The sequence below is a fragment of the Onychomys torridus genome, chromosome 1 (genome assembly GCF_903995425.1).
Source record: "Onychomys torridus chromosome 1, mOncTor1.1, whole genome shotgun sequence".
Taxonomy (NCBI): domain Eukaryota; kingdom Metazoa; phylum Chordata; class Mammalia; order Rodentia; family Cricetidae; genus Onychomys; species Onychomys torridus.
The window spans coordinates 28,190,116-28,262,204 of NC_050443.1; the positions used below are offsets into that span (position 1 = coordinate 28,190,116).

The 72,089-nt window shown below is 43.7% G+C and overlaps 1 protein-coding gene, 1 non-coding gene and 1 pseudogene across 2 annotated transcripts; 1 reads left to right on the forward strand and 2 right to left on the reverse strand.

The window, feature by feature from the left end:
• Nucleotides 1–10,142: 10,142 nt before the first annotated feature.
• Nucleotides 10,143–10,249, reverse strand: LOC118576813. The gene has a single exon (XR_004944023.1). It is a non-coding gene; the product is annotated as a U6 spliceosomal RNA (small nuclear RNA).
• A 21,063-nt stretch (nt 10,250–31,312) lies between these two features.
• On the forward strand, nt 31,313–32,257 carry LOC118592789 (histo-blood group ABO system transferase-like). The gene has a single exon (XM_036201895.1). The coding sequence runs from the start codon at nt 31,355–31,357 to the stop codon at nt 32,255–32,257; it is 903 nt and encodes a 300-aa protein (XP_036057788.1). The 5' UTR covers nt 31,313–31,354.
• A 16,226-nt stretch (nt 32,258–48,483) lies between these two features.
• LOC118592862 lies at nt 48,484–51,557 on the reverse strand (annotated as a pseudogene).
• Nucleotides 51,558–72,089: the final 20,532 nt, after the last annotated feature.

A 72,089-nucleotide genomic window follows, 5' to 3' on the forward strand; every position in this document is an offset into this window, starting at 1 on the left:
AAAGAAATCTGGAAAATCTGGAGAATAGTAACAGATCTAAGAGCTATTATTGAGATGATTCAGCCAATGGGCTCTTTACAGCCTGGAATTCCCTTGCCTTCTCTGTTACCTAAAGAATGATCTATTATAGTGATTGATTTAAAAGATTGCCTTTTTACTATACCTTTACAAGAACAGGACAGAAAAAAAAAAATGCCTTCACAGTCTACTTGTAATTCCCAGCCTGTTAAAAGGTATCAATGGAATGTTTTTCCACAATGGATGTTAAACAGCCCCACTTTGTGCCAATATTTTGTACAACAGCCATTGGAATTAATTTGTAAAAAGTCTCCTCACTCTATAATTTACCATTATATAGATGATATCTTACTAGCTGATTTGGACACAGATACCTTAAAAAATGTTTGAAGAAGTAAAAAAGATTTTGCCTTGTTGGGAATCACAAATTGCTCCTGAATAAATGCAAAGAGGAGATTCTATTAATAACCTAGGATATGATAGGTTTACAAAAATTCAACCACAGAAAGTATAAATCAGGAGAGATCAATTACAAACACTTAATGATTTTTAAAAATTGCTGGGAGATATTAACTGGCTACAGCAAACAACTGGATTAACAACTCAAGAACTAAGTAATTTATTTCAAACCTTACAAGATGATATGGACTTAAATAGTCCAAGAAAACTATCTGCTGAGGCTGAGAGAGAATTGGCTTTGATAGAAGAGAAATTACAGGCTGCACTTGTGGATCACTTGGCTCCAGAGCCTGATTGCATCTTTCTATACATTCTGCTACACAAATTCTTATGTGGAGAGAAGATAATATCTTAGAATGGATATTCTTACCAAAAAAAAAAAAACAAAAAAAAACAGGTTAAAAAATTAAAGACCCATGTAGAAAAGGTTTCTGAATTGATTCTGAAAGGAAAACTGAGACTTCATCAAGGAACAGGAATAGAACACCAACCAGAAATTGTAGTACCTTTTACCAATGCTAAAATTGCCTCATTTTGGGCAGAAAATGAACATTAGCAAATAGCTTGCAGTAATTAGTAATTTTGGGGGATAGATTAGCAACAAATACCCCAAAAGCAAGAGACTTCAGTTTATAAAGAGAACTAACTGGATCCTTCCTCACATTGTAAGGAGAACACCAATTTTGGGAGCCCCTACATTCTATACAGATGCAAACAAATCAGGAAAGGCAGGTTATAAGTCAGGAAATTTAAGTAAAATTGCTCAAAGTCCTAATGATTCTGTTCAAAAGTCAGAATTATATGCTATTCTCATGGTACTATTGCATTTTCCAGAACCTCTTAACATAGTTGCTGACTCTGAATATGCAGAAAGAGTTGTTTTACATATTGAAACCACTGAACTTATTCCAGATGATTTGCAATTAACTTTGTTTATTCTGTTGCAAGAAATAATCAAAAATAAAAAAATTCTCTTGTATATAACACATATCAGATCCCATATGGGTCTACCAGGCCCTCTAGTACAAGGTAATGATGAAATTGATCAGATATTGGTAGGAAATGTGCTAGAAGTCTCAGAATTTCATAAGAAACATCATGTTAATAAGAAAGTTTTGATGAAAGATTTTTCTATCACCTGGCAACAAGCCAAGGAAATTATAAGGAAATGTCCTACTTGTTCTTTGTATAACCAAACTCTGCTACCTACAAGATGTAACCCAAAGGGTACTCAAATAAATGTAATTTGGCAAATTGATGTGTTTCATTTTGTGGAGTTTGGAAAATTAATGTGCACCATACCATAGATACATATTTAGGATTTCAAGGGGCAACTGCTTTGAATTCTGAAAAGGCTGATTACACATTTTTTAGAAGTTGTAGCCATTATGGGGATATCCATACAAATTAAGACTGACAGTGCTCCAGTATATGTCTAGTAAAATGAAACAGTTTTTGCATATTACAATATAAAACATATTACAGATATACCACATAATCCTACTGGACAAGCAGTTATAGAAAGATTTAATTGTACTTTAAAATATATGTTTAATAAACAGAGAGGAGTAATAAAGACTCCCAGAGGTAGATTGCACAATGATTAATTAAATTTAAATTTTTAAAATGCTAATGAGAAAGGAACAACAGCTGCAAAGAGGCATTGGGTAGTAGAAAAAAAACTGCTGAATTAAATCAGCCTATATACTTTAAAGATGTGTTACCAGGCATTGGTGGCACATGCCCTTAATCCCAGAACTCAGGGCACAGAGCCAGGCGGATCTCTGTGAGTTTGAGGCCAGCCTTGTCTACAGAGCAAGATCCAAGAAAGGCACCAAAACCACAGAGAAACTCTGTCTCAAAAAAAAAAATGTGTTGACATTAGAATGGAAACCATGTGTTACATTGGGGAGGAGGTTTTGCTTTTGTTTCCATAGGAAAAGAAAAACTATGGATACCATAACGATTGATAAAGATCAACTTTGAACAGGAGAGACCTCTTGAATAGGAGAGGCAGTAGTTCATCAAAAAACTTGGTCATCCAGTCCAAACTAACTTATGAGACTAACAAATGCCTTTCATTTGATCAGCTATAACCTACCAAAAAAGGGAACTCCCCAAAGTTAGGGTTGGGGCAAGGTTTAGTTTTTGTCTTTCCAGAAGAATAAAAAAAATCCAACTAAGGAAACTGAAGACCACTGGACAAATGGACATTTCATAGATCTTCTAAAATGTTTGTTTCTACTGTTCTCTACAGACATATAAGGCAGATGGTTTTGTTGTAATTCCAGTTCAATTAAAAATTAAAGCTAGTGTTGGAGCTAGACTGTGGCTCTCTCTTTCTCTAAACTCAAGCATGCTTGTTAAAGAAAAATCCAAAATCTCTCTCATGTCAGATAAGGCACCTGGTACACATACCAAAATTAATGGATTCTATTCTATTGCCACTAATCTCATAATCCTTTACTTTTATTTTGATTCTTTAACTTTTCTTATGGTATAAATATTATCTCAGAATGTATGAGATTATATATATCTATATATCTATATCTATCTATATATATATTTTTTCTGTCATGATATTAATGGTCATATAGAGTACTAACTAATTCTAGAAACAGGCTTCATCTAGTTTCCTATACATGATTTCAGGCTTGAGTCTGAAGCAGGTAACTAGGAACTAAGTGTGTGTACCCCAAATGTACTTAACAAGTGTGGTCCTTTAAACTCTCAGAGATCTACTGCATATGACACTAAAATGTTTAAGTTTTCTGAAATGAACCATGACTATTCCTGGCAGTGACCTTTGAAGTCTCCAAGAAGAATATGGGGCCTGCAATGACAAATCCACCTGGACTGCAATAACATCACTGATCTGGCAAACACCACCCGAGAATCAGCTTTGGTTACAAACGGCTCAGGACAACTTCAAAGCAGTCAGCTAAGATGGTACAGCCTCATAGATGACTCCAGCCAGGACTTCAGATGAGCCCTGAACTTTCACATCACATTGAGACTGAACAGCAGCTAGCTCTCTCAGGACTTGATCATTATCTTAATTTTCTCAGGGCATCCTAAAGATGCCATCTCCCCAAAACAAAAAGAAATAATTTTAAGAACACAACATCCATATTCCCAAGAGGTGGGATGGGTGGTTTTGGTTGTTCAGTGGGTTATGGATGTTTATCATCATTTTGGGGGCTTGGTTGCAAGTTGTTGTTGGTCATGGTCAAGAATGAAACTAAGCAAAGGAGGTTAGATTAAGGGATCTCTTTCTGAAAAGATAAAAAAAATGAGGTATATAGGAATGACAGGATAAAAGCTTAGATAATTGAATCTACTATTAAACTAGAAAGCAACTATTAATCTTAAATATTTTACATTGGCATGGATTTTTGCATATTGATACAAAGTTAAAGTTATTTTTGTTACAATATTTTGTATATTTATTTCTACTTTTTTAAAGGTATTTTTATATATTGATACAAATTTAAGATTGTTTTTGTTAGGACATACTGTATATATGTTTTTACTTTTATTTAAGGTATTGTACCTATGCAGCACATTTTAAAGTGTAAAATTCTAGTCCTTGAAGGCTATTTAGGATAATAAAGATAGGTTAGTAGTTAGTAATCTATAACAATCAAACTTAAAGTCATGTTAGGTATGTTTTCAAGGTCAAACAGAGATATATTTTAGATAGTCTTCAGACACTTAATAGGTCTACAGAATATGCCATTTAAGATGTTTTAATAACATAAGGGTTTTCATGATAGTGAGACCCACTGCTTCTGGCAGCACCAATTTACTTCAAAAAAGAATGGCTGGCACTAAAGAAGCTCCATATGTAGTTTGGTTTTTTGTGGCAAAGTTAGCCACTGGGCAAGAAACTTCCCTTGTCCCAACCGCTGATAGTATGCTGTCTAAATTGGAAAAGCAGGACATAAAAGAAGGCAAAGGCCAAACTTTGCCAAGACAAGGTAGGACAGTCCTTCAAAATTCCTGCTTCACAGAAAAGTATGTCAGATATTCTAGGCCTGTAGGCTGAAGATGAATGCCCCCAACATTGCAGAGGAGCCTTTGGATGCCTTATAGGCAGCCAGATGTCTCTGTGTTTCTACAGTTTTGGAAGTTGTTTGTTCTGCACTTCCTGTTTCCTCAAGTAATGAGAAGGTCTCTGATGTGGTTGAAAACTAGATAGTTATAGTTACAAATTGTTATCAAATTCAGAAAAGAAACTCACAAAAGAGATGAAAAGTGTATAAGGTTGAAAGACATAAAAGCTTAAGTTGTTATCTAAGAAAATATTTTAAGGTCTAAAAAGATATTTCTAGGTTGGTAATACAGGTTATGACAGAGAGTGAATTAGGTACAAAACTTTGGACTCATCAAGATGGTATCGATAATAGAGTATTTTCTCTGAATTTGCCAAATACAAATGTACTGGACAATGTGAATGTGATTCTTACTTGAAATTGTTCTTATTGTATATAGCTTTACTTTGTTAAAGTTAAGATCTTTCCTTTTTAATTAGACAATATCTGACATTTGTTCTTATTGTATGTAGTTTTACTTTGTTAAAGTTAAAACCTTTTCTTTTTATTAGACAGAAAGGGGAATGCTGCAGGATATATATATGTGTGTGTGTGTGTGTGTGTGTGTGTGTGTGTGTACATATATATGTATATATATACATATATATTTGCATTGACACTCCCAGACTGCTAATAAAGTTTACCTTGAATTAGAGGTCAAAGTCAGCAATTGGTTGACTGGAATTGGCCATAAGGGTTTTAGAGGACCCAACTAGCGGGCAATGGGTAGCATGTTCTAACTCCTGATGAGCTTCACCCTCATCAATGACTAGTGACAGGACATGCAAGGCAGCCTTCCTCACCATTAACTTCAGAAAAGTCATTTGAGGAAAATGATGGAAGAAAAGCCTAGCTGGTTGCCGGAACCGTCAGTTACCGTCTCAGTTTAAAATATGTAGTGGTTTACTGTTGTCATTGTCCATTCCTATAGATGGTTTAGTATTTGGAACAGAGACATGTGTACACACTGCTGATCCGGGGCACAAGAGCCTTTTACCAGTGTCCTGCTTTGAACTGAATTCCCTGAGGCATTTCTCCTATTCTGCTGCAGTCGGGACTGCAGCACTTTGCAGCACTTGTGTTGGCCGACGAGTTCACAAGCAGCCTTTCTGTGGGGAGGAAAAACAACTGTATACAAAGTAGAGAAGTCTCCCATTATGTGACAACATTAATGCAATAAAATTTTGCATAAAGTTTAAAAGTAAGCAAATAAAAATAATAAAGGCAAAAAAGAAAGAGCAAGAAGATGGAATAGTCACAGTGACACAAGATACTTCTTAGATTGGAAGATATGTGAACTTAAACCCTGAAAATTCTTTTTAAAAAATGGTCTAGAACTCATGATCCTCCTACCTCATCTTCCTGAATTCTAGGATTCCAGGTGTACATCATTGTGCTGTGTGCAATTTTGAAGAATCTTAAAAAAGTGAAGAATTGATGGGGGTGGGGGGGGGGGACAGTTGTCAGAAGCATCTGGGCAGACCAAGGGAAAACAGTTGTGGAGCAGGGGGAGTAAAAGACAATAAAAGGAGTTGAGAAATGGGGTAAAAAGCAGTCAGGTTCTAGAAACTAAGAGGAAACAGCGAGAGGGAAGCTCACCAGTCAACTTACTGTATTTCTTGGAGGGTATCTCGCCGTCTTAGTTGGTGTAACAGCATGGACTTGGTCTGGATGCCAGTGTATCTGGACATAAGGTATAAGACCCTAGTCCGCACAGTCTTATCACTGTCCATCAACCCCGTAGTCAGTGGAAGGGTAAAAACGTGGCTTATGAAGCCCAGCCTCTCTAGCATCTCCCAGGCTATCTCACGGATACCAGAGTTGTAATGGGTTATATCTTTGAGCAGGCGGCAGGCTGTCTCAATACGCATCTTTGAAGGGATCTGGTAATTGGCGAAAATCTGTGTCAGCGCACCAAAATATTTCTTATATTTTTCTGTAGAACAATAAACTGTGAGGTTGAGAATGGTCTCTATCAAATTTTCTACAAGCCCATCACTAAATCTTCTTCCTGTCCAGCTTTTATTTGACATGCTTTCAAGGATACCATACGATTCTCTTTTCTCCTCTTGGTACATATCCCCCCATTTTTCACTTAACAGTTCCATATCTCCTAGATCCACAGATGTCAGTGACTGGGATCTTAATGGTCCAAGTGCATCCTTATCCTTATCTTTGTAGGATAAGCTTAGATCATAGCGCAAGAAAACTGGGGTACCATTAGGCCAAAGGCGGGCACGGATCACTGAGTTAGGGATGTAGCAATCAGGAGCAAAGGGCCATTCCCGCCCTTGGCCAAAGAAGCTTTGGAACATGTGGTAAATGTTTAGCCCATCCCAGCCAGGCAGGTGTAACTGAGCAGGGATGACATAAGGATACATCTGCTTGGAATCAGAAGTATCAGCATACTTATCCTCCACAAAGTACAACCCAGGTCTCTTGTGAGTTGTGATGGATATTTGTTTGCTTTCCTCAACAACATAGGGCACAGTGTCATCAAAAGCAATGGCCCGTTTGTTGACAAGAGTGTCTAGCCCCTTAAGTTCCTGAACACTTTGTTCCAGGTACATAAATTTGGGTACAAATATCACTTCAAATGAAAAGAAGAAACTAGGAAGGAAGGGCTTCGGGATTTCTTGTATTTCATCTTCGATGTTTAGTGTATTTAGGTGCATCAGCCGAGTAAGAGGGAGTAACTTTAGGCAGGACACTATGTAGATGCTCTGGTTGAAAGTCAAAAGCAGGTCACCTCGATTATTGGCAAAGCAGGGTGAACCAAAATGCAGTTGGGAGTCAAACTGAGTTACCAGTTTCCCACGGAAGTCCCAGATCCGGACTGATCCATCAGTGGCTCCCGTGACAAAGAGTTTCAGGGAGAGGCAGACATCAAAGGAAGTGACAGCACATTCGTGCAGGCAGTTTGTCTCTCTCGACATAAAATTTTGTTTTGATTGTGATGTTAGAAAATCTTTATAGTGCCAGAGAACCCAGCAGGAGTGCTCAGTGATAGCACCCACAAAACCTGGCAAGAGTACCACATGTTTCAAGGGATAAACACAGAGAACTTTACTGACAGGCTCTAGGGTCATGTTCTTCCCTGAACGCACCACCTTTGTGAGGTGTATGTACTTATCCTTGCCATAGGAACACAGTAAAGGATTTTCTTCAAAACCCTCCGGGGTAGACAAGGCCAGCACTGCCCCAGAGTGGATAGTGTTCTCTGTCCGAATCGAGCAGTACTGAGACAAGATTCTCACAATGCCACTCTCGTGCCCACAGAATATCAGTCCTTTGTTACTATTGCCCAAATGGGACTTCCCGTAAGCCAGGCATTTTACTTTATCTCTGTAGTTTTCTGAAGTGCACACGATATATTTGGCTGTACAAGGTGAACGTGTGACGTCAAACACCAGCACCTCTGGACTGTCTATTGCCACAAAGAGCTCCTCTCTCTCTGAGTGATAGGCCCACGCCACAGCCTTATCCATGATAAGCAGAGGCCACGTAACAACCAAGAGGTCCCCTGTTACTGGAGACAAGAAACGCAGTAAACCGTCCTCCGTGGCACACAGGATACGAGTCCAGTTACGGCCACAGAGGACCCGCTGTATCTTCTGCGGAGCAGAGCCGCAGATATTGAAGAGCTTGTAAAAGTGGGGCAGGCGGTTCAGTGAGAAAGTAGAGGCACTCAGGCAGAAGAAAGTGTTGTTATCAATAAACTGCAGTTGTTGCAGATTTGTGCCAACATTCAGCTGCCGCAGCAAGTTCCCGGAAGCAAGGTTCCACTCCTTCAACAGACCCTCTCTCCCTGCCGTGAACAAGGTGTAGGTCTCCGGCCGGCTGTTGACGCACATCACGGATGAGGAATGGGCCTTGAAGCTGTGGAGGAAGTTACTGTTATCTATAGCCCAAGCGTGGATCTCTCCATTCTTGTTTCCAGCGTAGAAGGTGTTCTGTGAAACACAGCTACAGGAGCAGGTGAGGGAGGAGCCGCTGGTTAGGGAAGTGAATGTCTTCACTTCTCTAAGCTGGCCTTGACCCTCCTGGGTAAAGACCCTCACCACACTCTCACACAGAGCCATCAGGAAGCCCAGGGATGAGTTCAGGGACAAGTCCTGTACGAGCTCACGACCACTCACAGCCACTTTTTGAGCCATCTGGAGGCCTTCGCCATTTGCTAAGATAAACCAGGTAACCACAGCTCCCGAAGTACCAGAAAACAGCACCCCAGTTTCTGAGTCATAGCAGAGACAGCTGATGGAGAAACGACAAGGCACTGTGCTCAAAGTGACGAATGCCTGACGGTGGTCTCCGAAGAGGCGCAGGCGCATGTCGTCGCAGTAAGCTATTAACAGGCGATGGGAGCTCGCGTGGACCATTGATTTGATGAGTGGCACTTCAGCCATCATGGGAAATTTCATCTTCTTGACTATCCTTTTCTTTTCCTTATTTTTTTCCTGTATCCACAGTACTGCCTAGAAAAAGGTGGGAAACAGAAGCCTGGTCAAGCAGGAAGAGCGTCTCCTGGGAGTGCGCTATAAGGAAAAATGGTTGTCTCCTCTTACAGATAGAGGGAGGGTTTGGCTTTGGGGGTTTCCTAGTACTAGATACTGGATTTATGACAGAAGTCCCGAGTCCAAGACCATTTTGTTGGCCTTCAGTCTACTTTATGATGAACATGTATTCTTTGGGCCTGGTAGTTATCAGTGTAAAAGGGTCGCTAATCTAGGTCAAACTCCAACATGGAGCCAGGTATTAAAATGAACTGATTTCTAGCTGTGGGGGCATAGCCTGTAATCCCAGCACCCAGGATGCTGAGGTGGACAACTTGGACCACATAGTGAGTTGGAAGCCAGCCTGAAATACATAGGAAAACCCTGTCTCAATGAATGAATGAGTGAACATATAATATGAATTTATTCAGAGGCATCCCTCTCACTCTGAAACAAAGACATTTTAGGTATGGGACATATAAGTTGCATTATGAAGAAGCAAAATTGAAGTGGCTTTACTTGTATTTGTTTGTCATACTGTTCCAGCCAGTTTAAGGTGATGAAATAGTTGGCATCCAGAGAGTAGAAGCACACAAAAAGCTTTTTCTGTAAATGATAAGACTCCTGGTACAGAGTCTGGTGCTGGTCACTCAGGACAATCACATTATGCCTGATGTCTTCCTGAATCTAAAAGAGAAAAATGACAGGTACTAAGAAGTATGAGCAGATACTTACTCATTAAATAAACACTGAGGGATTAGTGAACATTGGTTTAGCTTGTTTGTGCCTAGCTGATATTTTTTTGTCCTACCACTGGAAGGCATTATTTGGAGACTACCTCTCCCCTAATTAGCCTCAGGCTACAACAGAATTCTGGGATTCTTCTTTCTTTAAAGAAAAGCATTATGGAGGCTGGAGAGATGGCTCAGCGGTTAAGAGTACTGGCTACTGAGGAGCCAGGTTCGAGTCCCAGCATCCACATGGCAGTTCACAATTGTCTGGGACTCCAGTTCCAGGGGATCAGACATACATAAAGGCAAAAAACACCAATTCATATAAAATAAAAATAATTAAAAGAAAACTTATGGAACATTTCACAAATTTTTGTGTCATCCTTGAGCAGGGGCCATGCTAATCTTCTCTGTGTAGATCTAGTTACAGTATATGTGCTGCCAAAGAAAGCACCTTCTGGACTTTCTTTTTTAAGATTTATTTATTTATATGTACTTAGTGCTCTGCCTACACACCAGAAGAGGAACCAGATCTCATTATAGATGGTGTGAGCCACCACGTGGTTGCTGGGAATTGAACTCAGGACCTTTGGAAGAGCAGCCAGTGAACCATCTCTTTGGCCCTTCTGAACTTTCTTAACGAAGGTTGCAGGAGAAAATTAAGCCCTACCATCCACTCATGGAATAAAAGGATTTCTCTAGTTATGTAGCCTTGAAAGCGGAGAGGCAGCTACTCAAACCATCTCCTGTTTGCATGGTTCAGATGAGAAAGCCTAGTTGAGAATGGCTAGTTGATTCTGTTCATAGTTTTGTTTGTTTTTGATTTTTCAATACTAAAGACTGGATCTGGAGCCTTCTGAATGCTAGGCAGAGGTTTTATCACTGAGCCACATCTCTACCCCCTCACTAGTGAATTCTAGACCAGTACTCTGTTGCTCAGCCATACCCTTTTTTAATTTTAAAAATATTTTTAAATTTCATGTCTGGATATTTTGTGTGTACAAACCTATATGTATGTGCAACACCTGTGTACAATGCCTAAGGAGGCCAGAAGAGGGCATAATATTATGGAATTGAAGTTACACAAGATGGTGAGCTACCTGATCTGGTAGTGGGATCCAAATTTGGGTTCTCTAGAAGAGTACCAAATGCTCTTCATAGCTAAGCTGTCTGTCTAGCCCCTGTCTGGCTGTTATGAAGCAATGTCTCACTATGGAGCCCAGGCTGGAACTTATAACCATCTTGCCCCAGCCTTGCTACAAGCTGTAAAAATGTATAAAGTAGGATTTCAGCTGATTATGACAAAGCTAATACCTGGAAGAAGCCCAGGGCCTTCCAGAGGTCAAGCTGAGGCTCAAGGAGCCTTGGTGATATTTGGCTTTTGATTATTAGCAGTTTCTGCTATGAGTTTCTTGTGTGCTATTGTAGCTTTTCCATCATTTATTAGGCACCATTTCCCCTCTACTACTGGAATATTTAGATAACCTTGTGTTCTGACAGCTATGCACAGCCAGAACCCCAGTTCAAGCCTCCCTGTAATTACTGTCATCTGGCCAGGACCATCCCTGGAGGGACAAAACCTCTGTGCTCTCTAAGAACAAACTTAAGCATCCAAGGCCAAATGAAACAATATCTGTCTTTTAGGTCAGGAGGATAGCTTTATTTCTTGTGCAATTTAGGGTGAGACCCTCCTTTCTTACAGCCTTACCAATAGACTCCTAATTTCTTACCTAACCACTTCTAGGAATGTAGATTGAGCACATAAATTCCCTTCTTGACTAACTGATCATTAGCTCTCAGTTGACCTCCTCCTTTACCACTCCCATTTTGGGTGGTAAAAGAAAGCTTGATGGTCACTGCCTGAGGAAAATTCTTACCTACCCTTATGACCCTGTAAGAATTCAAGCCTGGTGATCTTGCTCTGCCAGAGGATTGCTATTGCTTGGGTTTATAACTGAACACCTCAGAGACTTGGGAAGGACTTAGAGGTATAAGGAGACAGAGAGGAAGATAGGACTGGAGAACTTGAGGACAAGATGGAAGATGAGGAAGAGTCAGATGGGAAAGTACTAGATGGGTAAGAACGAGATGAGAAGGACCTAGATGAGGCAGAATTAAGATGAGAGAATTAAGATAGAACTTAGAGGGGACAGCAGATAATGAAGAGACAAATCAGGCAAGAGAGGAGCTAGGCTTGAGTACAGAACTGTAGCTGTGTAGACAGGATCTTATCCCAGAGGAATAAAGTACATGGACAAAGAGCTTGGTGTTCTTAGATTCATTTCCTGAAAATATTTCTCACGGTTCGTAGTTTCTCTTCTGATCCCCTGGGAAGTATATTATTAAGGCTGGTCCTATAATAATATACAAGACAGCCTCCCAAGCAATGAGATTACAGGTATACCCCACTACACCCAGTCCAATGAGCTCATCTTTTTTAAAGATTTTTATTAATTCTTAAAATTATGTGTATCAATGGGCAATGGTGCCACATGCCTTTAATCCCAGCATTCTGTGAGTTCAAGGACAGCCTGATCTACATAGCTAGTTGCAGGAGAGTCAGGGCTACACAGAGAAACCCTGTCTTGAAAACAAAACAAAAATTATGTGAATGTGCCACATGTATGTGGGTACCTTCATGTATGAAGCAGTCATTCATTCATTGAACTATGTCAAGACTGAACTCCACTGGACCATTCTGCTTCTGTGTGTGAGTAGGTGCATGGGTGTGCTAGAGATATTGGACCTCTTCAAGCTAGAGTTACAGATAGTTGTGTGGGTTCTGGGAACTGAACTCCAGTCCTCTGGGAGAACAGTATGCAATCTTAACTCCTGAGCCATTTTTTCCAGCCCCTTAATGCTAATGTTCTAATGTAGAAGAGAAAAATTGTTTGCCTATATGAGGGGAGCTCTCCATGGACGTTCATGTCTTACCCATGCCCCATCCTCCCATGGCAGGAAGAGATCATTCCAACAGCCCACCACATGCATAGCTTTCCCACAAATCACCTCTCTGTCATTCAAGATGTCATTTATGATAGATTTCAAATTCTTCCACTCATGAATAAGTCTAGGTGAGGGCAAAGTCTTAGAAACTTTCCAGTTCTTCTTAGTCATCTTGGAGTATAGAACCTGGGAAAGATGAGAACATCTGGCAAAAGGCTGGAAATTAAGGGAACTGAGAAAAACAGATAAGTTACAGAGGGAGGAACAAGTATTTATCAATGGGAAAACTCCTCTGTTTAAATGTATTCATTTTATGTGTATGAGCATTTTGTCTCCAAGTATGTATGTGCACCACATGCATGCCTGTATCTGGGAGAGGTCAGAAAGGGAACCAGATTCCCTGGAACTGGGGTTACAAATGGCTGTGATCTGCCATGTGGGTGCTGATAATCCAACCTGGGTTCTCTTCAACAGTTACAAATGAGGCTGGGAGCTGTGGCACATGCCTTTAATCTCATTTAATCCCATTAATTGGGAGACAGAGGCAAGCAGATTTCTGTAAGTTTGAGGACAGCCTGGTCTACAAAATGGCTTCCAGGACAGCCAGAGCTACACAGTGAGATCCTGTCTTGAAACAACAAGAAAAAATCAAATCAAGGATGTGAATTTCCCTTTCTTCCCCACCCCCACCCTTGCCTAAGACAGGGTCTTACTATGTAGCCCTGACTGGTCTAGAACTCACTATGTAGACCAGGCTGGCCTTAAACTCATGGAGACCTACCTGTCTCTGCTTCCTGAGTGCTGTGAGCTGTGATTAGATGCATGAGCCACCACGTCTGGGGGAAAAAAAAGTTGGTTTTTGCCAACTAAAGCAATTCAAAAACTAAAGTCAGATAATGAAAATCAAAAGGTTTGCTGGGTGGTGGTGGCCCACGCCTTTAATCCTAGCACCCAGGAGGCAGAGGCAGGGGGATCTCTGTGAGTTCGAGGCCAGCCTGGTCTACAGAGTGAGTTCCAGGACAGCCAGGGCAGTTACACAGAGAAACCCTGTCTCGAAACAAAAACAAAAACAAAAACAAAAACAAAAACAAAAATAAAACGAGAGAGAGAGAGAGAGAGAGAGAGAGAGAGAGAGAGAGAGAGGAAAGAAAATCGAAAGGCTTTACAATTAAAATTTTAAATGCATTGTAAAACCAGTGTTCTGGTACTATGAAAGGGCCGTACTGAAATCAAGAGAGAATGAGAGATGAAACAGAAGTGGAGTCCCACAAATTTACATTTATATCCTCCGGTTCTGCCACTTCTCTGTTTCTTTTTCCTTTGGATTTCTCAGACCCAATAGTCCTATCTTACAGAGAGCAGACATTGTCATGATCTCAGCAGGACCAATGCCATTCATCACACTTCCTCCTAGCTGTTTCTAATAGCATACAATACCGTAGGCTTCCCATTCCCTCTCCATTCCCTCCACACCTTCCCCATCCAGAGGACTACATACCCTTAATTCAAGAGACAGACTCCACTTACAGGTTTCCACAGAAGGTGAGTCACCAGCTCCAACATCATAATGCATTGGACTCTCCAAGCCCCCTCCCCCAACCCACACATCTGTGGGGTTCACTGACAGCACCAACTTCCCTAAGAACCTGAAACTTGCCCAGCGAATGTGCCAGTGCTGGGAGGCATGGAAACAGGGAAAAGGATGAGTTTAAGAAGTCTGCATTACATTGCAGCAGAATGGAGGCAGATTAGGAGTAGCCTTTCATGACGGGATTTCTGAGGGCTAGTCTTGGGAGTCTTACAGTCTGATGAGAGACCTGTGTGGAGGTAGGGGCAAGACCTTGCATGATTAAACTTTGTGTTTACATGCCTGGACGCTGTTCTAAAGGCTTGAGTGTGCAGCATTACCTAACTGCCTTAAGGTAAGGCTGATAAAATAATTAACTCCAAATTTTAGATACTAGGACCCAGCTTGTTCTAAAAAGAAACCAAGGGCTTAGGTCTGAGATGTAGCTTAGTTGGTAGAGTGCTTCCCTAGCACAATCGAAGCCCTGGGTTTGATGGCGTACCAGACACGGTGGTGTACATCAGTAATCACAGTACTCGGGAGGTGAAGAAGTTCTTCGTCCTCTGCTATTTCGGAAGTTCTAGGCCAACCCAGGATACAAAACCAAAACAAAACAAAACCAAGACCCAAACAAACAAAAACACCACAACTAACAGAACAAACAAAAAAAAACCACCCAGAATTGCAGGGTTTTTCCCCCTCCCTGAAGTTAAATATTAATTGGTTGCCCTACATTTTTACTTGCTAACCTATTTCAGCCACATCTCCTTCCTTTCCCAGGAAAAGAAGACCCTGCCACACAATAAGAGGCAGGGCCAGGGAGAAAGACGCGAGGCATGGCAAAGTCAGAGTACATGCATGGATGGGAAACGCAGGCCTTTATGACAGAGGCCCTGCATCAGCCGCCTGCGTGTAAGGGAGGGGCTCTCTGTGATTATCAGGGGTTTCTATGCTGCCCTTTGTCGTGTTAACCCTGGAACCAAGCTTAGAGGAGCTACAGTCAAATGTAGCATAGAGAGCAGGACGGGTACCCACGTTTCTCCCTACTTCAAAAGCCCAAATGGATAGGCGTGGAAGATAAATGAGAGGGAGCCTCAAGTTCGCCTCATGGTCCTCCATCCTCTGGCCTAGGGATGCAGGGCGGGAGTAAACTCGTGTTCTCCGGGATGGGCTTGGAGTGGTGATGGTGTGAGGTTAGCCCAGATCAATCACATCTGGTCCATCCTATGTCTCATGTTCTGCAAAAACCTCATTCCTGACAACTTGGGCAGACAGACCGCAAGACAGGGTTGCTACCACCTGATAGAAAGTTTGTGACACCCATCTATCACGCGTGCATGTAGCATGAGGGTAGGTTAGGCCACGAAAGGCGCTGGGGCGGGGGGGGGGGGGGGGGACAGCAGATGCGCATGCCCGTGCCGGCAGGAGGCGGAGCTATTTCCTTTGGAGGTTTCGGAGGTCCCCCAGCTGACTGCCAGCTCATGGAGGCTCCACTCCTTCCTCCTGCGTGGGGCTTTCAACCTGCCACAGGGCTGTCCTTCAGCCTCTGGCTTGGGAACCGTACTCTGAAACCATGGAACTATGTAGGTGTGACAGCACCGAGGATGGGTGCCTGCACTCCCTTTAGTGGCGTGCTGCAAGAAGACTAGATTCCACTATGTTGAAATTTCTTTCAGGTACTATCCCTCCCAAGTTCTGGAGTTTCTCCCATTACTGGTTTAACCTTTAGCCAGTGTTCCTTGGTGTCAGAGGTGGTAGTATTAAAGGTCCCATCCTCCTGGACGGGGGGCACATGCATTTTTTTTTTTTTAAATCCCAGCACTCGAGAGGCAGAAACAGGTGGATCCTTGGTTTTGAGGCCAGCCTGGTCTACATGGTAGTTCTAGGCCATCCAGTACTACATAATGAGACTCTATATTAAAAATGAAATTCCTATCTTACCTTGAGTATGTATTAGATTGAGCAGTTCCCCCACTATGGCAGCTACACACCATTTTTAATTCCTCCTTCATCTTGTTGACTATCATTTCTAGCAGAACTAAAAATAATTATAGTCTGCCTTGAATTTCTCTTGTCTGGATCTCAGTTTATCTCCACCTCAGACTTTAAAACCTATTACTGTACAAGAATACTAATTATCGGAATATGTTTTTCAAACTAAAGGGAAAAAAGGTTACCTGTAATCACCATGCTTAAAAATAATAATAATTTATCACTTTTGTTATTATTACAGGGTCTCCCTATGTGTTCTGGCTGTTCTGGAATTTCCTCTGTAGACCAGGCTGGCCTCAAACTCATAGAGACCTGCCTGCCTCTGCCTCCTGACTTCTGGGATTAGTGGCATTCAGCACCACGCATGGCTGGCCTAACCATCCTAAATTTAATGATTGAGTTGTTTTCTCAACCTGCTAGGAGCCAGTGACACAAAGGATCATTTCCCTTATTCCTTTATATAATTTTTACTTACTCTTCATGACATCATCTTAGCTTTCTTTTTGTTTTCTGAGACAGTGTCTCTATGTAGTCCTGGCTGTCCTGGAACTGGCTATGTATACCAAGACAGAGATCTCCTGTCTGACTCCCAGGTGCTGGGACTAAAGGCGTGCACCACCATGTCTGGCTTCTTGCTTTCCTCTGAACCCCATGACTTGTTCCTTCTCAGTCTCATGTCCTGCTTCCTTCAGTTCTGTTTCACCTCTCACTGTCTGAACTGTCAGTCTTCAATCCCTGTTCTTCTTTCCACCACATTCCCCTGGTCATCTCATCCAGTCTTATAAACCCTACATACCCTTGATAGTCACATTTAACTCCAGTCCAAATGTGTCTCTGGATTGCAGGCCTGTGGTTTTCATTCCCTCCTAGGCTAGCTTGTTTGCTGACAACTTGACACAAGCTAGAGCCATCCAGGAAGAAGGAACCGCAGTTGAGAAAATGCTTCTATCAAGTTAGCCTATAGGCAAGTCTACGGGGGCATTTTCTTTTTTGATGGTTGATGTTGAGAAATGGGTTTATTTCATTTTAGAGTTTACAGTCCATCATGAAGGGAAGGCAAGGCAGGAACTCAGGGCAGGAACCTGAATGCAAGACCTGCAGCAGAGGCCACGAGCAATGCTGCTTGCTGGCTTGCTCAGCCTGCTTTCATAAACAACCCAGGACCAACTGCCCAGAGGTGGCACCTCCCACAGTGGTGTGCCCCCCCACATCAATCATTAATCAAGAACATGCTCGATAGATTTGCCTACAGGTCAGTCTGATGGAGGCATTTTCTCAGTTGAGGTTCTTTTCTTCCTGGATGACTAGCTTGATTCAGGTTGTCAAAAAACTAACCTGCACACTTTCCTTCCAGAACTGTTCTCTTTCTAATTTCAGTTCAGAAATCTGCCATCAAAAACCCACACCAAGGACGTACCCACACACATGCATATTCCAAATAAAAATTAATGGGCTGGAGAGATGGCTCAGCCAGGAAAGGCTAGGCTCACAACCTTAAATAAATTATATATATGGCAAAGAGGGCTGGAGAGATGGCTTAGGAGTTAAGAACACTGGCTGCTCTTTGAGAGGTCCTGGTTCAATTCCCAGCAACCACATGGTGGCTCACAGCCACCTATAATAGGATCTGATGCCTTCTTCTGGCGTGCAGGTATACATACAGAGCACTCACACATAAAATATAAATACAAATTTTAAAAATATATGGCAGAGAATAGCTGAAGAAGAAGAAGACACCTGTAGTGGTTTCAGTGAGAATGCCCCCATAGGCTAATATATTTTAATGCTTAGTTATCAGGGAGTGGAACTCTTCAAAAGAATTATAAGGATTAAGAGGTGTGGCCTTATTGGATGAAGTGCATCATTGGGGGGAGCGCTTTGAGGCTTCAAAAGCCTGTGCCAGGCCCAGTGTGTCTCTCTCTGCTGCCTGTGGATCAGAATACAAAGCTCTCAGCTCTAGGACCATGCCTGCATGCATGCCACCATGCTCCCCACCATGACTAAGCCTCTGGAACTATAAGCAACCCTCCAATTAAATGCATTCTCTTCTAAGTTGCCTTGGTCATGGTGTCTCTTCACAGCAACAGAACACTGACTAAGACAACACCCAACATTAACCCCTGTCTTCCACACATGTACATGTGCACATGAGCACACATGAACAAGTATACTCACCAAAAAAAGAATGGGCATTGGACTAGGTGTGGTCATGCCTAATCTGAAACACTTGGAAGGTAGAGGTAAGAGGATCACCACAAGATCAACTCCAGTCTGGTCTACAGAGTGAGATCTAGGCCAGTCAGGGTTAAGAGTGAAATCCTGGAGCTGGGGAGCTGGCTTAGTGGTTAAGAGAATGCCCTGTTCCTCCAGAGGACACGAGTTCAATTCCCAGCAATCACACTGGATGGTTCACAACCACTTGAAACTCTAGCTCCAGGTTAGATCCTCTGTGGGTACCTGTATTCATGTGCACATACTTGCACTTAAAATATATAGTAATAATTTTTTTTTGTTTTTCTGTGTAGCCCTAGCTGTCCTGGAACTCACTCTATAGCCTTGAACTCAGAGATCTGCCTGCCTCTGCCTCCCAGTATGCTGGGATTGGGATTAAAAGTATATATATATATATATATATTGGGGGGGGGAGCTAAGGATATCGAACTCAGGGCCTTGTGCTTGCTAGGCAAGTGCTCTACCACTGAGCTAAATCCCCAACCCCTAAATATATTTTTAAAAAGAATGTCATGTGACAAAAATAATCTCCCCCCCCCTTTTGGGGATTGTGAGATTGTGTCTCAAACAAAAACAAAACAAAAATACAGAATAGGAAGTAGGCCTGGATCATTTACTTAAGCACCAAGTTGAAGACCAGCTATTCTCAACCTTCCTAATGCTGTGACCCCTCAATACAGTTCCTCACGTTGTGGTGATCCACAAGCATAAAATTATTTTTATTGCTACTTGATTACTGTAATTTTGCAACTGTTATGAAATGTAAATGTCTGTGTTTTCTGATGGTCTTGGATGACCCCTGTGAAATGGTTGTTCAAGCCCAAAAGGGTCGTGACCTACAGATTGAGAACCACTGTTGTAGAAGGTCACCAGAGTGGGTCATCCTCCTTTGCTCTGTGTCAGTGTGAGTCAGTGACTCCCAAACTCACCAGACTGGGGTATTTCAGACCACAGGAGGATGGGAAGAGTTCTTTGCCTGGGACATCATAGAGTTGTGCTTAGGCAGTGGTCCTACTTTGGCTGTGAGTGGTATCTGTAAGCCATAGGGAATGGGGACTGCTGGGACAGACCTTGCTCTGTTCTCTGTATGATGACTATGACTTGAAGTTCCTTGGAAAAGCCACACCTGGGTTGAAGATTGTGGTGACTGGTTTCCTTGTTTCCGAGAACTTCTGTAATTGTGGGCAATTGGAATACTGCAGCTTCTGAGTCAAGATTGTTTTGAGCTCTCTTTAGTCCTCCTAATAGCCATTTCACCCATCTCTGTCAAAACTAACATCCTATTTGACTGTCATGTGAACCTTTCAGATTAACTCAGCAGATGTATTGGTTATTTTTCCAATGCTGTGATAAAACACCACAACCAAGGCAGCTTACAGAAGGGAGGGTTTATTTGGGGCTTACCTTTCCAGAGGGGTAGGAGTCCATCTCCATCATAGTGAGGACTATGGCAGCAGGCAGGTAGGCATGGCGCTAGAGCACCTGAGAGTTCACATCTGGACCCACAAACAGGAAGCAGAGAGAACATCCTAGGGATGGTGTGAGACTTTTGTAGCAGGAATCTTAAAGTTACTTATTAATGAAAACAAACCTGAGGCCAGTTATTGGGGTGAATGCTGGAAGATCAGAGATACAGAACAAGCCACAGCTTCCTCACCTTGCCTGTTCCTCAGCTAGTCTTGTTTCCTCAGACTGCAAGCTTCTGAGTCCTCATCCAGAATGGGTCTCAGCTGAACTGTGCTGCTCCAAAGCCTTAAAAGCTTAACCAGCCAAAATGCTAAACCAGCCAAATGCTTCTTGTGTCTGGTCCTCACGCCTTATATAATCTTTCTCTTTCTGCCCCTACTCCCTGGGATTAAAGTCTCACTTTCTGGGATTAAAGGCGTGTGTCACTATGCCTGGCTGTTTCCAATGTGGCCTTGAACTCACAGAGATCCGCCTGGTTCTGCCTCCTAAGTGCTGGGATTAAAGGCGTGTGCTACCACTGCCTAGCCTCATGTTTAATATTGTGGCCGTCCTGTTCTCTGACCTCAGATAAGTTTATTTTGGGGAACATACAATATTTCGGGGAACATAATACCACCACAGACTTTGGAAACGTTAAGCCTGCCCCCACTGACATACCTCCAACAAGGTCATACCTCCTGATCCTTCCCAAACAGCTACCAATTGGGGACCAGTTATTCAAATGCCTAAGACTAATGGGGGGATCTTATTCAAACTACCAAGCCAAAAGCTAAGAATGCCGTCAGGCAGTGCTGAGATCTAGAGCAGTTTTCTCTATCTATAACCTGCCTACCTGGAGCAATGTGATTGGTTAAATCCATCAAGTTTTGATGATCTTTGTTCTGAGGCTCTGAAAGTTCATGTCACCACTCCCACGGTGGAACATGCCATTCAAGGCAAGCCAGCCAGGCCACAGTCATTCATGTTGGGCTCAAACAAATCGTATATTACGCCCTTTTGGGTGAGAGTTGTGATTTTGCATTAATCATTTGATGCAAAACATGAGGCCACAAGAATGTTTATCCAAGAACTCACCTATATTGGTACCTGGTACCAGCATGGGCCTTTTGGTCACAGCTATCTTTATTACCTTGTCTGGTGGATGATGGTGAATATTGTTAACCAGAAGTTTTAGAATAAAAGCCTAAGTTGTGATAACCTCAGCAAACTAGTCTTGGCCATTCATCTCCAACATGTCAATTAAAAAGGCAATATTAAAAACAGAAAAAAAGATGTATTCCATGTGGGTACATTGGGAAGAGAAATAGAGGGTAGAAGCAACTGCTACCCTCTCCCATGTCCACTTTGAGGATACTGATTAGAGGTTTACTTACAACAGCAGCAACAAATACTTCAGAATTTAGCCAATAAACTTGTGAAATGTGTGTGTCTGTAAATTTTTAGACGTATTTATTTTATGTGTGAGTGTTTTTCCTGCATGCAGGAATTCGTAGCAAGTGCAGACCTGGAGAAGAGAGTCCAGTACCCTAGAACTGTAGTTGTAGCCACTGTATAGGAGCCTACATGCACATAGACATGCACATAGCACCTACACAAATAACCCCAATGCCTATACCTCTAGAGACATCTCTTGACGCTACACTCTGGCTTAGAAGCCCCAGAGATCAGCCTGTCTCCACCTCTCCAGTGCTAGGATCACGAGCATGTACCTAGCTTTTGTGTGTGTAGTATTCTGAGAATCAAGCCCAGGCCGTGGCAAGCACTATTGACTGAGCTATCTCATCAGCTCAGGTGTATGCATTGGAGTAAGACTTTTGGGACAGGCTAAGTTTGCTTAAAGTAGCAAATATATTCCTTAGAAAAGGGTTTAAGCTAAAAATTGAGATATACAAACAAAAAGACGAAGGAACTTTTGTTATTGTTGTTTGGTTCTTGAGGCAGGGTCTCTCTGTGTAACAGCCCTGGCTGTCCTAGAACTCACTCTGTAGACAAGGCTGGCCTTGAATCAGAGATCCACCTGCCTCTGCCTCCCAAATGCTGGGATTAAAGGTGTTCACCACCATGCCCAGCACATGGAATTTCTAACCTAACAGTCTATATACCTTAATACCCCATATTTCACTGGGTATGACAGAGCACACCTGTAATCCCAACGTTTGGGAGGCAGAGGTAGGAAGATGGCTATAAATTCAAGGCACTCTGGGCCTACAATAGTAATCTGATTGAAGGACTTCATAATTAATGGCTTTGACAACAATTTCTCTCTCCTGAAGACCTACTTTCTTATATACTCATTCATTCATTCATTCATTCATATATATAAAATAATTACATATATATAATATATATTTATAAAATTTCATATAGCCCAGGCTGGTCTGGAACTGACTGAAGCTGAGGATGCCCTTGAACTCCTCCTGACTCTGCACCTCTCAAGTTCTGGTAGTATAGGTATATCCCCCACCCCAACATTCACCAGTATCAAGCCCTAAAGGTGAATCTTCCTAGTACTGTGGGAAATGAGCCTCTGCATGCACAAAATGTGATTCTAGACCAACCAGGGAAACCAAACTGAAGCGTCCTGGGAAAGCCACGCCCATATTGAAGATTCTGTAGATTGATTGGCTAGAGCTTCTATGATTAAAGAGAGATGAAATGTTGTGGGTCAAAAGCCAAAATTGCGTTGGGCTACTTTTAGTCTGTTATTTATTTGCTTGCTTATTTTATTTATTTGTTTGTTTGTTTGTTTGTTTGTTTGTTTGTTTATAAGACAGGGTCTCACTATGTATCCCTGGTTGGTCTGTAACTCATAGAGATCTGTCTGCTTCTGCCTCCTGAGTGCTGGGATTGAAGGCATGTGCCACCTACCACATTGACTTAATCTGCTTTAACAGAAAGATTTTAAATATTTGTGTGTACATCTGCCATGTGGGTACTGGCAGCCAGCTAAAAGAATGTGTTGGATTCTCAGGAGCTGGTGCTACAGTTGGTTGTGAGCAATCTGATTTGTGTTCTGAGAACTGAACCCAGATCCTTTGGGAGAGCAGGGCACTCTTGACTGCTGAGCCATCTCCTAGGCCCTATCTTTAGACTACTTCACAGCCATTTTTTCATCCATTTTTGACTTCCCTTTTTGAATTCCCTTTTGACTGACAGATAAACCATTTATTTGTTTGTTCGTTTGTTTGTTTGTTTATTGGTTTTGAGACAGAGTTTCTCTGTGTAGCTTTGTGCCTTTCCTGGAGCTCACTTGGAAGCCCAGGCTGGCCTTGAATTCATAGAGATCTGCCTGCCCCTGCCTCCCGAGTGCTGGGATTGAAGTCGTGCACCACCACCACCCGGCTAGATAAACTCTTTAGAGTGTATTAAATCAACAGATCACTATCTTCCACAAGCCAAAAGCTAAGAATGCCAGCACATAGTGTCTTAGAGTTTCTATTTCTGTGAAGAGACACCATGACCACAGCAACTCTTATAAAGGAAAACATTTAATTGGGGCTGGCTTACAGTTTCAGAGGTTTAGTCCATTATTGTCATGGTGGGAAGCATGGCCGCATGCAGGCAGACATGGTGCTGGAGAGGTAGCTGGGAGTTTTACATCTTTATCCAAAGGCAACAGGAAGTGAATTGTGTCCTGCACTGGGCATGGCTTGAGCTTACGAGACCTCAAAGCCCACCACTAGAGTAACACACTTTCTTCCTGTGGGCCAAGCATTCAAACACATGAGTCTATGGGGGTCATACCTATTCAAACCACCACACATTGCAATGAAACCTATAGCAGAGTTTTCTCTGCTTTGCAGTTCCTCACGTACCTGCTTCTCCCTACAATGTGTTGGGTAATTGCATTGTTTTATAGCCATCTTTATTCTGTGACTATAAAGGTTCATGTAACTGCTTCCACAATGACACATGTAACTCAGGGAAACCTGAATCCATGTTCCCAGGCCATGGCATTTATTTGGCTCAAGATAAATTATCTCTCATTCCCTTTGAAACAAGAGTAATTTTTTTAGATGTAATTCTGAACAGTCTTATTAAATAAGAAACAGAGCCAAATGCAGAGTTAAAAGCCCAAGAGGTCAGAATACTAGCAAATAGCCTTTAGCTTACCAGCCGCTGCCATCCTTACCCTGAGAAAGAGAGCAAGAGCCATGTTTTTATATCAACAGTTAAAAATGTTTTAACCAGTGCTTGGCTTTCCTTGGCAACCCCATTACCAAGACACGGTAGGCAGCAACATTTGGATTTCTACCCCTGGTTGTTGACATAGTATCTTTGGTGCCCTTTTTCCACCTCCAGCATTGATATCAATGCTACAGCATGGGTGAGTTTGGAAAACTTACACTGTGTGAAAGAAGAAGGTTCTAGAGGGTCACATATATGAACCCCTGTATGTGCAATTTTGAGAATAGACACACACATGGATACAGAAGATGGTTTAGTGGTTTCCTGTTGTAACAGGTCCCCAGATCTTAGCATAACTGACTCCATGATGGAAGTGCCATTCAGGTTGTAAAACTCAGCATGTAGACAGCATCACCTGGCAAAAATGAAAACAAAAACTAAATCCATCAAAGTCCACAGTCCTGTAAGTCTCTAAATGTACTAACCTTGCCTTTTAGCTTCTGTAGTTCTGTTTCTGGATAACTGTTTTGTTAAATGAAGTATGTCAACCCAGGATATGGTTTTGGTGCTTAAAAGTTCATACTGAAGAAAGCTCAGTGCTACACTGGGATCCCCAATACCCAGTGTAGTCTCCAGCCAGCAAATAAAGACTTTCTATTGACTTAAACCCATGTCCAAGCAAACTTCTCTGGTGGATATCCGTCAACATTTCTGGAGGTCCCACCAGGATCCCAGAGACCAGACCTCAAGACATGGGGTGGGGATGGGGTCTCAGAACCCCTTGGAGCAAGGAAGAGTGCAGTGATAAGGGAACTCCTGGGGGTGCACAACCTGAGATGTTCCAGGTGCCCAGGGGCCCCTTTGATCAGATGCTGTCTAAAGCTTCAGAGGGGCCTGACAACTTCATCCCAAAAGGAAACAAAGTAGAAAGCCATCTGGTCACCTCCAGCGGTAAATCTGGTTAAGGCGCCTTCTGTCGAGCGCTTAGGAGAGGTCAGACGCGGCTACTGATCCAGTGTCTGGCCCCATGTGAGATGTCACTGGATCCCGCTGTCTGTTCAGGTGTATGACATGTGGTGGCCACCCTGGTTGTCTGTACTGTGTCTCTGTGTGTGTGTGTGTCTGTGTCTTTCTATGTGTTTCTGTAAGTTTTGTTTCCCTGTATTGATCAGTGGCTTTCTCTGGTGTGATAACCCCCAGCTTAAGAATTGTGCCCAACTCCTGTTGGGTACCCAAATCCTTTTGGCTCTGCCAGGTCACAGAGAGGTGAAGGAAAACCAGGAACAGCAGCGCTTGCTTGTTTTGCTTTTTTCCCCCCCTTTTTAAAGGTTTATTTATTATGTATACAGCATGTATGACTGCAGGTCAGAAGAGGGCACCAGATTTCATTACAGATGGTTGTGAGCCACCATGTGGTCACAGGGAATTGAACTCAGGACCTCTGGAAGAGCAGTCAGTGCTCTTAACCACTGAGCCATCTCTCCAGCCCTTGTTTTGCTTTTTAGTTGCTTGACTCCTGCTCAGGGTCAGGGTTGGTCCCTGTGAGGAGGTGGGGAGGGCTGGGCCTCTCACCCAGGCCCCTCCCATCTAAGCTGAGCACACAGGGAGGGGGAAATCGTCCTCCAGGTGAGCGAGCATCCCTCCACTCCCTGCCTGCTCTAAGCAGCCCCAGGGAACGGGGAAAGTTCTCCTGTGCTGTTTCTGAAAGAAAAGAGAAAGTGCCACTCCTTTCTCTTTCATGATTTATGTCACTCTTTTAACCAATGAGCCATAAAACCCACCATTCTCTTAAAACAAAACAAAACAAAACACCTATGGGCTGGACACGGGGATCGCTGTCAGACAATGCAGCCTGGACAGAATGGATTCTCCCTTCTGACCAACACTGAGCAAGGAGACTTTAAACAACCTTTGTTAGGTCCTTTATAAAGGATTAAAGACAGATACAGTATGATCCTAATTAGTCTTATCAATAAAAACCAAAAGTCAAAAATCAGGGTAATAATCTGAAAGATCAGAGAAGCAGAGCAGCAGCCATTAGAGACTTCTTACCTCTATGAATCCTCAGAGGAAAGGGGGGCCGAGATCCTGTCTCCACCCACCTTATATTCCTGTCTCCACCTCCTGATTGTGCTGGGATCAAAGGTGTGAGCCTCCCAAGTGCTGGGACTAAAGGTGTGAGCCTCCCAAGTGCTGGGACTAAAGGTGTGAGCCTCCCAAGTGCTGGGACTAAAGGTGTGAGCCTCCCAAGTGCTGGGACTAAAGGTGTGAGCCTCCCAAGTGCTGGGACTAAAGGTGTGAGCCTCCCAAGAGCTGGGACTAAAGGTGTGAGCCTCCCAAGTGCTGGGACTAAAGGTGTGAGCCTCCCAAGTTCTGGGACTAAAGGTGTGAGCCATCACCACTTGGCTTCTATGGTTAACTAGTGGCTAGCTCCACCCTCTGATCTCCAGACAAGCTTTATTTGTCAGAACATAAACAAAATATCACACAACAGGTACTAAAAAGATTTCCTTTGAGCCATGTGGGAGGCAGAGACAGGTGGAGCTCTGAGTTCGAGGTCAGCCTGGTCTACAGAGCGAGTTCCAGGACAGACTCCAAAGCTACAGAGAAATCAATCCTTTCTCAAGTCACTACGGGCCCTTCAGTCCTCCATACAGACTATTCACTAAACCGAGAGATCCAGTTTCCCCTTGTTCCAGTCCAGTGATACTGTCTGGGTCACGCAGGTAGCCAAAGGGGCACCGGAACCAATTTGAAAAGGACTCGAGTTGATTCTCTCCACTCCTATGGCTGTGAAGGTAGCTGGCACTACGCCATGGATCTATCACATGCAGGTCAAAAAAACGAGTCACAGATGCTGCCAAATGGACTGTCTCCAGACCACAGACTCATTGCAATTAAGGTTTCATTGAGGCCCCCAGGCCCTTCCACTTTCTGCCCTTCTAACCTCTCCTGAAACTTGTGATTGATATGAAGACTGGGTTATGGTCCAACCCCCACAGCCCTCAGGCCTGGACCTGGGAACTGAGGAAGACAGATACAGGGAAGGTATCAGCTCAGACCAGCAACCTATACTCCATCTTGACCTTTACTTACTAATGCCCACTATAAGTGTCTGGTTTTATTGGAAAAAGAAAAGATGTGGGAGTTTATCTTTTGAGATAGGAATACAGAGTTTACAAGTCTCTGTATGCCCTGTGGCTGGGCCTCTAGATGCCAGGAACAAAGGAGTTTCCATTGTAAAAACTGAAGATTTATAAAACTGAGGCTTAGCATGGTAGCACACACCTTTAATCCCAGCACTTGAGAGTCAGAGGCAGGTGGATCTTTGTGAGTTCAAGGCTAGCCTGGTCTACAAAACAAGTTCCAGGGGGGTAGGGGGGAAAAAATAAGTTCCAGGACAGCTAAGGCTGTTACAGAGAAACCCAGTCTCAAAAGAACAAAAACAAAACAAAACAAAACAAAACAACAACAACAACAACAACAACAATAATAATAAATAAAACTGAGGCTTCCTGAAAAATTCCTTTAAAATATTCTGGCCTTTGGGAAACAGGAAAAACCTGGCAAATCAGACTCTATGCCACAGAAAGGGACCCTGAGGATAGAGTTAATCATTCCCAGTCAAAAATTGGCCAGGATTGCTGGTTATGCTTAGACACCTGGCCCCTGCACAGCATAGGATAGGAACTAACCAGACTGTCAGCTGTCAGCCCATTGACTGACAAAACTCTCTGTGACTGGGGACAGCCCAAATCTATGTTAAAGAACTTACAAGGGGCTGAAACTTGTCTAATACCCAAAACCTTTAACCTACACACTTCTCCCTATTCTGATACCCGCTGTTCTGCCTTGTGGATTAATTCATGTGGATAACAATATCACTGGGCCCCTGAGACTGCTTGGTGGGCATGCACTCATGGTTTGACTAAATGTGCCTCTTCTCACGCTTTCCAAACTGAGTAGATGGTTGACCAGGACCTCGAGGTATTAGAACAATGGTTAGATTCCCTTGCAGAAATGATCCTACAAACTTGGAGAGGCTTAGACTTACTTCTCATGAGATAAAGGAAACTATGTATGGCTTTGAAGAAGAAAAAAAAAACCCTGTTGTTTCTATGATAATTGATCAAGGGTAATTTTTAAAATCGTGTCATGGTGAGAGAGGGAGAGAGAGAGAGAGACAGAGAGAGACACACACACACACAGAGACACACACACAGAGACAGACAGACAGAGAGAGAGAGACAGACAGAGAGAGAGGGAGAGAGACACACACACAGAGAGAGACACACACACAGAGACAGACAGAGAGAGAGGGAGAGAGAGGGAGAGGGAGAGAGAGAGAGGGAGAGACGAGACAGACACACACAGAGACAGACAGACAGAGAGAGAGACACACACACAGAGAGAGAGAGACACACACACACAGAGAGACACACACACAGAGACAGACAGACAGAGAGAGGGAGAGAGAGACACACAGAGAGAGAGACACACACACAGAGACAGACAGACAGAGAGAGAGAGAGAGACACACACACAGAGAGAGAGACACACACACAGAGACAGACAGACAGAGAGAGAGAGAGACACACACACACACACAGACACACACACAGAGACAGACAGACAGACAGACAGACAGAGGGTGGGCTCTGCCATCAGCACTGGCTGGCCTGTAATTCTCACTCTAATTGCATTAACAGCAGGACCCTGCATCTTAAACGACTTGGCCAATTATGTATCAGTTCAGTGAAATTAAGGGTCCTTAGACCAACTACATCTCTGTAGAGCAGGGTGAGTCCATGATTTAACTCATTCACTAAGACCAGTGGGGAATGTAACAGGTCCAAAGACCTTAACACAACTGACTCCATGGTGGAAGTGCCATCCAAACCGTAAAACTCAGCACACAGACAGCACCACTGGCCAACATGAAAACAAAGACCTAATCCATCAAAGGCCATAGTTCTAGGAAAGTCTCTAAATACACTAACCTTGCTTTTTGGCTTCTGTAGTTCTGCTTCTGACTTACTGGTCTTGTTGAATGAAGTATGTCAAAGTATGGCTTTTGTACTCAAGAGCTCACCCTATGAAAAACTCAGGGCTCCTCTGGTGCTCCTCCCAAGCACCCAGAGTAGCTAATAAAGACTTTCTAGTGGCTTAAACCCATGTCTGAGCAATCTTCTCTTGTGAAATAATCTTCTTTTGTACACTGTGAAGATGTGTTATTCTGGTTGGTTTAATAAAAAGCTGAACAGTCAATAGCTAGGCAGGATTTCCAGGCACAAAGGATGCTGGGAAGAAGGGAGGAGACACCAGGGGACCCAGAGCAAGCATCATGGGCGTTACAAAGTAAAGGTAACAGAGCCACATAAAAGAATGTAGATTAAAAGATATGGGTTAATTTAAGTAATAAGAGCTAGTTAGAAATAAGCCTAAACTACTGGCCAAGCTTTCATAATAAGTCTCCATGATTTGGGAGCTGGCTGGAGGGACAGAAAAAGACTCTACAGTCTTCTTTGCTGAATACCCTACAACACTATGACTGGGAATGATGGCGTGCCCAGGCTGGCCCCAAACTCCCAATACTTCATCTTGTCTCGGTCTCTCGGGTGCTTGGAATACAGATGTAAGTCACAATGCTCACCTGTTTTGTTCATCATCTTAGATGGTTTGTAGAAGAATGATATACTATTGTCTTTGGCCACAATTCTAGAAATAGAATTATTTATCAGCTCCATTCACTGAACTATCTGAACTTCATATTTATTAAATTTTCATCTTGTTTTAAAATACTTTCTGTTGGGCCAAGCGGCAGTGGGGCATGCCTTTAATCTCAGCACTCGAGAGGCAGGGCCAGACGGATCTCTGTGAGTTCAAGGCCAGCTTGGTCTACAAAGCGAGATCCAGGACAGACACCAATGCTACACAGAGAAACCTCGTCTTGAAAAACAAAAAAACAAAACAAAACAAAAAACCCAAAAACAAAAAAAAAGAAAAAGAAAGAAATCAGGCTGAGCAAGCCATAACATGTTGTTCTTCCATGGTCTCTGCATCAGGTCCTGCCCTGACTTTCTTTCATGATGGACTGCGAGCCATCTGTAAGGTGAAATACACCCTCCCCTCCCCACGCTGCTTTTTGTCACAACCTTTATCACTGTGATAGACGGTAAACCAGTATTAAGGAGTTCCATAGAATTTGGAATCTCTTGGTTGTGTTTGTTTGTTTATCACTTTGTTCAAGGTTGAAACCAGCACCAAGCCCAGACCTTTCAATGACAGGTTTTCCAGCAAGGCTGCATTCACTTAGGGTGATTGATGACTGAACAAGATAACGCTGATGAAAGTTAGCATCCCAGCTCCAATGGCGTAAGGCCTGCTACCTCAGAACAAATCCTCAGTAGGAGAGGAAAAGCAAACACTGAGGCCTATGCCACCCCCCCTACCGTGTCTACTCAATGTGTCCTTCCAAGTGAGGGCCCCATCAGCCCATCTAGACATGATGTTAGAGATAGTCTGGTCTCTACACTGTGCATTTTCCAGGGAACTGGTTTCGGCTAACAGTTTCACAAGTAGGTATTGTCAAGGGCAAGGTGAAGCGTGGGTACCCTGAGCGCCAGGTCAGTTCTGGTGGTGTCTGCCCTGCCCTGCTTTCCTCATAATCTCTCCTCTTGGCCTGCTTAGTGACGCCCTTTGAGCTGGTCTCCGAGCATGTTTCAGGCATCCTGAGTTCAGTCCTATTGGCTGTTCTTTGTTCTCCAGTGACTGAATCCTGTGGTACCGTTGTTTTGAAAACACCATAAAGAAAAACTGACTTTGTTAGCCTTCTGTTGGGATTTCCAGACTTCCTCCATTTGAACTACATGGCACCTGAAACTTGGGTCAGTCTTGGGGACTTCGGAGGGCTGCTGGATGAGTAGGCTGCTTTGTTGGGGACTTGGATATCTCAGAACCTTGGCTTTGTCCATCCAACCCAGAACAACTTACCTTCACGTCATGGAGGAGACACCAACAGCTGTGACTCATCTGCTGCCAAAATCTGAGAGATCAAAATATCACTCATTTCTTTCTGTGACCTTTGTTTTCCTGCTTGCCCTCACTCTGGCCTTTTTTGCCTATGCTTTCCTGATCCTGGGAAAACAGAAGCCAAAATACATTCTAGCCAAGGACAGCATAACGGTTAGAGAAGTGGACCACCTGAAAATAGTGAATGTGTCCAGGATGTGGTATTATCAGTCGAGACTACTAGTGCCCAGTAGTGGAAACATAGTCATGCTGACTCCTTGGCTGGCCCCCATTGTGTGGGACGGGACTTTCCAAATTGAAATCCTGAACCAGCAATTCCGACTCCAGAATGTCTCCATTGGGTTAGTTGTGTTTGCCACTGGAGAATATGTAGGCTTCCTTAACGTGTTCCTGGAGACCGCTGAGACATACTTCATGCAGGGACACAGGGTGAAGTACTATGTTTTCACTGATCAGCCAGCTAGTGTGCCAGTCCTGAAGCTCAATAAGGGAAGGCAGATGGTAATTCTGGAAGCCCAGGGCTCTGCCCACCCCCTGAACACATGCATCTACAGAATGCAGGTGATCAGCCATTTTTCCCAGCGGCGCTTTGCGAAGGAGGTGGATTACCTGGTCTGTGCGCACGTGAACATAATTTTCTGCCACAGCGTGGGTGTGGAGATCCTGTCTTCCTTGTTTGGCACACTACATCAACAGTTCTTTGGATTACCAAGGGAATTGTTGGCCTATGAAAGGCAGCCTCACTCACAGGCCTACATTTCTAAGGACGAGGGAGACTTTTACTACTCCAGGGCTTTCTTTGGGGGGAAGGTACTAGAGGTTTACAGGCTCACCAAGTTTTGTTACCAGGCAATGATGATGGACCAAGACGATCACATCCAGGTCTTGCAGCATGATGAAAGCTACTTGAATAAGTATCTCCTTTACAACAAGCCGACCAAGGTCCTCTCTCCTGAGTACATGTGGGATAAGGAACTTCTGAATAGACAGAGTTTTCAAGAAATGTTGCCAAATGGGGAAATACTTGTAAGAATCAGCAAATATCCCTGGAGTAATGCTGTCCAAGACTTCCTGAGAGATCCCAGACAGGGTCAGTGACAGAAACTTTCAGTCTTCTAACATGCTTCCTGAGACTAGAACCCGTTTTTACCTCTGTGGGCACAGGCTTCACATTTCCAATTGGTTGCAAAGAAATGCTCAGGAATAATTGTACCCTCACCCCACCTGACCTAGTTAGTGTTCTGTTGCTGTGATAAAATACTGACCAAAACCCAGTTGGGGTGAAAGGGTTTATTTCACCTTACAGGTTATAATACTCTACCACTGAGGGAAGCCAGGGCAGGCACTCAGGCAGGACCCTGGAGGGAAGAACTCAAGCAGAGGCCATGGAGGAGAACAGCCTGCTAGATTGCTCCCATTGGCTTGTTCAACTTTCTTTCTCATATAGCCTAGGACTACTTATCCAGAAGGCACCACCCACAGTGGGCTGGTTCCTCCCCAACAATTATCAGCTAATGAAATGCCCCACAGGAAAATCTGATGGAGATAATTCCTCAGGTGATGTCCCCTCTTCCTTAGATGACTCTGGGGTGTGTCAAATTGACAGCTGAAGCTGACTGTGACACCACCCTCAACCCCAACTTTTTCAGACACAAGGTACCCCTACCTCCAAAACACATTTAGGTGGGCTGATTTCTTAGGTTAGTCCCACATGGTCTCCTCTTAGTTAACACCCCTTCAGGTTGAATGAGACTGGTTGGTAGCCTCTTGTTCTGGGGAGAGAAGTGTCATAGACAGCACCTTTTCCAGGAGGAAGGAGGCTCTCAGTCGCATGTCGCCTGACTCTCAAGGCTGCCTCATACAGGGCCTGCTTTGGTTTTTCGCCAAAGGTTAGCTTTAAGCCAAGTAACTTCCTCTTCAAATTCTTTTTTTGTTTGTTTATTTGTTGGTTAGTTGGTTTTGGTTTTCCAAGACAGGGTTTCTCTGTGTAGCTCTGGCTGTCCTGGATCTCACTCTGTAGACCAGGCTGGCCTTGGAACTCACAGAGATCCACCTGCCTCTGCCTCCTGAGTGCTGGGATTAAAGGCGTGCGCCACCACTGCTCAGCCCTCTTCAAATCCCCTGTGACAGTAGAAGAGTTCCCTTGAATGTTTACTCAGATGTGATGCCAGATCAGGACCCTCTTTCCTCATGCCTAGCTTCTGTCCATCTCAGAACACTGTCCTGTACTGACTGACAGCAGTGAGCATGCCTGCTGATGGCTCATACTCCCTGTTCCCAGCTTCTCCATGATCCATGAGTGAATGAAGATGATTTCCATCATGATTTGGCCTTGTTGCTTCAGGCCTGTGGCACATGGAAAGCCTCTTAAACACTAGCCAGCAGGAAGCAAAGACCAAGAGAGAGGGGGCAGGGCTATGGAGACAGAATTACCCTTCAAGGGAACTTCCTCCCCAATGACCTACTTCCTCCCTCTAGGCCCTGCTTCCTAATGTCTACACCATCCTATAACAGTCCATTCCTTTGTGAATCAATCACTATAGCATCAAGACCTTCAAGATCCAGTCATTTCCCCAAAGTACCACCCTTTAATGATTGCAGCTTTGGAGACCAAGCCTGCAACACACAAGCTTTGTTGAGATGGGGTAAGGTGGGTTAAGATGGGGTATTTAAGATCTGAACTAATGCTCATCTTACTGTCTTTCAGGGTACCACGAGAGTAACAAGCTCGATAAACTTCTATGTTGAGTCCATTTGAAACTAAACTGTTGATGGAGATGAATCTTTGCAACTGATGCTTCTTCCTGTTTTGTTGTGTTTTTAAAACTATAGCTAAAACCCAGTCTTTATCACAGCAACTCTAATAAAGCAGCCGTAGCTCAGCCCTTGGTATCCAGGGTCTGTATGTTGTGTAGAGAATGCATGCCTTCTGGCCAGAGATCTTGGGGAACAGTGAAAAGTGTGGTTGCACTGAGTGTGAGGAACCAAGTCAGAGCCAGAATAATTCTCAGCCCTGCCACTGTGTATAAAGTGACATAATACAATATATGTAGTGATATATGTAATAGTCACATGGCATTTACATTCATTAACATCACATATTTGACAACATTTTCCTGTTGTTACCTGCTTCTGGCACCAATCTCCAGAGCCTAGTCATCTCCTCAAGTTTTTCTACATTCGTGGTGTGTGTGTATGTGGGTGTGCGTGTGCGCGAGTGCGCATACACATACATGATATGTACTTATAATAGCAAGATTCTACACAGGAAGTGAAAACATTCAGTATTTGTCTTTCTGAGTCTGGTTTATAAATTGATGAGATGTGGCATACACACACACACACACAATAGACATCTGCATAACCATGAAGAAGAAAGTTGTCTCATTTGCAGGAAAATGGTGAAACTAGAGAGCACACTGAAACTGGCCAGATATTTTATCTGTCCAGGGCTGTTTACTCATTTGTAATGTAGACTTCTGCATTTTAATCTTTGTTTTTTAAACTTATCTATTTTATGTGTGTGGGTGTTTTTCCTGTGTGTGTCTGTGTGCCTTTTGCATGCTGGGTGCCTGTGAGATCAGAAGAGGGCATCAGATTCCCTGGAACAGGAGTTACAGATGGTTGTGAGCTGCCATGTGGGTGCTGGGAATCAAACCTGGGTCCTCTGCAAAAGCAGCCAGTGCTCTTAACCATTAAACCATCCCTTCAACTCCATAAAGTGGGTTTTTAAAGATTATTTCTAGGAGACAGGGTCATATATATGTAGCTCGGGCTGGCCTCAAACTTGCAATGTGGGTGAGGATGACTTTGATCCTCCTATATCCACCCCCCTAGTGATGACTATTCAGGTAGATGCCACCATGGCAGTTTTATGCTGAGCTGAGGCTCAAATCCAGGGCCATGTGTATGCTAAGCAAGTACTTTATCCACTTAGTAACACATCTAGCCCAAAGTGTATATATAAAACTTCAGGCTTTAACCAAGCCCCAAACATAAAAGTAATGTGAATGGCCACAGGCAGGGAAAGGGCTTTTATTTCTCCAAAGGCCATCCCAGCAATTCAGGTGGTTCTGGAGATGGCCTAGGAGGGCTCATCTCAAGACCCAGCTATCTACTGGTGGCATTTGCCATTTTCTGCTACTTCCCGAGGAGGCTGACCCATCTGCTTAGCTCCATATCATGGCTGCTTCTGCAAAGGTGGAGTAGGAGGCGTAGGGCTAAAGCTTATTCGGCAACAAGAATAGAACTCCAGCAACTGACTCACTCTGGCAGAGTACACAGTCTAGGGGGAAAGACTTGATCCCTCTAAGACACCCTCCAAAACATTCAAGGCAAACAACTACTTTCCAGTAGGGTGTGGTTGAAAGGTAGGAACTGGGTTAGGCTTTCTCTTGCCAGGGTTTAAATGTTTCATGTCTTCTTGAGACTTTCCATTCAATGTCACCTCTAATGCATCAGATTTAGGAGGTGGGGCATTTGGGAGGTGACCATATCAAAGGGTCCACCATGGATGAGATCAAGGAAAGAACTGGAAGAAGGTAGCTGGGATTGTTATCCCCTTGTCCCAGTGCAGCATGAGTATCCTAGGCAAATGATACAGATAAAACTGTAGTAAGTTTCATCAAGAAAGTAAAAGGGAATGGGGATTGAAAGCCCAATATGGCCAGCTTTGGCAAGCATTAACGTAAGCCTAGGAACTGCAGCCATGCAGTTGGATTATCCAGAAGGTAATGGATGGTAACTGCTTTTTCAAGTATGTTTGAGAACTTGTCACCCAGACACCTAGGATAACACTGAAGGTCACTGACCTACATTTATTAACAGTAGAATGCTAGCTAAGCATTTTCATTTTCACAATCCTATTCAAGCTGGAGTAGTACCTACTTCTCAGGAGTGGCTCTGTGCAACATTTTTTGGCTTCCTGAAATTCATTTAGCCCCCTTTAAAGATACCTTAAAATTTGTGAGCCTGAACATAGCCATTATGAGACCATTAGTTCTGTTCCTTGTGAGTTGCCTTTTTTTTTTTTTTTATGGTTCTTAGTTCTTCTTTTGCAGAGCTGCCAGCTTCAGTGGTGCTGGGATCAAGAATTGTTGGGAACCAAAAGTTGGATAGCTGTGCCTTGACTTTTCTTGCTTGGATGATCTGGCATAACTGCACCCATTGAATTGCAAAAACAATCACTCCCGGAAAAACCACAAAGTGTACTTTTAGATTAAACTTCCTGGTGAATGTTTGATTGATCAGTTGTTCAAAGCATTGGACCAAAGAAACCTCTCCCTAACCCTTTTCTAATTGATTGATCAGTTGTTCAAGCACATGACTAAAGAGACCTCTCCCCAACCCTTTCCTAATTGATTGATCTGTTGCTTGAGCACTGGACCAAAGAGACCTCGTCCTGAACCCTTTTCTAACAATTTTTTCATCTCCCTCCCTTCCCCTCATATCCACCAGTATATAAGCTTGCTTCCCTTTGCAATAAATGAGACCGTGACACGACTCAGATTGTCTCTGTCTTTCTTTATGCGCCTGGTCTCCTTCCTCTCTTGCCCCCATTGGTCTTTCAGGAGGTGCCTCCTCGGGTCCGACCTAATAACCTGGCCTGCAGGATGGGTCAAAGAATAATGGGCCTCGGTGGTTCATGTTCCTGGAGTTGTGTCCATGCCAGTGGATGCCCACACGCTCCAGACGAGAATTTGACATTGCTGCTGCCATTGTTGCTGTTATAACAGTAATGACCTATTGGTGAAATTATTAAGGCCACTCCACGTAGTTAAAAGGGAGGTTTATTTTGTGGGGTAACTTACAAATGAAGGGATAGGTTGTAGGGTCTGGTAAAGGTATGGCGCAGTCTGGCGGTGTTCTCTGGAGAACTCTGCTTGGTCTACCTCCTGCGTCCAGCATCCCAGAACCAAGAGAGAGCTCTCCTCTCGATCCTGGGTCTTCCGCTTCCTCCTCCACCCCGCCTTGTGGGCATGACCATTACCAAAGCCTCAATGGGGGTTAGAACTTCCAGGCCAATGCTGGAATGGCTACCCACTACAATGACCACTGCTACTACTGTTTCTGGGATTACCATTTCATAATTGGTTACTACAGCTAGCACAGTGGAGACCCTGGCAGCAAAGTAGCTACCACAGTTAATTAATCTTTCATTCTATTGGGCATGACAAATTTAAATCAATAGTTATATACATTTTGATTGGCTTTGAAAGTTATAAATTTACAAACTCAAGTTCCATTTGCTTTTGGGATACCATCTTACAAGGACTCCAATTTGCAGTAAGGCTCGTTAAGGAAGGGAATGGCTCAGTTGCCTTTAGCCTACCGGCTATGGGTGGGTTAAGACTTCTGTTGGTCTTTTCTGTGTCGAACACACAGATTGCAAGCCCAGCACCACTTAAAGATCTTTGGAAACTGTTAACTCTGCAGCTCTCACACAATTGAGCCTGTATGATAATGAGTATTCAGAGACTGGTAATATCTGAGGGGGCGCTCACCAACCTAAGACAGAGTGCCTGTGTGGCATGGACAGGTGTCTCCATGACAGGTAAGGTGACCTGCTGATGTCCCACACAACCTAAGTCAGAAGTTCATTTTTTAGTAAAAGGTGTGTGTGTGGGGGGGACCTGTAGGTCCCTGGCCCCGGTTTTGGGTAACTGTTGCCTTGCTTGCTGACCTTGACCTTGATGTCCTCCTTATGCTAATTCCCTGTAGGATTCCACCATCCTGAATGCTTAAGGGAAGCTTCTTGTCTGTGTATCCAGCATATTGGGCATTAACAGCTTAGATGCAAGATTGTAAAACATCAGAAGCGAACTTCTGCCCTCAGGGGTTTTTACATTGTGCTGGAAGCCTGTATTTAAGACCTCCTCCCTCCTTCAATAAACAGTATTCGGCATTCAAAAAAAAAAAAAGGGAAAGAAAGAAATTGAGGACAGTGATGTTCTAAAAAAGGAAGTTGTGATGGTGTCATGGGCTATGAGGATGCTGGACTAAAGTCTATCAAATTGTGCAAACAGGAAAATTGTATACTATGTGAATTATCTGTCAATAAAGATCTTATGTAAAAAACAAAACAAAACAACAAAAACAAAAAAAATAATAAAGTAAAAGGGAAGCTGAGCAAAGAATTGCACACCTTTAATCCCAGTACTTAGGAGTCAAAGGCAGGTGGATCCATGTGAGTTCAAGGCCAGCCTGATCTACACAGAAAGTTCCAGACTAGCCAGGGCTATACAGTGAAACCCTACATCAAAAGAAGGAAGAAAGAGGAAGAAGAGGAGAAGTAGAAGAAGAAATTTAAATGGATGAATCCTGGTGGCACATGACTTAAGTGCTACAAAGAGGCAGAGGCAGACAGCTCCCTTAAATCTGAGGCTAGCCTAGTCTACATAGTGAGATCCAGTCTCAAACAAAAGGAAGAAAAAACATTAAAGGAGGGAACGCCAAATAACATCAGGAATCAGCAAGAACATCACTACAGTCCCAACAGTTAAAGAGGAGCAAGTGAGGACAAACACCCTTCCATGGTAGGAACTGAATCCAGCCAATTCTTCCAAGCACATTGGGACAATATTTTACCAGTGTTAAATTCTTTCAGTGAGTGGAGAGGATGAAGCTTTCCTTTAGCTGTCTCAGTGAGCCCAGAGTTACCCCAGACCAACAATAAACATACTTGTATATGAATACCCTTCATGGAAGTATACGTAAAAAGCCATTAGCATTTTAGGAAATTCCGATTAACCCACGAGAAAAGGACGGCCATGGAGGTTTGAATGAGAATGTCCCCATCATTCACGCTTGAAGGCTTAGTTCCAAGTTGGTGGAACTGTTTAGGAAGGACTGGGAGGTGTGGCCTTGTTGGAGGAGGTTGTCACTGGGGGTGGGCTCTGAGGTTGCAAACGCCCAGTGTCTGTCAAGATGCAGAACTCTCAGCTTCTTCTCCAGCACCATGTCTGCCTCTGTGTGGCTATGCTTCCTATCATGATGACAATAGACTAAACCTCTGAATGTGATCAAGCCCTGATCAAATGCTGTCTTATATGAGAGCTGCCATGCTCATGGTGTCTCTTCACAGCAATAGAAACCCTGACTAAGACCAAAGTTGGTACTAGGAGTGGAGCATTGTTGTGATAGTCCTGATCATGATTTTGTTTGGAGGAATGTGGACTTTAGGATTTTGGATTAGGAAAGCAGTGGAATGCTTTAAGTGTGCCCTAATGTGTCATACTAGTAGGTGCATGGAAGACAGTGGTGCTGAGGGTGATTTGAACTGTGGGGGGCCTGGCTCAAGAAAATTCAGAGGAGAAAAATGTTAAGTTGCATAGAGACCGGTCTTGTGATACTTTGGCAAAGAATGTGGCTGCTTTCTGCCCTTGTCTGAAAAGTCTGCCTGAGCCTAAATTGAAGAGTTTTTGGATTAACAGTATTGGCAGAGGAGATTTCAAAACAGCTTAGTATTGGCTGTGTCCTGTGGTTATTAGTGGCCAGTTTTATTTAGATATGTAATGAAAAAAGCACCAAGCTGAGCAGGAAAAACACAAAGTTTATAGTTCAAGGAGAAAAGGGGCACCAGTAAAAAGTTTAAAGAAAAGCCTGATGCAAAATGGGATTCAGGGAGTGATGACCACAGGGTGAGATCCCACCCAGCTAAAATTCCAACTTGAGAAAAGATATTAAAGAAAAACTTAGGGCCAGGTAGCAGTGGTGCCCACCTTTAATCCCAGCACTCAGGAGGCAGAGGCAGGTGGATCTCTGAGTTTGAAGCCAGCCTGGTCTACAGAGTGAGATCCAGGACAGCCAGGCTTCAGCAGTGAAGAACGTTGAAGAGAGAAAGCTGGTGAAGATGTAACTGAACAAGGGGCCATGTTTCAGCCTCAAGAGGAAGAACTTGGCAGCTTTGGCCACGTGGCTCTGGAGTCAAGGACAGAAGAAAGGGGCTATGGAATCTTCCTCCTTGACTAAGAAAAGCTGCTGAGGCCAGGCTTATGTCAGGGGTTTCCTTGCATGGAGACCTAGAGAGGTCATTGCATGAAGCTGTGATGGTGAAGCCTAGATTGCTTTGGAGAGTCCATGATGTTGAGATGCCAGAGCTGTGGGACACCTGCTGAGGAGAGCTGCTCACAGGAGTAGAACAGGCCCAAGAGAGAGAAGTGTGTTGCAGTCAACAAAGTTGAAAGGAGCTGGAGCTGTGAAGAGCCTGTTGACAGTGGACACGGAGATGCAGAGTTTGGAGCTGGCCCACCTGGTTTTAGGTCTTGTTTGGTCCAGTATTTCCTCACTATGCTCCCTTTCCTCCCTTTTGGAATGGTAGTGTATAACTGTGCCACTATATATTGGGAATATGTGATCTGTGATCTGCTCTTTCATTTTGATTTTACAGGGTGGGTATAGTTAAGAGTTCCATGAGTCTCAGTAGAGACTTTGAACTTTGGACTTAAAGAGTTGAGACTGTGATAGACTGTGGGGACTTCTGAAAATGAACTAAATGCGTTTTGCCTTATGACATGGCTACAAGCCTATGGGGCTAAGGAGTGGGATGTGGTGGTTTGAATGAAAAAGGACCCCATAGGCTCATGGGGTGGCACTATTAGGAGGTGTGGCCTTGTTGAAATAGGTGTGGCCTTGTTGGGGGAAGTATGTCACTGGGGGTCAGCTTTGAGGTTTCAGAAGTTCAAGCCAGGCCCAGGGACTCTCTCTCTCTCTTCCTGCTGCCCACTGAAATGTAGAACTCTTAGCTACCTCTCCAGCACCTAAATACTTCCATGCTTCCACCATGACGATAATGGACTAAAACTCTGAATATAAGCAAGCCCCAACTAAATGCCTTCTTTTATGAGATGCATGGCATGAAGAGATGGTCATGGCATCTCTTCACAAAAATAGAAACCCTAACTAGGACAGACCTGTTTATTCTTGCCACAAGGCAGTTTCTGGGTTAGAAAGTTCCAAGTGTAAGTAATGTAAAGAGGAAACTCTTCAGAGAGTCAAATTGTCCACTTCAGTCAGGAGCCTTAAAGTGAGTCTATTATTATTACAAGGAATTCTGGGGCCCATGAGGGCACATATTTCTAAAATGGAGTACAGTACAGATATGGTGTCCTGTTTGGCACCTGGGAGAAGATAGCTCATAGACAGTTGCATGGCCGCTACAAGGTCCACTTTGCAGAGAAATGCATGGTGTTTGTACTGATGTTTGGTACACTCTGACCTATATTAGCTGGTAAGGCAGCAGTGTGCACATGCTCACTAGCTGTGTGCTATAATACCAAATACTTGAACTATAACAAAAATATTACTTTTTTTTTTTTTGAGGCTGAGTCTCACTATGTATCCCTGGCTATCCTGGAACTCACTATTAGATCAGGTTGGTGTCAAACTCACAGAGATCCACCAGCTTCTAGCCTCCCAGAGTGCTGGAATCAAAGGCATGAACCACCATGTCCAGGTAACAAATCTTAAAAGGTGATGTGCATGAGGAGAAAGGACACCCCCACACACACTCCCACCCTGGCTGGTCAGGTAGCGAATATATAAACTGATGGAATCCTAGCTTCTGCCACTGCCACACAGGTGACCCAAGAAAATTTTTAAGTCTTAAATGCTCTTTACAATTATTTAAATTTGCTAAAGGAAGTGATGATAAAGCACTTGCCCAGTAGTGGTGTTGGGGAACATGGCATCCAGGTAGATCTGTGTCCCAAGTTCCCCTATCCAGAAGCTTTCACAACCTGGCCAGGCAGGCTCGGAACTCATGCCTTTCTAAGGTAGCCATGGAGAAGATACTTTAGACTTAGGGAGGTTTAGAGGGACCTATGTGTCCAAGTAGGAAGGGGAGTGTATGTTGTTGTGGAATATTATTTTAAGGTGTGTTACATTCATTTATGCTGTGGAACATTTGTTTAATGATACAAAGATGGTAGTCTTTTATGTTGCTTTTGTTTAACTCTGTGAAGCTGTGTTACTTTGCCTGTCTAAAATACCTGATTGGTCTAATAAAGAGCTGAACGGCCAATAGCAAGACAGGAGAAAGGATAGGCAGGGCTGGAAGGCAGAGAGAAGACGTAGAAGGAGAAATCTGGGAAGAAAAGATCAAGGAGCAAGAGAAGGAGGAAAGGAAGATTCCAGGGGCCAGCCACCCAGCTATACAGCAAGCCACAGAGTAAGAAATAAAGAAAGGCATACAGAATAGAGAAAAAATAACAGCCCAGAGGCAAAAGGTAGGTGGGATAATTTAAGTTAAAAGCTGACAAGAAACAAGCCAAGCTAAGGCTGGGCATTTATAAGAAAGAATAAGTGGGGCTGGAGAGATGGCTCAGTGGTTAAAAGCATTGGCTATTCTTACAGAGGACCTGAGTTCAATTCCCAGCAACTACATGGTGGTTCCCAACTATCTGTAATGAGATCTGGTGCCCTCTTCTGGCCTGCAGGCAGAACACTTAAAAAAAAGAAGAAAGAAAGAAAGAAAGAAAGAAAGAAAGAATGAGTGAATGAATGAATAAGCCTCTGTGTGTGTATTTATTTGGGAACTGGATGGCATGTCTCAAAATAGCAAAGAGCCAAAAGAGTAAAATAAAAACAACCAACAACAGTGTGTGGTTAAATGGCATTCTCTGTGCTGGCAAAAAGGGACCATCAACTCATGCAGCTTGGTCCATCCCCCTGACCCGAGAGCACAATGCCTCATTGGCTGCAGCCACAACTGCTGCCTGGGTGTAGCAGTAATGGTGGTACCCAGAACTGGCCATTTGCCCCAATCCTCATCTCTCCTACCCTGACCTCCAATGAGCCTTGCCTCAATCCTGGCTCTGACCTCTGATGACCCCAGGACAGAAGGCCCAGAGAGTCATTGGCACTGAGTTTAGGTGCTGAGGAGTGTGTGGGCCTGATGATGGGGGATGGGGGTGATAGTTATTCAGGCTCTCCTGGAATCTGCCATCTTGAACTGTCCCCAAGTGCCACCCTCCTACAAAGAGCAAAGGATCATAAGCATTAGACAATCCTGAGGATGAGCTGCTGAGCTCTCTCTCTTTGCTCTTGGATGTCCTTTCTCTCCATCTCTCCCTTCTCTGGCACACCTTTTCTAACCAAACACGAGTTGAAAGAGTCCTTCAGAAGAATGTACCTCGCCTGGGACTGGGGACTAGGAAGGCTCCTCTAATGCTTTACCACACCCTCGGAAGCAAACAACACATAAACCACCCCTCTGGGACAGCTCTCTCACCATCTCCTCCATTCATTTTCTTCCTTATCCTCTGTGTTCCTAGTGTCCTAGTGTCTCCCTGCTTCTGGTGAATGTCTCCCTGCTGCATCTGAATGTCCCTCAGTCCTGATCCCAGGGATCCCATACTGATCCATGCATTCTGTCTCATAGTTTGCATCACCTGTGTGAGCGAGCTCTGTGCCTATCTGGCCAGTGTGTGTGGATGGGGACATCCTTCTCTTCCTTTGTTGTCACAAATGAAAGATGGCACAGTGTGCATGCACCTGAGAGATGTACAGCCACTCAAGAGAAGATTTCCACTCTAGGGTCAAAGTGACTCTCCTGGGCTAACTAAGCAGTCACCTCTACGTGTCTTGGCCTGCCCAACAAATCTCCACATCCTTGCTATTCTTGCTTAAAAGAGAGAGAGCTGAAGGTCCTAGGAGCACACAGAAAAGGGACCGTAGAGAGGAGAGGAGGGTGCTTGAACAGTATAAATGGCGAGACTATCAGTGAAAGAGCCATAAGTTGTGGGGAGCAGCTAAATACATTTGGGTAAGTGACATATGGGTGGCTATTGTGTCTACTTGGAGTAAGTCCCAGGTCCAGATTGGATGCACCCAACTTTGGAGAAGGACGTGAAGGGAACACCCCAAAACACAGCTACATGCCAAGGGAAACTTAGGCCTGAGTTCCTGTCAGCCAATCACTCACTGGCTCCAAGTGGAGGCCAGTAACAAGGACTGGGAGACATGCAGGCCCCATCCTCCTACACAGACTGCCTCTAGCCCACCTGGCTGAAGGTCCATCTGTTACTACAGGACTCAGCATCACTAAGAGAAGACAAGTGAAGGAGAGGGAACCCATTTCTCTTGGCTATCAGATTATGTCCAGTCCATCCAGCTGGGGCACACCCGTGGCAAGCTCTACGCTGCACTGGAGAGACCTCTGTTCTTGTCAACAGGTGGACCACCTACTTGTCTTAATTAGGATTTCTGTTGCTGTGAAGAGACACCATGACCACAGCAACTCTTACAAAGGAAAACATTTAAGTGGGGCTGGCTCACAGTTAAGAGATTTAGTCCATTATTGTCATGGTGGGAAGCAAGGCGCATGCAGGCAGACATGGTGCTGGAAAAGGAGCTGAGAGTTCTACATCTTGACTCACAAGCAACAGGAAGTGATCTTATCCCACTGGACGTGGTTTTAATATATATGAGACCACAAAGCCTGCCTCCACAGTGACATACTTCCTCCAATAGGATCACACCTATCCCAACCAGGCCACACCTCCTAATATGCCACTCCCTTTGGGGGCCATTTTCTTTTAAACCACCACACCACCTTAGACACACCTGACCTGGAGAAGCTGTCTCCTCCAGGTTGCACTTGCCGTTACCATCTTGCTGTGGAGCAGCTGTGATGACCCACACAAAACCCTCATGAGATGGGACAGAATCATTTCTTTGGTTTTCCAGTGCTCACCCTCTTACCTGGGGTGCACAGATGTTTCTTTATATCTCCCTAGAAAAAGGGAGACCTGACTAGAATCGATGCATATGTGTGAGTGTATGTGTGTGCGGCACGCGCACATGTGTGTGTTTTCCCCTAGCAGTCTTTACTTTAGTTTTATGGACAGAGTCTCTTACTAAGCCTGGGCCTCACAGATTCAGCTAGACCGGGCTGCCTGTCGAGCTGCAGGACCGTCGGTTCCCCTGCTGTCGTACTGGAACATGCAGATTCCATGTATGTATATTGTGTTTACAGCACTCCTCCTCCCATGCCCCTCTCCTTCTGTAACTCATGACATCCTCTGCTTTGTTATTCACACACTCACACACACTTACATATAAATGAATCAATATATAAGGACAACCTGCTGATTGCATTTAGTGTTGCTTAGACATATTTGCTTTTAGGGATGGTCACTTGGTGTTGGACAACTAATGTGTGGGTTCACCCCGGGGAAGACTGCATCACCCCCTCTCAGGAGTCATTATTTGCCTGTACAATTTGATTTAGGGGTGGGGCCTTGTAAGATTTTTCCTAAGCAAAAACAGGACTATGATGTGGGGCAGGGAGAAGCTCTGGGAGGGGGGATAGCAGGACATGGGTTCTGTGGAAGGGGAAGTGTGAAAAAAGGGAGTGCTTTAGATGTGGGGGTGAGGGAGAGGGAGGGAAGAGAAATAAATATCACAAGTCTGTTTGAAAAGCCATAGGGAACATTACTCTGTGTTTGCCTAAAATTGCATGTAATATATAGGCCTGTGAGTGTACATATGTATAGGGTTTAAAGAAAGTTGCATGGCGTGGGCTGACGATGATCCCCCTCTGAGAGCAGAGGTTATCTAGCAAAACCTCACTACCAGGCATGGGAAACTCCCTTTTGAGTTGTCAGGTGCTAACTCCCCAAACATCGCCATTGCCACTGGCTTCCTCCCAGAATTTGAAGGTGAGTTCCTGTTGCTGAGGACACCATGCACTGTGGACACAGGACTTGGAAGAATCAACCTAGATCTGACCCAGAAGCCTCCTCCCTGAGGACTCGCTTTCATACTACCAGAAAATGCAGTGCGAGCTGCCAAGGGAGCAAAGCAATCAATAGTCCTATCCAGTGGGGACACAATGAGCCATGACAATGATGGTCCTGGAAAGACAGCCCCGAAGACGCAATAGTGGCACGTGTATCTTGGTGGCAGCTAACAGCTGTCGAATTGGACTTAAAGTCCACTCATGGGAATTCATGCCTGGTATCACAAGCCTAGTCAACTACCTGGACAGTGAGGTCATGGAACCTAGAGGGGAACCTATGACTGCCACTGTCCTAAACCAGTGACATTCCCGACTGCATTCTAAATACCTAATTCCATACCCACTGCTAAGAGTAGCTGTCTCCTTTCATTAAAGCAGTTTCTTTTTACAGCAGATAGAGATTGAAATTAACCATGGTGCAGGGGTGGAGGGGGTGGTGGAGGTGGTGGTGATGGTGGTAGTGGTGGTGGTGGTGGTGGTGATGGTGGTGGTGGTGGTGGTGGAGGTGATGTGGTGGTGGTGGTGGAGGTGATGTGGTGGTGGTGGTAGAGGTGATGTGGTGGTGGTGGTGGTGGTGGTGGTGGTGGTGGTGGTGGTGGTGGTGGAGGTGATGTGGTGGTGGTGGTGATATGGTGATGGTGGTGGTGGTGGTGGTGGTGGTGATGGTGATATGGTGATGGTGGTGGTGGTGGTGATATGGTGATGGTGGTGGTGGTAGTGGTGGTGATGGTAGTGGTGGTGGGGTGATGGTAGTGTGGTGGTAGAGGTGATGTGGTGGTGGTGGTGATATGGTGATGGTAGTGTGGTGGTGGTGGTGGTGATATGGTAGTGGTGGTGGGGTGATGGTAGTGTGGTGGTGGTTTGATACACATACAAGACAACTCAGGAAACATCACGGAAAAGGAGGTAGAAAAACTCTAAGAGCCAGAAGACCAGGAAGTCTGCTTTGAGAATGTATTCTTCTACCTGTGACAGGAAGTTGTACCCATGAAATCTCAACACTAAGGCTGCCTATACACTTATTTTTATGTGAGTGCTGTGGCTCAGGTCCTCATATCAGTGTCACATTTTATTGACTGAGGCACATTTACTGTCCCATTAAAAACCATTTTTAACTATCAGACACAGGCTTTCATGTCAATACAAACTTCCTGTTTGCTACAAGTATGATTTCCCTACTGACAGGAAATGGCTAAATCACAACATTGACAGTGAGCTGTGAGTGACAGGCATAGGCTGGCAGAAGGCAGTAGGGAGACCGGCGTCACTCTTGGTACACAGCTGCATGGGCATAGAGAGGCAGCCAAGGGCTAGAAAGCTTCCACACGACGGTAATGATCTTTCCATGTTAGAAAGAATCTAAAAACAAAAGTGCGTTCATTTGTTCAGGAGGGGAGGCACAACACAGAACAAAGGAGCCAAGAATCTGTGTGCAGGAGACTTTCCCTAATCCCTAAACAATTCCATCTCTGATGTCTGCTATTTTATGTCAAGCTAAGACTACAAATGTCATCTGCCTTCAGGGTGTTTGGAGAAGCTCAGTGACAGCAGGGTGTTGTTGGCTTTTTTTCTCACTCCTTGTTCTTTTGAGGGTCAGCCACCCACCTCCCAAATAAACCACACACAGAGTCTTATTATCACTTACGAATGCCTGGCCTTAACTTGGCTTGTTTCTTGCCAACTTTTCTTAACCTAAATTAGCTTCTGAGCTTTTACCTTTTTCTTATTTCTGTATATCTTTCTTTCTGAATCCATTGCTGGCTGTGTAGCTGGGTGGCTGGCCCCTGATGTCCTCCTCCTCTCTCGTTCCTTCATTTTTCTCTCTGAGATTTCTCCTTCTATTTATCCTCTCTGCCTGCCAGCCCCGCCTATCCTTTCTCCTGTCTCTCTATTGGCCATTCAGCTCTTTATTAGACGAATCAGGTATTTTAGGCAGACAGAGTAACACAGCTTCACAGTTAAACAAATGCAACATAAAAGAATGCAACACATCTCTGCAACATTAAACAAATGTTCCACAGTATAAAAGATCATAACACACCTTTAACTAACAACCTACAACAGCAGGACAAAAACTTGTACCTGAGCTTGGACTCTGGCCTCCCTAAGTGTGTGTGTGTATGTGTGTGTGTGTGTGTGTGTGTGTGTGTGTGTGTGTGTGTGTGTGTAATAGTCCTAGCTCTCTTGGAACTCTCTCTGTAGACCAGGGTGGCCTTGAACTCACAGAGATCCACCTGTCTCTGCCTCCCGAGTGCTGGGATTAAAAGTGTGTGCCATCACTGCCCAGCTCAAACTGATTTTAAGTGAAGAGAGCATGCTGAGGGCACAGGGGCTGGAGAGATGGCTTGGTGGTCAAGAGCATTCACTGTCCCTGCAGAAAAGCAGAGTTTGGTCCCCAGCACACACATGGTTGCTTGCAGACATCCTAAACTCTGGTTCCATGGGGTCAGATGCCCTCTTCTGGTCTCTGTGGGCACTACACACATGTGGTGCATGTACCCACATTCAGGCACTCATACACATAAAATAAATCTTTAAAAAGAGAGAGGGGGAGCATACTAAGAGAGTGACTAGGGCACAGCAGTCATTGTCCTCTCTCTGAATAGTTTCTAACAATCTCTTTATTATGTGTCTGCATGTAATTTGGGGGAAAGTCCAAAATTTTAATGTGCCCAAAGAAGTGGAACAAATCGAAGCGTTCATTCACCCACCTCTCAGTGGCGATCTTGTTATTGAACATGTATTCTGAAGAAAGGATCTTGGTGGGTTTGTGGTAAAGCAGGTACTTGTTCAAGTAACTCTCGCTGAGCCACAGGGCCTCAATGTTATTGGTTTTATCTGTTATGATCATCTGGTGACAGGCTGCAGTGAGCCTATATATCTCTGCCACTGATCCCCCAAATAAGGACCCTGTGTAATAAAAGTCCCCCTCGTCCTTTGGAATATAAGCTTGTGACTTGGGCCGGCGTTCATAGTGGAATGTCTCCCGACCAGCCATGAAGAAGCGGAGATGAAGGGTGGCGAACAAGGGAGAGAGAATCTCCACACCCACCTTGTGCTGGAAGGTGACATCCACATCAGAACACACCAGATAAGCCACCTCCTTGTGAAAACGCTGCTTGGAATAGATGCTGATGAACTCCATGCGCTGCATGGAAATGTCCTGCGGGCGCTCAAAACTCGGGATCTGGAGGGTAACCACTTTTCTTCCATCGTGGAGGGGGATCTGAGGGACAGTGTGAGGTTGGTCGGTGAAGATGTAGTAGTTCACCTTGTGTCCTACCATGAAGAATGTCTCCGCAGACCTCAGGAACTGCTCCAAGTACTCCTTGTAGTTTTTTAAAGCAAACACAGTCAATCCAATGGTAGCATTCCGGAGCTGGAACTGCTCATTTAAGATGTCGATGTTGAAAGTCCCTTCCCACACAACTGGGGCGAGCCAACTGGTCAACACAAGGACATCTCTCCTAGTGGGTGTAAGCAGACTTGGCTGGGTATATATCAATTTTGATAATGATTTACCTTGCAGTCTATACTGTTTTCTATCAGCCATGTCTGCCTTGATTAGTTCAACCTTGTGAATCTGGCTCTTCTGGTGCCAGTAGCCATAACCAAACATGGCCAAGAGAAGAGCAATTAGAAGAAAAGTCGCTTGGTGAAATGAGAAGCATTGCCTAGACAATGTCCACAATGGCCAGGCCATGGCCCACGTCCGAGAGATACAGGCTGGATCTGTCAAGGCTCAGCTACCTGCCCCTGCCAAGAGATGGGGTGAGATGCAGGGATCATGGAGCACCCATGCCTTCTCCCACTCCTCCTGAGTCCCCATCACAGTGCAAGAGGTACCTGAAAGCAGGGTGTCCAGGGTCTCCCAGTGGAGGACAGTTCCAGAGATGTTACACAAGTTGTTAAATTCAGCTTTGGTTTGAAGTTATGCTAAAAAAAATATCGCTCAGGGGAACCCAGTCAACAGGCAGGTGGATTTTCAGAGCCAGAATGCAGAAGCCAGGGCTCCTGAAACAGGATGATGTGGTGCTGAGCAGATGAAGGGCCATATTGTGATGAAAGCAGGTCAGACAGGACCACTAGGGGTCAGAAAGCCTGTGCCCAGCCTGCCTGCCCTTCTCCCTTCCCAGCTTGGGACCTTCATTGACCCCAGCCATCATTTGAGAATCCTGACCTAGAAACCCCAGTAAAAGAAGCAGGAAATCTTCAGGTCAAAGGTTACTTTCCTTTAGTCCCCAAGGGGATATTCAACACTCCCAAGGGTCTACTTAGGAGGCAGGAAGCCATACACTGTGTTTAGGGTTAGACTGCCAAATTCTTTTATATTATTTTGATGCCACATAGAAGCCTAGGTGTGAGTGCTGTGGGACCCTCCCAGTATGGATGAAAGAAAGCCCCAAAGAGATGGCTGACTAGACTTTGTTGACAGGCCCAGCCAGAAAGCAGAAACCAGTTCATCTTGAACCCGTGATCTACCTCCTCACATGCTGCGGGCCGCAGGAATGTATCATAAGAACTCAGCTGGTTATGGTAAAGTCACTACCAGAGGAAGCCAAATCCCAAGGAGTTTTTGGTGTTACTTGGATTGTTATATATCAGCTGTCTTCTGTTATGAAAATCATGTTTTCCCAATTGACTTTTCCCTAAGAAGGGCTAACAGTGTGGACTGATCACTCCCTGGACATACACATTCCAAGTATTAAGAGAACAGCCTCAGGAAAGGCTTCCTCTGGAATCAGATATCTCCCTTAGCCACTTTCAAGAACTACAGGAAACACCACCCAGGTGGGTGCCCAACTTTCAAGGACTAACAGTGATAGCAGCCCACATACAAGTCTTTTGACTTAAGGTAAATTCCACAAAGGGACACCACTTGGTCAGGTGGACATTAAGTAATAGCTTTACACAATTTAGCTCGGACCCTCCCTTTTTATACCGGGACTTCCAGTGCACGGGATGGAAAAAAGAGAACGGAAGAACTAGATGGGTAAGAACTTGAGAGGAACAAACTGAGATGGGGAAGAACTAGATTGAAGGGCTAGAAGAGAGTACTAGAGGAACAAGATGGGAGATGAGGAAGAGCCAGATGGGGAAGAACAAGATGAGGAAGAGCCAGATGAGAGAGAAGGAGATGGGAGAGGAACTGATAGGGGAAAGAACTAGATGGATGAGAACCTACAATGGACAGAACTAGATGAAGGAATTAAGATAGAACCTAGAGGGGACAGTAGATAAATATAGAGAGAAATCAGGCAAGAAAGGAGCTAGCCATGAGAGCAGAATAGAAGCTGTGTAGAGAGAAAACTATCACAGAATTATAAAGTGCATGAACTAAGGAGTTTCGTGTACATAGATTCATTTCTTTTCAACAAAGACTAATTATCAGCTGCTTATGGATTCTTCCCGGACCCTGGGAGGGGACTATCGAGGGGCTGGAACCCCGTAGTCCTCAATACTCACATATGTATCTTTGGGGAGGTTATTTAATGTCTAGGTTGACTTTCTATTGCTGAGATAATGACCATGACCAAAACAACATGGGGAGAAAGGGTTATAGGTTACATGCAGCCCATCATCGGGGAAGCCAGGCCAGGAACTCAGGACCTGAAGCAAGGGCCGTTGAGAACCGCTGCTAACTGGTTTGTTCCCCATGGCCTGTTGAGCTACTTTTCTTATACACTCAGGACCACCTGTCATAGGGATGGAACCACCCACGGTGGGCTGGGCCCTCCTACATCGAATCTCAATCAATAAAATGCCCCACAGATTTGCCTAAAGGCCAATGTGGGATGGAGGCATTTTCTCAGTTGAGGTTCTCTCTCCCCAGATGACTCTAACTTGTGTCAAGTTGATAGAAAACAACAACATCAACAGGACATTTTCCAGGCAAATTATTTTGCTTAATACATGTCTGTATGTGTACATGTGTGGCACGCTTGTGCATGTAGATATGTGTATGTGTGGGAGTGAGAGGAAAATGTCAGGTGTTAGTGTCAGGAATGGCATCCACCTCCTTTGTAACAAGGTCTGTCATTGGCCCAGAACTCAACAATTAGGCTTGACTGGCTGGCCAGTAAGCCCTGAGAATTCTCCTGCCTCTCCCTCCCCAGCACTGGTATTTCAAGTGCATGTCATCAAGCCAGGCTTTTAAAAATAGGTACTGGGCCTAGAACTCAGGTACTATTGCTTGCAAGGCAAGCATGTTACTGACTGAACTGTGCTCCAGCCCCTGACAGGCTGTCTTTTAAATGTGTCTTAGGCTTCTGTTTCAGCTGACTCTCAGACAGCACCCACTTGTGTGGGATAGTTTTATGTCAGCTCGACACAGGCTAAAGTCATCTCAGTTGAGAGATTGTCTCCATAAGATTTGGCTACAGGCAAGCCTGTAGGCAAGCATTTTCTTAATTAGTGATTGATGGGGAGGGTCCAGCCCATGGTGGATGATTCCATGCCTGGCTGTTGGTTCTGGGTTCTGTAAGAAAGCAGCCTGAACAAGCCATGGGGAGCATGTAAGCAGCACCCTTTCATGACCTCTGCATCAGCTCCTGCCTCCAGGTTCCTGCTCTGTTTGAGTTCCTGTCCTGACTTCCTTCAGTGCTGAACAGTGCTGTGGAAGTGTGAGCCGAATAAACCCTTTGCTCCCCAAGCTGCTCTGGTCACGGTGTTCTGCTGCAGCACTAGAAACCCTCACTAAGACAGCACTAGATGGGAGGGAACATTTATGTGCTCACGTTCACTACAAGCATGTCTCCTCTAAGCACCTCTGAGTGTGTGCCTCATTGAAGACAAATCTGACATAGACCCTTTCCCATGGTAAGACTGACAGAGTATAAGACAGAGTACAAGCAGGAGCCCACACCACTTACAATGGTGTGTAATGAACCCGACTGGTGACATTTGTTTCTGCCCTCTTGTACAAGAGGTGGCTGGCTGGAAGTGTGCCTTTTAATGAGATTCTGCCCTTTAGGGCACTTCTGAGCACATGGCAGAAAGAAGGGGGTGGATAGGGTTGTTGCAGGGGGTGGAGGGGTGTGCATTACTGCTCTTTCTTTAGGACAAGGTTTGATGTAGCCCAGGCTGGCCTCACACTTGCTGTGTAGTATTGGTGAAATTATTAAGGCCACTCCATGTAGTTAAAAGGGAGGTTTATTTTGTGGGGTAATGTAGTTAGAGTTTTCCTGCCTGGCCCACAGTCAGGACAAATCTCTCTCACCCGCCAGGCCCATAGACACTCAGAACCAACCGAGTAAACACAAAGAAACTTACATTGTTTAGAAACTGTATGGCCGTGGCAGGCTTCTTGTTATCTACTCCTTCTATCTTAAATCAACCCATTTTTATTAATCTATACTTTGCCACATGGCTTGTGGCTTACCATTACCTTACATCTTCCTTGTCGTGGTCACGGCTGGTAGAATCTCCGCCCCAGCCTTTCACCTCCCAGAATTCTCTTCTCTCTAGTCCCGCCTATACTTCCTGCCTGGCCACTGGCCAATCAGAATTTTATTTAGACAGAGTGATATCCACAGCAAGGTAACTTACAAATGAAGGGATAGGTTGTAGGGTCTGGCAAAGGTATGGTGCAGTCTGGCGGTATCCTCTGGAGAACTCTGCTCGGTCTACCTCCAGCATCCAGGGTCCCAGAACCAAGAGAAGCCTCTCCTCTCAATCTTGGGTCTTCAGCTTCCTCCCTCAGCCCCGCCTTGTGGGTGTGACCATTACCGAAGCCTCAATGGGGGTTGGAACTTCCAGGCCAATGCTAGGATGGCTACCCACTACATCTCCCACTTTTGTCTAAAAAAGAAGGTTCTAACCTAATATAAGACTATATACAAAGAAATGGTCATCAAATATTGTCCAGGAGTAATGAGGGATAATGACCTAGATAAGCTGGAATTACAATAAATGCACACAATATCAAGCAAAAAACATTAAAATCCAGGGAAGTCTAGAGCATGGGTAGGTGGAATGTTACAAAGATCATTCCAAAAGGTGTCCTATCCTAAAGAACCTGAGTCTAATACTTAATACATTCTATCTAAGATATTATATATGTATATATACTAAGTTGTAACTATAACTGCTAATCTCCAACCTCATCAAAGACCTGAGATGGAATATAATAATACCTGAGAAATGGGAGAAGGACACAAGCAACTTTCAGGAGTCTTGCAAGAGTAGACAGAGACAGCTGGCAGCCTGGACAGTCACCTAATGTTTCTCAGCATCGCTGGTGCATTTAAATTGGCTACAGGCCTAGAGTATCTGACAGACCATTTCAGAAGCAGGAATTCTGAAAAACCTTCTTACCCTGTCTTGGCAAAGTATAGTAGTCGCTTTCCTTGTGTCCTGCTTGTCCAGAAAGGACAGCATTTGTACTGTCAGCAGTTGAGGCAAGGGCAGTTCTTTGCCCAGTAGACAAACATTCAAATGGAAATGTCTTAGAAGCCCAACATTCTCTCGGGATCAAATTGGTGCTGGCAGGAGCAATTGTGTCTCACGTCAACAGAATTCTAAGTTATTTAAATGCCATATTCTCTAGGTCCATGAAGTGTTTGAAGATTACCTGTCCATTTGACCTATGTATTTGTAAATCTGGATAACCTAACTAACATAATTATAGAGATGACCAGCATAGGTGACGATAACTCTATTAAGTCTTATCTACCTAAACAACCTAAGGACTAAGGCTTCCTATAAATAAGGCAAACAGTCTGTAAGCCAATGTACAGTAAAAGGACAATGACTTTAAATTGTGACAATACACAAAGTATCTTTAACAGAGGTAGGAATGTATAGTGCAATATGCAATATGATAATAATCCTAAATATATATCAGTGTACAGAATATCTTAAACAGAAGTAGAGCATACATACAGTGTGACAGATATAAATTCACATTTGTATCAATATACAAATATTTCAAATAAGAGTAAAAATATGTGTACAATATAACACATAGTTCTGTATTTGTATCAATATACAAATTATCTTAAATAGGAATATAAAAAGTTTATATTTGTATCAACATATAAGAATTCATAACAGTGCAAATTATCTAAGGCTGTTATATTACTTAATTTGTTTACTAATGTATATGACAGTCTACCATAATATCTTATACCTATCCATTCCATTTTTTCTTTTACCTTTTTTTTTGAGACATATTTTCTTTCCTTAAGGAGAGTACTGAGTTTAACAGTTTCTTCCACCCCCAACCCTAGAACCATTGTCCATAACCCTGAGAAACATGAAACCTTAGGGAGAAGGGGGTGTCGTTTTCTTAGAATTGCTTCCTGCTGTTTAGGGGGCGATGGTATCTCTGTTGGGTATTGTGAGAAAGCTCAGATAGTTAAATCTCAGTTAGACTAACTGTAGATTTTGCAGCAACTCTCAGAGTAATGGGTAAGATTGTCTGAAATTCTGGCAAGAAGTGTAGTATGATGATGATTACCATGGCATCATTTTGGATTGAGTAGAGTTGTTGTTGTTGGGGACCCATCTTCCCTCTGGAGACTTCAGAGTTGTTATTGGAAAAACTTATTTTTTATCAGAATGGAAGGTTTGGTTTTAAAGATGTCATGACATGTAAGAAAGGATTCCAAGAAATCAAGAGTAAGCATGGAGAGAATTAGAATCTTGAAGACAATGGTCCCTTATAATTGGTTTCATCTTGTCTCACATCAGAGGGCTCTTCTGATATGGGACTGAAGAATCTCTCAACCTTTTCTTTTATCAATATGCTTGGGTTTAGAGAAGGAGTGAGCCAATTCCATCTCCAAAGCCAGCTTGGTTTGTAATTGAACTGGAACCACAACTATTATAGATAGATAGAGATATAGATGTTAGACAGTGATATCTTACCCTGTGTAAATTGGTACCAATAGATTCTTTCTTTCTGGTGTAAACATCCAGATATCCAAGGCCCTATGATTTCTGGAAGATGGATATTTCCATTATCATGGAAAGACAAAAACAGAACCCTACCCCAACCTTTGATTGTTAATTTTTTCTTACAACATAAAGAGATGTCACATTGGTGGATGATCTTTTACTTCTCCTCATCAAGGGGTTTCTCCTGTTCGAATTGAATTTTTATTAATTTTGTTGGTATCCATAGCTTTTCCTCTCCTGTGGAAACAAAATCAAAACCCTTTCCCCAACATAGGACATATCCAGGTTTCCATTCTGAGGTCAACACATCTTTGAAATAAACTGGTTGGTTTAGCTCAGGAGTTTTGTCTGTCATCCAATGTCTCTCTGCAGCTGTTGTTCCTTTCTCATCAGCATTGGGAAAATTCAAGGTTAATAAAGCACTACGCAATCTATTTCTAGGAGTTATTGTTACCTGTTGCTGTTTATTTAGCATATCCTTTAAAGTTCGATTGGATCTTTCTATGACTGCTTGGCCTGTGGGATTGTGTGGTATACCTGTACATGCTTTATATTGTAATAAGCAAAGAACTATCTCATTTTATTGTAGGCATTATTTGTCTTAATTTGTACAGGTATTCCCATGATGGCCATAACTTCTAATAGGTGTGTAATCACAGAATCAGCCTTTTCAGAACTCATAGGGGTTGCCCACTGAAATCCTGAATAGGTGCCAATGATATGGTGTACATACTTTAATCTTCCAAATTCTGTAAAATGAAACACATCCATCTGCCAAATTTTATTTCTTTGTATACCTTTTGGATTGCTCCCTGCAGGTAATGGAGTTTGGTTATAGAAGGAACAAGTAGGACATTTTTCACATCCTTAGCTTGTTGCCAAGTAATGGAGAAATCCTTCTTCGGACCTTTGCTATTTACATGGTGTTTCTTATGAAATTCTGAGGCTTCTAGCACATTACCTATTAGTAACTGATCAATCTCATCATTACCTTGTGCTAGAAGTCCTGGCAGACCTGTATGGGATCTGATATGTGTTATATATATATATAGGATGTTCCCTTTTTCTGATGATTTCCTGCAATTGTATGAATAATGAAGTTAATTTTGTATTATCAGGAATAAATTCAGCAGTTTCAATGTGTAAAACAACTCTCTGGATATTGAGAGTCAGTGACTATATTGAGAGGTTCTGTGAAGTCCATCAGTACCATAAGAACGGCATACAGTTCTGCCTTTTGTACAGAGCTGTATGGACTTGGTACCACTTTACTTAAGTCTCCTGATTTGTATCCTGCTTCCCCTGATTTATTTGCATTAGTATAGAATGTGAGGACTCCAGAAATTGGCTTGTGTTGTACAATGTGAGGAAGGACCCATTCAGTCTTCTTTATGAATTCTATCCTCTTGTTTTTGGGATAATGGTTGTTAATCTCTCCCAAAAAGTTACTGCAGGCTCTCTGCCAGTATTCATTATCTTTCCATAGTGACAAAATTTCCTCATTAGTTAAAGATACTACAATTTCTGCTGGGTCCATTCCTGTCAACTGGCGAAGTCTTAATTTACCTTTTTGAATCAAATCAGAGATCTTTTCTATATAAGTCTTTAATTTCTTATTTGGTTTACATGGTAGGAATATCCATTCCAATATAATATCTTCCCTCTGCATCAAAATACCTGTGGGAATATGACAAGAATGCATTTAAGTTCTGGATCCACACGATCCACATGTGCTTCTCGAATTGTCTTTTCTACTAGAGCCAATTCCTTCTCAGCTTCGGCTGATAATTCTCTTGGACTATTCAATTTTTTTGTCCCGTTCTAGAGTATTAGCCAAATTTTGTAGTCCATCTTTGGGTATTCCCATGATACCCAATAAGTTGGAAATGCTTCCTAACAACTTTTGAAAATCATTAAGAGTCTTTAATCGATCTCTCCTCAGTTGTACCTTTTGGGGTCTAATTTTTTGTAACTCTATCTTATATCCTAAGTAATTAATAGAATCTCCTCTTTGTATTTTTTCAGGAGCAATTTGCAGTCCCCAGCGAGGCAAAACTTTTTTTGCTTCTTCAGACATGCTTTCTCGTGTGTCTAACTTTGCATCAGCTAATAGGATATCATCCATATAGTGATAAATTATGGATTGTGGAAACTTTACACGAATTATCTCCAATGGTTTTTGCACAAAGTATTGGCATAAGGTAGGGCTGTTTAACATTCCCTGTGGGAGGACCTTCCATTGATATCTCTTGACTGGCTGGGAATTGTTATAATTAGGAACTGTGAAGGCAAATTTTTCTCTATCATTTTCTTGTAACGGTATGGTAAAGAAACAGTCTTTTAAGTCAATAACTATTATAGGCCATTCTTTGGGTAGCAGAGAGGGCAAGGGCATCCTAGTCTGTAGGGAGCCCATTGGCTGAATTACTTTATTAATAGCTCTCAGATCTGTCAGCATTCTCCAATTACCAGACTTTAAAAAAAAAAAAAAAAAAAACAAATACAGGAGAATTCCAAGGGCTGGCAGATTCTTCAATGTGTTGAGCATTTAACTGCTCTTGAACCAGCTGTTCTAAAGCTTGTAGCTTCTCTTTTGTCAAAGGCCACTGTCCAACCCAGACAGGTTTATTAGTTAGCCATTTTAAAGGTAAGGCAGTTGGTACTTCTGAGAGTTCAACAGCAGTTGTGCTCTGTTTGTGTACAGCCTGAATGGTTGGTGACTGTTTTTTATAGCATGTTATGATATTATTCCTAGAAACATGCATTGGCCTGTATTCCTTTTCTGAGAGTGTAGGAATTTTAATCTGGGTATTCCACTGTTGTAACAGATCTTGGCCCCATAGATTTACTGCTACATTTGTTACATATGGCTTCAGCCTTCCTCTCTGTCCTTCTGGCCCTATGCATTCAACCCATCTTGAACTCTGTTTTATCTGAAATAGGGTGCCAATTCCTAAAAGTTGGACATCTACCTCTTGAAGAGGCCAATTCGGATGCCATGATTTTGGTGTAATTACAGTCACATCTGCACCTGTGTCTACCAGGCCCTCCAGAACCAAGCCATTAATTTGAATTCTAAGCTTTGGTCTTTGTTCATTTATGGAAGGCTGACAAAATATTTGTTTTATTTTGTTCTTTGTAAACTGTGATTCATCTATCAGAGCTGTTTTATCATCCATTGCAGTATCGGTTTTTACATTAGGCATTGGTTTATTCAGTTGTCCTGGAGAGGAATGTCTTTCACAGTGGCTGGAAATGTTCTTACCACATTTGATTTGGGGGCCTTCAGGAGGCCCCCTGAGGTGTTTCCCGCCAGTAAAGGGTTGCCTGGTATATTTATTTTTGATCTGCACTCACTGGTCCAATGTCGGCCTTTGCCATATCTACATAATCCAGGAGGTGGTTGGGGTCTCCTGTTTAGGCTATTCCTAGAAGGAGTATTACTTCTAGAATTACCCCATGTACAGTTTTTACTTATATGACCTGGTGTACCACATTTAAAACATTTGGTACCACGGGGCCTTCTTTCACCTCTGGGATTTGTCTCTCCTATCCAAGCCTCATTACTGTAGTTAAGAGACTCAACACCATTAATATACTGAATCCATTCTTCCAGAGGAGCTGATCTGATCTTTAATGGTGTAAGTATTCTTTTGCATTCTGCATTAGCATTGTCAAATGCCAAGGATTCAGTTAGTACTTTTCTTAATTCTTTATCTGACACAGCTTTTGTTATAGCTGTGTTCAGCCTTTGTAAAAAATCAGTGAAGGGTTCATGTGGTCCCTAAAATATCTTTGTGTATACCTCAGTTGCTTTTCCAGGTTCTGGAATTTTTTCCCAAGCATTTAGAGCTGCTGTATGGCATAGAGATATTGTATGCTCATCATAAATGGCTTGTACATTCCTGTCAGTGAAACATCCCTCACCAAGTATTTGATCTTGGGGGAGATCTCAAAACCTCTGAGTTTACCTTATTGTTTTAAATTTCTTGCCTCTTCTCTTAACCAGTTTTTTCACTGTAACTGTTGGCTATATTCTAGAACAGCTGAAATTAACTGATGCCAGTCATCTGGAATGATTCTATGTGAGGTAGAACACAAATTTAACATCTGTTTTATGTATGTGGAGTGTATCCCATATGTAACTACTGCTTCTTTTATATTTTTAAACTCCTTTGTTGAAATTGGTTGTAATGTATATGTTGTATATGGCGCGGGGTATGTGTCATCTGCTGGCTTCTCATGGATGATAACAGGATAAGCCATTGTATGAGAGCCATTTGGAGATGTTGCAACCTGTATGGTCTTGCCCTTCTGCTTATTTCATGTTTATTGAGAGTTTCCTCCAGGGCTTGTAAACGAGCACCTAGGGTCTGTTCCAGGGAGTAAACCTCCTCTCTTGTAAGGGATTCCAGATATTTCATGGAATCATGGAAGTTTTTATGTTCTTCTGAAACACATGATTCCATGGATCTTATCAAGTAATGATATTTTTTCTTCCTTCTATAGTGTCTGATTAGCTACAACTTCACTCTGCAGAGTTAGTGTTCTATCCATTAAATACTCATATTTATTATCAATAAAAGCAATTTTGGGTACAAGCTTGTTTTGTAAATTCTGGTTAGTAGATTCCAGAGAGAGAATATTTTTATGTAAGTCCTGGTCAGCAGATTCCAGAGAAAGAATCTTTTTCTGTAAGCCTTCATTGTTATCTTTTAAAGCCTGTAATTCCTGGTTAGCAGATTCCAGAGAGAGAATCTTTTTCTGTAAGCCTTCATTGCTATCTTTTAAAGCCTGTAAATCCTGGTTAGCAGATTCCAGAGAGAGAATCTTTTTCTGTAAGCCTTCATTGCTATCTTTTAAAGCCTGTAAATCCTGGTTAGCAGATTCCATAAAAAGATTCTTTTTCTGTAAACCTTCATTGCTATCTTTTAAAGCCTGTAAATCCTGGTTAGCAGATTCCAGAAAGAGAATCTTCTTCTGTAAGCCTTCATTGCTATCTTTTAAAGCCTGTATCAGTCCCAATAATGACTCATCTTTGTTCTTATTATTAAACCAGTGATTGAACAGTGTGTGAATTATTACCATGAATGCCAAAATGGTACAGGCCAGATATGTCTTAGGGAGGTCGTATATTTCCAGGAAAATGTCATTCATCATACAGGCAAAAAGGTTTTTAAATTCTTGTGAGGTAATGTTGTCAGCCATATTACAAGAATTACTCAAAATTTGTTAGTCAGTTTTAAGGTGTAAAATTATCAAGTACTTTTACTTGAAAGTTTACCTTTCTGTGGTTTTGGGGGGTGCAGTAGCACTTTTCAGCCAGCAGGAGGCGTTGGTATAGCTCCAAAGCAGGGCCTGCTCGTGATCTTGCCCGGAGGCAGCTGAAGGCAGGAGCCAAGCACTCAGGGAGGAGTGGGAAGGCCTCACTCACAGCGGGTTTTCACTGGTCTAGGGGCTAAGCTAGGGAACTGAGACTGGACTAGCTGCTCCCTTTTTCGGGAATGGAACTGTGTAGGCGTCCCCTGGTTAAATGGAACTTTGCAGGCGGGTTTAGGTACCCGCCAGCTGGGAGGAGGCTGAGGGAGGGAGCCGCCTAGGGCTTTGGAATTTGCCCCACATGAGCGCCAGATATTGGTGAAATTATTAAGGCCACCCCATGTAGTTAAAAGGGAGGTTTATTTTGTGGGGTAACTTACAAATGAAGGGATAGGTTGTAGGGTCTGGCAAAGGTATGGCACAATCCTGTGGTGTTCTCTGGAGAACTCTGCTCGTTCTGCCTCCTGCATCCAGCGTCCCAGAACCAAGAGACCTCTCCTCTCCATCCTGGGTCTTCACTTCCTCCCTCAGTCCCACCTTGTGGGTGTGACCATTACTGAAGCCTCAGTGGGGGTTGGAACTTCCAGGCCAACGCTGGGATGGCTACCCACTACAGCGTAGCTGAGGATAACCTGAGTGCTCTAATCCTCCTCCTCTCTGTGCCCACCTTTCTAGTGCTGGGGTTACAGATGTGCACCACCAGACCTCCTCTACACCATGCTGGGGAATGGCTGGCTCCAACTCAGTGCTCCATCATGGAGCACCACAAAGAGAGGAGCGGTAACCTTGAGCACTCCGTACACAAAGGCCAGGGACTCCTAGTTATGGAACAAAAGATAGAAGGTCATGAGAATTCCAGCAAGCTCTGTCTGCTCCTTAGGCACCTCCAAGAGCACACAGCACCATTGGGCAAGGTCCCCCAGTCTGCAATGCTCTTCCCTGTTCACTCATATCACCAGCCTTGTGTCCTGGTTGTTATTCTACTGCCATGACAAAATGCCATCACCAAAGCAACTTGTAGAAGAAAGCATTTAATATGGGGTTCACAGTTTCAGAGGATTGGAGCCTATGACCATCATGACAGGAGCATGATATCAGGCAGACAGGCAGGCAGGAGGGAAGGCAGGCAGGCAGGCAGATAGGCAGGCAGGCAGGCAGGCATAGCACTGAGCAGTAGCTGAGAGCTTACAACTGATCCACAAGTATAAGACAGAGAGCAAGCACACTGGGAATGGTGTGAGCTTCTGAAACCTCAAAACCCACCCCCAATAACACTCCTTTTCCAACAGGGCCACACCTCCCAATCCTTCCCAAATAGTTCTACCAATAAGGGACCAACCATTCAAGCGTATGAGCCTGTGGAGACCATTCTCATTCACACCACCACACCATGCTTCTATATCAGTTGTGGACCCACCTGGCCTCAGCAGATGGTATACCCACAAACACCTGCACCACACATGCTGAACTGGAGAAGACTGCTCCCTGGACAGTACCAATTAGACAGCAAATACTTACCAGTACTGAAGATTATCATGACTATCCTCTCCTGAACACAAAGAATTCAAAGCATTCAGACCACAAGAGGGGCCCATGAAGCATAGGAATACTGGACCTAGAGAGCCCTGGGTACAATGCATACAAAGCCACATCTTCATCACCAGCTCTGTGGGAGGGCAGTAATGGGCATTTCTCTGAAATGCATATTTATAAACATGAGAAACAATAGTCACTAAGCTGGATGTAGGCATGCCAGCACTTGGGAGGCTGAAGTTGGGGCATTGGTATGGGCTTGAGGCCAGCTTGGACTATATAATGAGACCCTGTGGTGGTCTGAATGAGAACGGCCCCCATAGGCTCATGGATTTGCATCTTGGTCATCAGGGAGCGGCACTGCTTGAGAGGGATGAGGAGGTGTGGTCTTGTTGGAGTAGGTGTGGTCTTGTTGGAGGAAGTGTGTCCCTGGGGGTGGGCAAGCCAGGCCCAGTGTCATTCTCTTCCTCCTGCCTGTGGATCCAGATACAGAACTCTCAGCTACCTCTCCAGCACTATGTCTGGCTGCATGCCACCAGGCTTCCTGCCTTGATGATAATGGACTAAATCTCTGAAAAGATAAGCAAGCCCCAGTTAAATGCCTTCCTTTATCAGAATTGTCATTGGTCATAGTGTCTCTTTACAGAAAGAGAACACTGACTAAGACAGAGCCTGTCTCAAAAAAAAAAAATCAGCCAAAAAGAAATACAATAACTGAGCAGGCAGACCCATTGGTAGTGAATAAATATTTACACGATAGAACACCATTTTTTGTCTTCTTTCCTTTTATTTAAAGAAAATATTACCGTTATTTATTCTCTATCTCCCCCTCCCTCTCTCTGTGTGTAACAGAATACATGTGTGGAGGTCGGAGGACAACTTGTAGGAGTTGGTTCTCTCCTTCCGCTGTGTGGGTCCTAGGGACACAACTCAGGCCATCAGGCTTGATGGCTATTGTTCTTACCTTATGAGCCATCTCATCAGTTTATTTTTGAAAGAATTATTTATGTATGTGTATGTGTGTGTACACCCACAGAGGCCAGAAGGAGATGTTAGATCCTTTGGAACTGGAGTTACAGGCCTTTGAGAGCCTTCCAATGTGGGTGCTGGGAACCAAACTCAGGTCCTCTGCAAGAGCAATCATGCACATCACAGGAATGTAGATGAACTTTCTCATTGAGATCACCGGCTCACAAATAATGACATGGAGACTTATTATTAATTATGAAAGCTTGGCCTTAGCTTAGGCTTTTTCCTAACTAGTCCTTAAAACTTAAATTAACTCATATTTTTAAATCTATGTCTTTTATGTGGCTCAGTTACCTTTGCTTTGTACTGCCCATCCTGCTTCCTCCCCATCTGGCTGTCCACTCCACCTTGTTCCTTCCCACATCTCCTGGCTTCTCCTCCATGCCTAGATTCGTCCTCCTCTTCTTCTCTCTCCCTGGAAGTCCTGCCTCTACCTCCTGCCTAGCTATTGGCCATTCAGCTTTTTATGACACCATTCACAGAAATCCATCTTCACACAGTCAAATACCCCACAACACAGGAACAAGGGTGTAGCTGGATCTGAGGCTGCACACAGACCTGACAACAGGATGGGAGGTCTGGGTGATATAGGAGCAAGTGCTGGCCCTTCATCTCCTGGACTATACATCACTTAGACTTCAGGACCACTGTGAGCCATGTCTCTATGTGGCCCGTGTGTTAGTTTGTGGTCACTGTGAGCAGCTGCCTTAACTGTGTTCATCTTCGTACCTCTCCCAGCACATGCCTTGGATGCAGTACTACATTTAGTGATGTTTCTTTCTCTCTGAACTGTACGTTTTTATTTCTTTGGGGGAGAAAAAGTACATGATCTTATGGTGAACCCACCTTTCTAGGGCTGCTCAACTCTCAAGGGAGGCGACAACAGAGTGTCTCCATCTAGAGGGAGGTCCTATTCCTATATCCTATGTCCTAGAAGATATTCATCTCTGTGAGAATACAACTGAGACAGACTGAACCCTTCTGACTTCCTCCCCAGCTCAGCTTTTGTGGGAGTCCATGATAGCAAACACCACATGGTCAAGAGCAGTGTAGGACATGAGGAAAGGAGGAGCAGGAATAGTCTTTAAGAGACTCCGATACATCCCTGTGGCCTTTCCTGTGGAAGCCGGACTCCGGAAGCAGGCACATTTGCCTGGGTGGACAACAGTCACTGGTCATGTCTGTGGGGTGCTTACCATTCCCAGGGGGCCTATTACAGTGATGCCTATAAAACCATCCCTTTTTTATGGCTTTGTAATAGATTGCCACACATATAGCAGATTAAGACAGCATCCATTTATTTATGCATTTACTCAAGCATAATGCATGCTATGTGTTTTATGGGAATCCTGTCATCAGTCTGCTAGCCAACTGAAAGGAGTGTTTTGGTCCAAGAGGCAGAGTTTTCTTTGGAAAGGGATGTGATCCAAATAAAGACGGGGCCAAGGGATGCACAGACCCTTTTGAAATGCAGAAGTGCACACAGCAGTGAGTAGAGCAGCAGCTGACTCGATTTGGATTCCCCCTTTCTGTCTAATCAAAAAGGAAGGTTTTAACTTTAACATAGTAAAAGTACATACAACAAAACAGTTATCAAGTAAGAGTTACAGTTGCAATATTCAATTTATTTCTATTTGACAAAAATCAGAGAATTTAATTATTCATCTTATCTTTTTATTATCTATCCTATCTGGGTAAGTCCAAAGTTTTATATCTAATTTACCCTTCCATCATAACTAAGAAAAATTATAACTATGCCTATCTAGTCTTCAACTTCATCAAAGATTCCGGAAGGGTGCAGTGTTACTTAATGACAGAGACATCAGACTGCCTGGACAGTCACCCCAAGTTGCTCTGTAATGTTGGGGCATCCAACTGTGGCTTACAGACCTAGCCTATCTGACAGACTTTCCTGTGAAGCAGGGAATTCTGAGGGACTGTCTTACCTTGTCTTGGCAAAGTTTGGCAGTTGCTGTTTTTGCATCCTGCTGGTCCAGTTTGGACAGTAACTGTCAGCAATTGAGGCAAGGGCAGTTTCTTTGCCCCCATGGCCAGCTTTTGCCATAATGAAAATAAACTGCATATGGAGTTTCTTCGATCCCCATCATCTTCTCTGAAGTAGATTGGTGCTACCAAGAGCAGATGTGTCTCACTGTCATGAAAAGTGCAAGTTATTAAAATATTTTAAGGCTGGGTGGTGGTGGCGGTGGCAGCGCACGCCTTTAATCCCAGCACTCAGGAAGCAGAGCCAGGTGGATCTCTGTGAGTTCGAGGCCAGCCTGGTCTACAGAGTGAGATCCAGGACAGGCACCAAAACTACACAGAGAAACCCTGTCTCTAAAAACAAAACAAAACAACAAAAATTTAAATGCCATATTCTGAAGGTCTTTGAATTGTTTGAGGACCATCTATTTAAATATATCTCCATATATGAAAACATACCTAACATGTTTAAATATTAATCTGTATTTATTTGTTTGTTTGTTTGTTGAGACAGAGTTTCTCTGTGTAGCTTTGTGCCTTTCCTGGAACTCGCTTTGGAGACCAGGCTGGCCTTGAACTCACAAAGATCCACCTGCCTCTGCCTCCCGAGTGCTGGGATTAAAGGCGTGCGTCACCAACGCCCAGCTAATCTGTATTTCTTAATTATACATTATATTTTTAATTGAACTACATAAACACAATACCTTAAACAAGAGTAGAAATAATACAGTATAACAAAATTAGCTTTAAATGTATATCAATAAACTAAAATCCATACCAATGTAAAATATTTTGAGAGTAACAATTTTTTAGATAAAAATAGATTCAATAATCTACCCTTTTTTCCATCATAATAATATATCCTTCTCCCATCATTTTTATATCGTATCCCTCTCCTTTCTTCTCTTAGAAAGAGATTGACTATGACTAATAACAATTTGTAACCAACCTCCCTTAAATGAAAACATTTATAAGCAATATTTTGGGAATGTGGGCAGAGTTTTCTAAACTACTTCCTGCTGGTTGGTGGGCACTGGTAATCTTTGAGGGACCCTGAGGTAATTGTTAAGTCTTGGCTGGAGTATTTTGTGAGGCTGGATCATCTCAGTCAGCAGCCTTGAAGCTGTTTTGGATGTTGGGTAATCTGGGCTGTTTTTATTGGTGTCCCTTGTTCTGAAAATATATAAATGTTTAAAAGTAACATACATATCTGTATTAACACAAATATAAACTGTGTGTTGTACATAAGCCAGCCAAAGATAATTTTTTGTTTTGTGTTTGATTGGGAAAAATATACATTATGTGTCTTGTAGTTACTTTAGGTTTATTTTTCCATGTCTGTAGTCAGGATTTCAGGGGGGTCTTCCTCAACCAAACCTGATTTTCCTCAACACGGAATGAATCCACAGACTCTTACTTTCTGTGGAAACAAAAATACAACCTCTCCTGCAAAGGGACATACCTTTTGACTTAAATTTTGGAGTCAAGATAATTTTAAAATATATAAATTGGTTTAATTTAGTAGCTTTCACAATCAAATATCTCTTGGCAGTTACCATTTGCCCATTAACAGTCAAAAAAAAAAAAATCTAAAGACAACACAATAAAATATAGAATCCAGACTCTCTGTGTATTTTCCATCTTTACATGGCTTATCGTATTTTTCACACTCTATTCCCTTTTTAAGGACTTTACTATTATTTTTAAATATTTTTTCTTGTTTTTTTCTTTGTTTGTTTTTTGAGACAGTGTTTCTCTTCGTAGCTTTGCTCCTTCCCTGGAACCTCTGCCTCCCGAGTGCTGGGATTAAAGGCGTGCACCACCACTACGGGTGCCTAGCAATTTTTTTTTTTTTTTAATCTATGACTGTTTCTACTCTTTCCCTTCTCTCTCACAAGCCTACGCACACTTTTCAAACATATTGTGACCCATTTAGAGGCCTTTTTGTCTAAATCTGTCCTTACTGTGTATCTTTAACCCTTTTTGTCTGTAAGAGCAAAAACCCTAAATCTGCTGCGCAGTTACCAGCTGGGAGATACCGCGGTTTATGTGAGACTGTGGGAATCCACCACGTTGCAGCTCAAGCATGCAGCTCAGCATGCATGCCGCCGCCAGGGGACGTGTTTCTGTACTGCAGCGTGCCTGAGAGACATGAAATATGAAGCTGCTCTTGGCTCTGTTTTTGTGTGTCTAGAACCCCCTTTTAAGCTTTCTCAGGCTTCATGTGGATGTATGTGTCCCAGGTTGGGCGGCCGTATGTGTGACTCTAAAGTTCAGAAGACAGTCTCAGAAAAATAAAACTAACACTTTGTCGTTTGTTTTTTGTCTTGCAACTGTAATTTTGTTTTCTTTTGTGAAAATAAACTGGGAATTAAAATTGCTCCAAAAACCATAAAAGTGAAATGAAGTACACACAGAAGAAGCTTGTAAGGTGGTGGGGTGACCTGGAGGGAGGGGCAGATTGTACCAGCACAGACCAAGCTGGCAAATTGGGGTGCGGCATTGGGATGGACTAGGGGAGCTGGAGAGATGGCTCTGTGGCTAAGAGCACTCTCAGCTCTTCCTATAAGACCTAGGTTTGTTTCCCCGCACCCACATGGCTCACAACCACCTGTAACGCCAGCTCCAGGGGAATCAATACCCGCTTCTAGTCTCCATGGCGCGCGCGCACACACACACACACACACACACACACACACACACACACAGGGGGGGAGGGAGGGACGGAGAGAGGGAGGGGTGAGAGAGAGAGAGAGAGAGAGAGAGAGAGAACACGTAAATACATTTTTTTAAAGTTGGGACAGCTTGGATGAGGCCTGCTTGGGATATAAGGCCAAAGTGAAGGTGTGAGCATGCTAGGCTTGGGGAGGAGCGCAGAGGAGGACTCTCTGCAAAGGCTCCAAGAGCATTAGGGTGGGGTGGGGTTGGGGTGCCTACATTGGCTTCTCCGCCCGGGGCTGCTAGGTCTATTCTGACCACTAGAGGGCACAAGAACCACGATTCCCGTGCCTTCCACTGGTGCTTTTGCTGCTGTGGCCCAGATGCTAGAAGGGCCCTAAATCAGATGCCTCCTCGGGGGCCTAACTCCAGACTTGCAAGATCCCTTCACCGAGTGACTGCATGACTCTCAGGCATTTCCTGCGCACATGAGAAAGAGCACCCAAATTCAGTGGTTCTCATCCTTGACTATGCGTGAGAGCTGCTGGAGTTTTTTTAATGCCTGTTTCTGACTGGACAGCTGTCTCAGCAGTTAAGAATGCTTGTTTACTGCTCTTGGAGAAGACCTAGTTCGCTTCCCATCACCTGCATAGCAGCTCATTACTGCCTGTAACTCCAGCTCCACAGGGTCCAACTCCCTCTTCTGGCCTCTGCCAGTACCTGTATGCACGTGGTACACATAAACTTATACACACGAATATATTATTTTATGTGTATGTGTATACATATTCATAAATATATGTATATATAATACATGTATTTTTTTAAAAAACCTTCAGCTATTTTTCCTGATTCAAAGCCAGGGTCATACATCCTGGGATCATAAGGATCCATCTATGAAGCAAAAGAATCAGAGTAAGTTCAGAACAGCTAACTCTGTCCCAGTCCCTTCCCTCCAACCCCCCCCCCAGCCCTGTCCTGTTTAGCATCAAGTCATTCTAAAACAGAAAGATGATATGGGGAGAGAAATGGAACTGGAGGAGGGGGATGGGGAGATGGAGGTGTGTGTAGTTAAGAACAAATTGTAATGAATGAGACATATGTATGGAAATGCAATGATAAAACCCATCAACCTTAAAATTCAGCTGAGCCAGATGCGGTGGCGCACACCTTTAACCCCAGCACTCGGGAGGCAGAGGCAGGCAGGCAGACAGATCCCTGTGAGCTCCAGGCCAGCCTGATCTACAAAGCAAGTTTCAGGACAGCCAGGCCTGTGTAGTGAGACCCTATCTCAAGAAAATAAAAATAAAATTAACTAATTGAAAAACTCCTGATTCAGCTGGGCAGTGGTGGTGCACACCTTTAATCCCAGCACTCGGGAGGCAGAACCAGGTGGATCTCTCTGAGTTTGAGGCCAGCCTGGTCTACAGCACAAGTTCCAGGACAGCCTGGGCTACACAGAGGAACTCTATGTCAACAACAACGAAAAGGAAAACACCGTACAGAATTTTAGGATTGGGATACGGCTCAGTCAATAAGCACAGGAGCCTGAGCCTGGATCCTCCGGGATCCAAGTGAAAAGCTCAACTTGAAAATGTAGATGTGTAAATTGAGCACTAGGCTGGCCTTGAACTCACAGAAATCCACCTGCTTCTGCCTCCCAATGATAAAATTAAAGACATGCTATGGGTGAAATTATTAAGGCCACTCCACGTAGTTAAAAGGGAGGTTTATTTTGTAGGGTAACTTACAAATGAAGGGATAGGTAGGTTGTAGGGTCTGGCAAAGGTATGGCACAGTCCAGCGGTGTTCTCTGGAGAACTCTGCTCGGTCTACCTCCAGCGTCCAGGGTCTGGGCACCAAGAGAGCCTTCTCATTTGGATCCTGGGTCTTCAGCATCCTCTCTGGAACCCACTCTGGAAGTAGCTCACAGGTCGCTATGATGATGGCATCAATCCATTCTTGAAGACAGAAACTCTGTGAACTGACCACCTCCCACAGGCGCCTTCTCTTAATACTTTTGTAATGACAATGAACTCTTCAATGACTTTAGAGGGGCATTCCGACCATGGCGCCATTCCTCTCTGGCTACCCTCCCCAAACTGCTATCTAATGAGTCTTACTGAATTAATTTTCGGTGACTGTATCATGTCACTAGGAACACAGACGTCAAGCTGAGACGTGTGTGCACCTCTGTTAGAGTTCCCTCTGGTGCAGCCCCCTCTTTCCCCTTCCTCCTGGAGCTGTGCCCTTTCCTCCCGTTTGAAGAATTTCACCCCTGATATCTTTGCTCTTCCCTCCACTCTGGAGCACTCACTGGGATGTTCCTTCGCCATCACATTGTGTCTATCCTTCGCTTCTGTTTCATGGAATCAACTCAAAACACAACTCTTGCTCCAGAGGGAATGGGGCTAATTTTTCTCAGAGCCACACCAGGTAAAGCACTTGCTGAGCAAGCCTGGCGGCCTGAGTTTAGTCCCCAGGACCCACATAAGGATGGACAGGGAGAACCAGCTTCACAAAGTTACCCTCTGATCCCCACATGCCCACTGTGGCACAATAGTAACTTTATTTTTAACGTAAATAGAGGGGGCTGGACAGATGGCTCAGCAGTTAAGGATGCTCGCTGCTCTATTGGATGGCCTGTGTTCAGTTGCCAGCACCCATATTAGGTGGCTCACAGATGCCTGTAAATCCCCCTTTAGGGGGATCCAACATCCTCTTCTGTCCTATGAAGACACCTTCATACACTTGTCAAAGACATGCATAACAGAAACATAAGTAAAACAAAAATCTCTAAAAAAAATTTTTTTAAACATAAAAAGAGATAATTTAATCTCAGCCAAATATGAGTGGTCATGACCGGGGAACAGAGACTCAGGCTACCCAAATGACACATTCCACTGTCAAAGTAGTCACATAAACTTCAAGAGCCAGAGAAGACAGCGGCAAACAAATGCCTGTACTGAACACGTTGGTGGAGCCTTGAAGTTAGCAGGGACACCAGGAAAGGGCACAGCTCTCCTACAGGTGTCAGACTGGTCTTTAACATTCTGGAAGCCAGTGGTCTCCTAGGCAATAGCATTCCTAAATGCATTACCTAGAGCTCAAAGACATTAGGTCAGACGTGGAAGTCACTGATGCATGACTATTAAGAAGACTGAAGACAGGCTGAGATAATGTTGACTGTCCATCTGCAGCACTCCACCTCTCTGCAATTACACGGTTCCTAGCCAGTCTGCCCGCACGGCCTCCAAGCCAGACGTGTCGTTTTCGGGCAGCCTCTGCGTGCACTGGTTCACTCATTCTTCTTTGGTGGGAATATCTTCCAGAAGCCTCCTCAAAGAATGCTCACCGGTAATCTTTTGAGCCAAGACACTGTTTGCCCCCAAAGGGCTACTCTTGTTTTTGTTTTTGTTTTTGTTTTTTTCTTTTTTGAGATGTGGTTTCTCTGTAGCTTTGGAGTTTGGAGCCTGTCCTGGATCTCGCTCTGTAGACTAGGCTGTCCTTGAACTCACAGTGATCCTCCAGCCTCTGCCTCCGAAGTGCTGGGATTAATGGCATGCAACTCGGCCACTGCCACCTGGCAAAATGGCTACTCTTTTTTTTTTTTTTTTTAATTTATTTATTATGTATAAAGGATGTTTGACTACAGGCCAGAAGAGGGCACCAGATTTCATTACAGATGGTTATGAGCCACCATGTCGGGGCTGGGAACTGAACTCAGGACCTCTGGAAGAGCAGTCAGTGCTCTTAACCTCTGAGCCA

Excerpts from the sequence above, each read along its gene's own strand:
- LOC118592789 (XM_036201895.1), top strand. The coding sequence starts at position 31,355 with ATGTGGTATTATCAGTCGAGACTACTAGTGCCCAGTAGTGGAAACATA.